At 43.0% G+C, this 72,089-nt stretch overlaps 1 protein-coding gene across 1 annotated transcript; it reads right to left on the bottom strand.

Annotated features, from left to right (window-relative positions):
* Positions 1–15,498: 15,498 nt before the first annotated feature.
* On the bottom strand, positions 15,499–67,748 carry LOC110203946 (pericentrin-like). The gene is made up of 10 exons (XM_020980330.2): positions 67,680–67,748; positions 65,396–65,640; positions 64,406–64,505; positions 55,949–56,110; positions 55,560–55,627; positions 54,454–54,598; positions 40,028–40,192; positions 19,623–19,937; positions 17,744–17,915; positions 15,499–16,502 (listed from the first exon to the last, which is right to left on the bottom strand). The coding sequence occupies exons 1-6, from the start codon at positions 67,746–67,748 to the stop codon at positions 54,505–54,507; spliced, it is 738 nt and encodes a 245-aa protein (XP_020835989.2). The 3' UTR covers positions 15,499–16,502; positions 17,744–17,915; positions 19,623–19,937; positions 40,028–40,192; positions 54,454–54,504.
* Positions 67,749–72,089: the final 4,341 nt, after the last annotated feature.

The following is a 72,089-nucleotide window of genomic DNA, read 5'->3' as shown; positions in this document are numbered from 1 at the left end:
TGTGAGTTCCTTAAGATCAGGGCCTGTCTTTTACCTTCTTTGTATCCACATTCATTAGCACACTGCCTGGCACCTAGCAAGTGCTTAATAAATGTTTACTGATTAACTCACTCCGTAAAAATAGAAGTGATAAGATTTACATCCCTGCCTGGCAGGGTCATCATAGGCAAAGTGCTATAGAAATGGGAGCTGTTATTATGATTGCTTCCCTTAACACATCTTGCCTTTATTTCAATCATTTCTGTTCAAATCCTATCTCCTCACTTATACTGAAATCTTCTTGAAGACAATGACACCTTTGAGTGGTGATACTTTACTCAGTGTTTGCTGCATAGGAGGTATGAAATGAATCAAGTGAATGAATGATATGGGTCTGGAAGAACAAAGAAGACTCGTTTTCTACCAAGTCAGCCCTCTCTCTGGCAAATGGGATAGTTTCTTCCTTAAGAGGATTCAATCCAAACTGCTCCCTCTTTACTATAGAAAAGGCCCTGCAACACACTGTGCCACCCAAGAACCAGGCACAAACCCCTCTGCCCTGGATCATTTCCCAGATTGCTCCATGCCCTTCAGCTCAATCACTCAGACAGATTTCACTTCCTATCAAAGATCAAGAGGATTCAAGCCTCTCAGACTCTAACACAAGTCATTGTCTCAACTATCACCAGAAAAGAAAAGTCATTTGGCCAGTTAAGGTCTTTTGCATTCACATTTAGTTCCAGCTCATCAGCCAATCACAAGGCTTTCCTTTACTGCTCAACAAGCAAACAATAGTCAGAGAATACCTGTTCATACTATGAAGTGAATCCTTGGTCCCTTCCATTGCACATCATTGCATAAATTCAAAAGCTGCCTCACCAAATCCCTACAGAGGTGCCCTGCAGGTGCTTCCAGGACCCAGCCTTCATCCAGTAGCTTTTTTTGACTGGAATTTACTTTTCTAACTCATCTCTTCTTGCAGTTTTGTTAGTAATACACAGGGAAGCTAATTGTTTTGTAAATTTGTTTACATATCCTACTCATTCCTTCAATTAAGAATAGTTGAATCTTAAAGGTTTTCTAAACATAACAAATCTGAAGGCTACTCACTTAACCCTGTCTTCCTCAGTTTCCTCACCTGTAAAATGAGCTGGAGAAGGAAATGGAAAACTATTCCAGTATCTTTGCCAAGAAAACCCCAAATGTGTTCACTAAGATTCAGACATGGCTGAAAAATGAATTTAAAAAAAAAACATAAAACCCAATTGAATTTGTCAATAACTCTAATATTGTTTCCTTTTTGCCTATGCATATTATCCAAATAGCTTTTTTTGCTCAGGGATGTAGCTAATATTTCTAGCTATATTAAATATCAGTGATGGTATCAGATATCCTTGACTTGTTCCTAAACTTCTTAGACAGGTCTTTGGTGTTCTTCCAGTACAGATTATGGTAGTACTTGGTTTTGTTTATTCTCATGAAGACTTTTTTATTTTCTTCAAATTTATTTATTTTTCATTTTAAACATTCACTTTTATATGATTTTGAGTTCTAAATTTCCCCCTCTTCCTCCTGTCCTCCCTCCCAAACATAGCATGCAATCTGATATAGACTATACATGTACAATCATATTAAACATATTTTCACATTAGTCATGTTTTAAGAAGAATCACAACTGAAATGAAACACTAGGAGAAAGAAAAACAAAAGAGAGAGAGAAAATTATATGCTTCGATTTGCATTCAGACTTCATGGTTCATTCTCTGGTTGTTGAGAGCATTTTCCATCATGAGTCTTCTGGAATTGTCTTAGATCATTGTATTACTAAGATGTAAGTCTATCAAAGTTGATCATCACACAATGTTGCTTTTACTATGTACAGTGTTGTTCTGGTTCTGCTCACTTCACTCAGCATCAGTTCATCTAAGTTTTTCCAGGTTTTTCTAAAGTCAGCCTGCTCATCATTTCTTATGGCACAATAGTATTCCACTACATTCATATACTACAACTTGTTCAGCCATTCCCCAATTGATGGGCATCCCCTCAATTTCCAATTCTTGGCCACCACAAAAACAGCTGATGTCAACAATTTTGTCCATGTGGATCCTTTTCCCATTTTGATGATCTCTTTGAGATACAGACCTAGAAGTGATATTGCTGGATCAAAGGGTATGCACAGTTTAATTGCCCTTTGGGCATAGTTCCAAATTCCTTTCCAGAATGGATGGGTCAGTTTGCAACTCCACCAACAATGAATTACTTTCCCAATTTTCCCACATCTTCTCCAATACTTACCAAGGTAGCCAATCTTATAGGTGTGATGTAGTACCTCAAAGTTGTTTTAATTTGCATTTCTCTGATCAGTAGTGATTTAGAGCATCTTTTCATATGACTATAGATAACTTTAATTTTTTCCATCTGAAAACTGCCTGTTCATATCCTTTCACCTTTTATTAATTGGGGAATGACTTGTATTCTTGTAAATTTGACTCAGTTTGCTACATTTGAGAAATGAAGCCTTTTTCAGAGACACTGATTGTAAAAATTGTTTCCTAGCTTTCTGCTTCCCTTCTAATCTTGGTGGCATTGGCTTTGTTTGTGAAAAAAAGATTGATTTGTTGTAATCAAAATTATTTATTTTCAATTTCATGGTGTTCTTTATCACTTATTTTGTCATAAAGTCTTCCTTTCTCCATATATCTGACAGGTAAATTATTTCTTGCTCTCCTATTTACTTATAGTATCACTCTTTGTCTAAAATGTGTACCCATTTTGACTTTATCTTGGTAGATGATGTAAGATGTTGGTCAATGCCTAGTTTGTGCCATACTATTTTCCAGTTTTCCCAGCAGCTTTTGTCAAATAGTTCTTATCTGAGAAGTTAGAGTTGTTGGGGTAATCAAAAATTAGATTACTAAAATCAGTCTACTGTGTCTTCTGTACCCATCCTATTCCTCTAATCTACCATTCTATTTCCTAGCCAGTACCAAGTAGTTTTGATGATTGTTACTTTTTAACACTTTTAGATCTAGTGTGGCTAGGCTACTTTCTCTTGCATTCCTTTTCAATAATTCCCTTGATATTCTGGACCTTTTGTATTTCTGGATGAATTTTGTCACTTTTTTTTTGTACTCAAAGAGCATGTTTATATTTCAAAATAAATTAGTTTCCCTAGAGACTTAAAAAAAAAAACCAAAACAACTAGTGTTTTCACACTTTGCTCTTGGAGAGTGCCAATGGAGCCTATGTCCTCAGCTTGCTGATTTCATGCTGGCAAGAGGAAGCATTTATACCACAGGGCCACTATGGGGGGCTCTGAAGCAAGTTGTAGGGCTGGATAGAACTGAGTCAAATAACCAAGTAATTTTATCATTAGAAGGAACCTGAGAGACCCTTTACATTAGCAAGGGTGAGGAATTCACTGCGGTCCCAAGGCCACTTGTGGCTCTCCACGTCCTGGGGTCAGGTCTTTTGGCTGAGTCCAAGTTCCACACAACACATCCTTTTTTTTAGAAATATTAATTTATTTTTAGTTTTGAACATTCACTTCCATAAGCTTTTATGTTTTAAATTTTTTCTCCTCCCTCCCCACCTTCCTCCCAAAATGGTGTACAACCTTATATAGGCTCTATATATACATTCTTATTAAACACATTTTCACATTAGGCCTGTTGTAAAGAAGAACTAGAACCAATAGGAAGAAACACAAGCTTGGCTGGGACCAAGCTTCTCTCTCACCACAGTCACAGGCTTTTCCAACTTAACTTCTAAGTTGTCTTTGGAATTTGTGGGTTGAGAAGTCAGGAAACTGCCACAGCTGCCCATACTTCAGTCCCCTGAGGGCTGCTGCCTGTTTTGCCTGGGCGCCCACACCCCACTGCGAATCTCTCCCCACCCGTTACAATATACCTTTCTGATCAACCGTCCAGGTTGTCTCGGGCTTGAAACTTATTTCGCTCTGTCTTTTTGTGGGTTCTGCTGCTTTAGAATTTGTGCAGAGCCATTTTGTTTTACAGGTATTTGGAGGGGTTTGGGGGAGAGCTCAAACAAATCACTGCTTTTAGTCTGCCATCTTGGCTCCCTCCCATTTTTCCTACCTCTATAAAATAATTTTGGTAGTTTCACTGCTATGGCACTGAATAAGAAAAATTAATTTAGGTAGAATTGACGTTAGCTTGAAAAAGCCAATGATCCCCACTGCATCTTGGGCCATCTTCAGTTGTCCTGATCTGGCCCCTGGACCAAGATGGCTGCAGAGGTGAAAGAGAGGCTTATGACTTTGCACAGCACTCCTTCGCTTAAATCTAATTCACTTGCATGTCATGGCATCACCTTCCTGGTGGTATGTCTCTTTTTTAATGAAGGACAAACAGAAACCTCTTTGAGTAGAACACTAGCTACCCACTGGAGACTAAACTGGAACTGGCTAGTTGGGCAATAGAGCTCTTTCTTTCTTTCTTTCTTTCTCTCTTTCTTTCTTTCTTTCTTTCTCTCTATCCACATAGAGTATCACACTCTTACTTGCTAGTATTATGCTCAAAGGAAATGTAAATTTTTAATCTCTGAAAATTGTTTCTCCTTTTCTATTAAAGAGCAGCCTTACCACCAAATCACACTAGCTCTCATTGATTGGACAATACTAGCTTCTAGACCAAGCCCTACTTGGGCATTGTTTGAGCCCTGATTGGTTTAGAACAAATGTAAATGGTAGTGATTTTTTTTTTCTGATTTGGACAGAAGTGCTGAGGGTCTTCCCCTCATATCTTTTTTTAAGGGCCTCAGTCACAATGAGACCTGTTAGGGACCTTAGCTTGCAAAGGCCAAGGATCCTCACTTTTTCCTTAGCCATCTCCAGTTATCTTGATCTGTATCTGATCACTGGACTCAGATGGCTCTGAAGGTGAAAGTGAGCCTGGTGACTTTGCATAACCTTCTCTCCAATTCACTTGCATGTCATTATATCACCTTTCTCATGGAACAGTCCTCTTTGAGAATGGAGGACAAATAGGAAAAGTAACGGCAGCAAAAAAGGCGTTCCAAAACAAGGTCCCACCCAGAAACCAGGTACAAACCCCTCTGCCCTATATCACAGATTACTCCATACACCTCAGGTCACAGCCCCAGCCTCCTTTCACTCCCTAAAAAGGATCAGGAGGATTAAAGCTTTCTTAGACTCTCACAGAAGTCATTCTATCAACTATCAGCAAAAAATAAAACAGCAGTTTGGCCAGTGAGTGTCTTTGGCATTCACACTTCATTCCAGCTGAGCAGCCCATCAAAAGGCTTTCCTTCATCACTGAACAAGCAAACAATAGTCATAGACTACCTGCAAATGCTATGAAATGAATACTTTGTCCCCTCCATTGCATATCATTCTGTAAATTTAAAAGCTGCCTCACAAAATCCCCATGGAGGTCCCCTCAGTCCTCATTCAGTAGCTATTTTTAATGGAATTGCTTTTTCTAACTTGTCTCTTCTTGCAGTCTTTTATTAGTAATACACAAAGTGGTTCATGCTTTTAGGAAAGGGTTTATAAATCCTACTTATTGTTTCAATAAATATTAGCTGAAACTCTAGGGTTCTTTAGATAGAACATATCTAAAGGAAAGTCACTTAACCTTGTTTGCCTCAGTTTCCTCATCTGTAAAATAAGCTGGAGAAGGAAATGGAAAATGACTCCAGTCTCTTTGCATAGAAAACCCCAAATGGGTTTAAGAAGAATCAGACATGGTTGAAAAATGATTGAAGAAAACACAAAACAAAATAGAATTTGTCAATAGTTCTAAAGTTGTTTCCTCTTTGCTTAGGCATATTATCAATCAACAATGCTTTTTTTTGTTTCTTATTGTTATACCTAATATTTCTAGCTACATTAAATAATACCTGTGGCAGCAGACACCCTTTCTTTCCCCCTAACTTCTTGGAAAGGTGTCTTGTGTTTCTTTCAGTACAGATTATGCTAACATTTGGGTTTTGATAGATAACGTTTATCATATTAAAGAACTCTCCATTCATTTCTATGCTTTATGCTATTTCTAACTTGAGTTTTGTGCTTTATCAAAAAGTTATTCTACTTCCATTGACGTAATCATCTAATTTGTATTAGTTTTGTTATTAATGTGATCTATTAAACTGATGGTTTGTAAAATAGTGAACCACCCTTGTATTCCTGATAAATATCCAATGTGTTCCTATTGGGAAATTTCTTGAATATGTTGCTGGAACGTCTTTGTAAGTATGTTATTCAATATTTTCCTTGATTACTTATTAGAGATAGTTGTTTATCGTTTTCCTTCTCTGATTAATCTCTCTCTAGTTGAGGTTGTCAGGATCACCTGTGTTCCATGAGAGAAATTTTGAAGCATGCCTTCTTTCTATATTTTGCCAACCAATTTGAATGGTATTAGAATGCGTTATTCTTTGAATGTTTTCTAGAATTCACTTGTTTTCCCTAAATGGTCAAAAACATGGGAAGACTTAGATGAACCGATGCAAAGTGAAGTCAGCACAACGAGGAGAACAATCTGTACAGTAACAACAATATTGTAAAGATAATCAGCTGTGAAAGACTGAGTAACTCTGATGAAGGCTTATGAAATAAATTGCTATCCACTTCTACATAGAAAAGTGATCACCTGAAAAGAAGACTGAAGTACAGACAGCTCTCACTTTGCATATATTCATATTACACAAATTACACTTTACATACATGAGAATTCTGAAAGACATTTACATTAAAAAAACAACACACATTAACTTCACTGTACAGTACTTTGTTTTCTCTCCCTCTCTCCCCCTCCCCCCCCCCCCCCCCCCCCCCCCCCCCTCTCTCTCTCTCTCTCTCTCTCTCTCTCTCTCTCTCTCTCTCTCTCTCTCTCTCTCTCCAAGTGCTCAATAAAACCCAGTCAAGTAAAGGCAGAAGAACAGAGGAACATAGAGACAACTGTCACTACCTCTGAAAGAGAGCCTTCACCCTGCTCTGCCTGTTTGCCCCATGTGTTCTTCCTCTTGGTTCAGGCCTCCACATGGCTGACCCCAGGCCCTCCTGTTCTTGCTTTGCTGCCCTAAACCCCCAAGTGTCCTTGAACCATGTTCCAGTCCCCTCCTTTCACAGATGGGAGGCCCCTTTCCCATTTATCTCTTTCCCTCCCCCATGTCAGTGGAGAAATTCACATTACTTAAAAATCTCTTAAAGTATACTTCTGCGGTCCATTTACTAAAGCAAGAACTATCTGTATATTTTTTCTCTTTTATTTTTCTTGTTTTTATTTTTCAAAATATAGCTGCTGTGGAAATATGTTTTGCATGACTTTGCATATATAATGAGTAGCATATGACTTGCCTAGTCAATGAGGGGTAGGCTTTAAGAAAGTAGAATGTTTGGAAATTAACTTAAAAATAAAATTTTCAAAATAATAAATAAACCCATCTGGTCCTAGAGGTTTTTTTTTCTTTATGCCCCATTCATTTTCTTGTACTGATATAATATTGTGTAATTTCTCTTCTTTTTTTCTTTTAATCCATTGTATTTTTAAAAAAAATATTCATCTATTTCATTTAAAATGTACATTCTTTATACATAATATGTATTTTTGCTTTTGCTTTATCTGAGATCAGGATTGCTGCCCTTGCTGTTTACTTCAGCTGTAGCACAATATATTCTCCTGCAGCCTTTCCTCTGACTGAATAACAATTTAGAAATTCTAAAAATTAATGTAGAGACGAATCAAATTGAGAGTAAGAAAACTATTGAAGTAATACATAAAACTAAAATCTGGTTTTATGAAAAAAACAAAAAAATAGATAAAGCTTAATCAAACTACCAGTATCAAAAATGAAGAAGGAGAATTCACCAGCAATGAAGAGGAAATTAAAGCAATTTGCCCGATTGTTTGCCAGTAAATTTGACAATCTTAATGAAATGGATGAATATTTACATACTATTTGCTATTTTTTTCTTCTGTTTTGTTTTGTTTCCTCTTTCTGCTGGTTCCTCCTATTGGTTCTAATTCTTCCTTACAACATCACTAATGTGAAAATATGTTTAATAGGAATGTGTAGCCTATATCAGATTGCATGGCATCTTGGGGAGGGAGGGGAGGAAGGAAGGGGAGAAAATTTAAAACTCAAAAGCTTATGGAAGTGATTGTTGATAAACTAAAATAAATTAATAAAAAAAGGTATTCGCAATTTTATAACCCTTTGGCATAGTTCCAAATTGCTCTCCAGATTGGTTGGACTAGTTCACAACTATACCAACAAGGCATTAGTGTTCCAATTTTCCCACATTTTCTCCAACATTTATCATTTTCCTGTTTTGTCATGTTGGCCAATCTGATAGGTGTGGAGTGGTACCTCAGAGTTGTTTTGATTTGCATTTCTCTAATCAATAGTGATTTAGAGCATTATTTCATGACTATAGATAGCTTTAATTTCTTCATCTGGAAACTGTTCATATCATGTCATTCCTCAATTGATAAATGGTCAAAGGATATGACCTCTCGTAAATTTTTTAAATAATTTTTTTCTTATAAATTTGACTCAGTTCTCTATGTGTTTTGGAAATGAGGCCTTCATCAGAGACACTGGCTGTAAAAATTGTTTCCCAGCTTTCTGCTTTCCTTCTAATCTTGGTTGCACTGGCTTTGTGCAAAAACTTTTCAATTTAATGTAATTAAAATCATTCCTTTTGCATTTCATAATGTTCTCTTATCTCTTGTTTGGTCATAAATTCTTCCCTTCTCCATAGATCTGACAGGTAAATTATTCTTTGCTCTCTTAGTTTGCTTTCTAAATCATGTACCCAGTCTGACTTAATCTTGGTATAGGGTGTAAGATGTTGGTCTACACCTAGTTTCTGGCATGCTATTTTCCAGTTTCCCCAGCAGTTTTTACTAAATAGTGAGTTCTAATCCCAGAAACTGGAGTCTTTGGATTTATCAAACAGTAGATTACTATAATCACTGACTATTGTGTCTTGCATATTTAATCTGTTCCACTGATTCACTACTCTATTTCTTAGCTAGTACCAAGTAGTTTTGATGATTGCTGCTTTATAATATAATTTAAGATCTGGTATGGCTAGGCCACCTTCCCTTGGATTTCTTTTCATTAATTCCCTTGATATTCTGGACCTTTTGTTCTTCCAGATGAATTTTGTTATTATTTTTTCCAGCTCTATGAAATAATTTTTTGGTAGTTTGATTGGTATGGAACAGAATAAGTAAGTTAATCTAGGTAGAATTGTCATTTTTATTATATTAGTTTGGCCTACCCATGAGCAACTGCTATTTTTCCAATTATTTAGATTTGACTTTATTTGTGTGTAAAGCATTTTGTAATTGTGTTCATATAGTTAATGGGTTTGTTTTGGCAGGTAGACTCCCAAATATTTTATAATGCCTACAGTAACTTTAAATGGAATTACTCTATCTCTTGCTGTTGGGCCTTGTTGTTAATATATAGAAATGCTGATATTTGTGTGGGTTTATTTTATATTCTGCAACTTTGCTAAATTTGTCTATTATTTCAAATAATTTTTTCCTTGATTCTCTAGGGTTCTTTAAGTATAACATCACATCATTTACAAAGAGTGATAGCTTTGTTTCTTCTTTGCTATTCTAATTCCTTCAATTTCTTTTTTTCCCCTCTAATTGCTAAAGCTAACATTTCTAGCACAATATTGAATAATAGTGGTGATAATGGGCAACTTTGTTTCACCCTCGATCTTACTGGAAATGCTTCCAGCTTATCCTCATTACATATAATGCTTGCTGATGGTTTTATATAGATGCTACCTATCATTTTAAGGAAGACTCCATTTATTCCTGTGCTCTCTAGTGTTTTTAATAGGAATAGATGTTGTGTTTTGTCAAAATAAAACAGATCTTTCAATATGTTTTTTGTGGCAAGTGGGAGAAGATGAGCAAAATTGGATTGATTCAGACTTTTGCCCCACAGAAGTGGCCAGGAATAAATTTGAGAACCATTCTTTATGGGAAATAAAATAAACAATACTTTCACTGCAGCACCACCTAGTGGTTAGGTATAGTGAAAACGTGCTTGTTTTTCAATCAGTTGTAGAAATAATCACACTTATTCAAGAAACCTGAAAAAATGGCATATTGTGAACAAAAATTCATTTAAATTAATCCTTACTTCTAAAGGTGAATAAATGCTAATAGCTAGCATTTATATGGCACTTTAAAGTTTTTGAGTAGGTGATCTAATTATCTCCAAATTAAAGATGAGGAAACTGAGGCTGAGAGGTTAAGGGATTTACTCAGGGTCACACAGCTAGTAAGTGTCTGAATCAGGGTCTGGACTCATCTTCCTGACTCCAAATCCAGTGCTCTATTTGATCACCCAGCTAACTCTGAGTGAGGAAGAATTTATTGGCCAGGAATGCTGCTATGTGCTGGTGATAAAATTGATATAAATAAACCCTGCTTTATTTTCTAAATAAAGGTTACATCAATTTATTTTCTAAATAAAGGTTAAAGAGCCTACACTTTGAGAATATTCTAGGCTAACATTTACATTAATAAAAACTGTAAGTAGATGCTTAGATTTTTTTTTGTTATATATCCTTTATTTACTGTTCCCTGTATGCACCAACAGTAGGTGAGTAGGGTAGGTCTCACTGTTTTTTTTAATATGCTTTGAGAAACCAAAGGACAGCCATTTCTCAAATCCCCAAACCTTCCCATCATGTGGCTTCCACACCTTGAAATTCTACAAATAGAAATTTCTTTGGTTAATAAGTGTAGCTAGTGCTAGGAGTTTCTCCTTTTTCCCTTTTCCAGAGTTATATCCCCTGAGCAAACGCATGCTAAAAGACTTGGAAACTGCAGGGGCAACTAGGTGGCACAGTGGATAGAGTACTGGCCCCTGGAGTCAGGAAGACCTGAGTTCAAATCCAGCCTCGGACACATAATATTCACTAGTTGTGTGACTGTGGGCAAGTCACTTAACCCCAACTGCTGCATCCAAAAAAAAAAATCAACAAATAAAGTTCACTAAGCACTGGCGGCCCAGTGGATAGAGCACTGGCCTTGGAATCAGAAGGACCTGAGTTCAAATTCCACCTCAGACATTTAACACTTACTAGCTGTGTGACCCTGGGCAAGTTATTTAACCCCATTGCCTAGCAAAGACAAATAAACAAACAAACAAAAAAAGACTTGGAAAATGCATAGCTTTTCTAGGTGACCTTTTCCTGGGTAAAGGGGGATTTTAATATTCCATCTAGTGCCTCAGAGAAATTTGTTGGCATTAAGGAAAATAATTAGGCAGAAATTTGAGTACTCTGTCAGTGCTTCCTCTGGAGAAGGTGGGGAAACCTTTCTCCTCAGTGTTTGAAGGAAAGACAGCAAAATGTACAATAGGTGAGCTTGGAATTTCATTGCTGCTGATTTTCTTGAAGATGCAGAATGATGGAACTCTGCTCCCTGAGCAAGTTTAGGTGAGACCCAGAGGTTGGCAGCAGTTTAAAAAAATTGAAAAGGTAATACCAAAACCCTTATGAGGAGTCCTTCCTTTTTCTCAAACTGCATCAAAAAAGTTACAACTAGGAGAATGTGTCCTTTCAGCCATGAAAAGCCCTGGAGGCTTTCTTTTTCTTTAGTAATAGAGACTGAATAAGACTGTCTGTGGCAGAGGGTCTATCCATGACTCAGGTTTTTGTTGTTTGTTTGTCCTTTGTTCTCGAAGAGGAAGGAGATGTCATGACTTGCAAGTGAATTGGATTTAAGTGAGAGAGGGCTGTGCAAAGTCACCAGCCTCACTCTCTCCTCCAGAGCCATCTGGGTCCACTGGCCACATATAGATACCAGATACCAGTTGCTTGAAGGAACAAGGATCTACAAGAGGAACTTATGAAAAGCTGCAGGACGACTTACGGTAGAAAGCAGTACCTGATGCTACCTAGAACTACCACAGGAAGTGATGGGGTTGAGATCTGGACCCCAGAAAAGAAAAACCCTAGACTTTCCCACATGGCCAAATCTCTGGATTTCGCCTGAGGCTATAATCCCATCAACTGGCCTTTCATTATCGCCTATGCCCAATCTCCCAATTCTATTACCTAGCCCTCCCTAGTTTATTACCTCCAGATGGCCCCACCACTTCCTACCATTAATTCTATCTAGCCTCCAATCTCCCTTGGCCATGTGGTCCAGGTCCCAGGCGTTCTGTTTACCCCAGTTCACTGGCCACTCCCATCCAAATCTTCCTGACCTTCCTCTTCCACTCACCCCAAACTACTTGGCCACTCCTAGATCCCTCCCACAGCCTTTTTGTATATAAGGGTCATCTTGTCTCCATTAAAGTGCTCAGATTCTTAAAATCTAGCCACTGTTCAGATTTTTACAATGTGGCCTATGGCTTAGTAATGTTCAGATTCCTTAGGAGTCTGGCCAATATGGCGGATGTTCTAATAAACTTTGTCTTTGGCTGAAAGAAGGATTGGGTTGAATTCATTTGGGCAGGACCTGCATATTGTGATATTGAAGTCCCAGGACCCTTGAACTCCTAAACTGCAACAGAAGCATGCAACAGCAATGCCTTGCTCTGCCTCCTAGTTGAGTCATACCTGATGATACTAGCTGGGAGCCTCTGGGGCAGAACTTTCTATTTGTTACTATAGGTGACTGAGACTACTCAAAAGACTTTGGGTGATGGTTTCTCACTGGAAGGTGTCTGTTATATTCCAAGAATTCTATTTCATTATCTTCCCACCTTTCTATACACTTTCTCATTTTTAATTTTATGACTTGTGTGTTTGTAAGTAGAGAGATAGTCTCAGTATCCTGAGCAAAGAAGGGGAGTGATATCACACAGAAAATACCAGGTTTTCTGAATGGCGCTAAGAGTCAAAAGAATAATCCAAGTCCCCAAAGGGTCCTCTGGCCCTCTTTGTCATAAGGCCTTTTTTAACATAAGGGTCACACATATTTCTTGTTTCAAAATACAAATACCATTAAGATGGCTAACAAATTAAAATATCCACCAGTCATCTTAATATGAAATAATTAAATCATTTCATTGAAGGAATTGGGAGTTTTGAGGGTGAGAGAAACACAAATGCATAAGATTTAGAGACAGAATCATAGTCTGAGATGGAGACAGTGCAGGACTTAGAAGTCTCTATTTATATCCAGCCTCTGAAGTCTTATTGACTGTGTGACCATATGCAAGTCATTTATCTGCTCTAAGCTTGTTTTCTTATTTATAAAATGGTTAAAATAACTGTAGTATCTATCTCACAGGATTGTTGTGTCTCAAATGAGATAATTTACTTCGTAAAGCACTTTGTAAACTTTAAAGCACTATATATGTTATTAACAACTAATCAAAACATTTACAAATGAGGAAACTGAAGCCTCGCGGTATAGTGTTTTGCCTACAATTGCCCAGATAATAAAGAACAGAGCTGATATTTGAACACATGCCTTCTAACTCCAAATGCTGTGCTCTTGCATTATATTTCAGATGGCTCAGCATCTCAAATATGCTGCTCTCTGGAAGGAAAGGCCTGAGTGAGGACTGGGTGGAGGCAAAATCCAGATAGCCAGACAGTAGAGAAGGAGATACATAATGGGTTGAGAAAAGAGTTTAGGAAAATGGGCAGGAAACTCTCTTAGGGCCCCATCTTATATTTGAATGTCTGGTTATGATCACTGTTTGTCACCCTACTGTGTTTAGTTGAGCTTCTTCTTCAACTAATCAGTGAGAAGTAGCTGTGAGGCATAATGGGTCAACTGAGCTTGGGGTTAGAAGACCCAGGTTTTACATCTTGCCTCGAATACTTATTCTGAGTGGTCACTTCTCTGAAATTCACCTATCCCCTTTTGTAAAATGCCAACAGTGACATACTACCTATCTGGGCTGCTTCGAGGAAAATGCTTTGTAAACCCTCAAGGCACTGTATAAGTAAAAGCCAACCCAGCTCTGGGAGAAGGACAAACTATCTGCTTTGGTTCCTTCAAGACTGCTCAAATCCCAGCTTCTTCTGCAAGAGGCTTTTCTTAGTTCTTCCACCCCAAGGCTAGTGTCCGCCATGCAGATTAACTCCAACTTATCTTGTATATAACTAGTACAAATATAGTTATTTACCCTTAGTCTCCTTCGTGAAAATGTGAGTTTCCTCAGGGTAAGGACTGTTTTTGTTTTTAAATTTTATTAATTTATTTTGATTTATCAATAATCACTTCCATATGTAAGGGCTGTTTTTTGCCCTTCTTTGCATCCCCAGCTATAACCACAGTGCTTACCTTATTTTTGTTGTTGCTCAGTCATTTTCAGTCATGGCTGACTCTTCACGACCCCATTTGGGGTTTTCTTGGCAGAGGCACTGGAGTGGTTTGCCATTTCCTTCTCCAGCTCATTTTACAGATAAGGAAACTAGGCATAGTTTAAGTGACCTGCCCAGGGTCACACAGCTAGTGTTTGAAGTCAAATTTGAACTCAGATCTTCCTGACTTCAGGCCTGGCACTCTATCCTCTTTGCCACTTGGCTGCCCAATATAGTAGTGCTTAATAAATGCTTATTGACTGTTTCCCAAAGCAAAATGAACTGAATTGGCATGTTCTAGTAAGGTTCCTTTTCTTTTTTCTGCTTGTTAACAACTAGCTAGTAAAAGATATATTAATGCTACTACCTTTGAAGATTCCCTTCTCATCTAGGAAGTTGAAATAATTTCTTTCTTTAGCAGATTGGTAAAAGAATGTGGGCCCATCTAAATGAAGGCCTTGAGCAGGAATTTAAATTCCTGGATCATAATTTGAACTTCTCTTTTTTTCTTCCTCAACATTTAAATTTTATAAATTAGTTAATTGGAGATTTTGTAATAATTAAGTTGGCAGCCAGTTTAAAAAAGACCAAGAGTTATTATTATTGATCAAAATCATGCACTTTTAGGAATGGAAGTAGTATTAGAGATACTTTATGGAAAATAAAACTGAACCATCGGGAGCTGAAGTAACTTACCAAAGGTCACCAAACTAGAGAAGTATTGTCTGTGAGAGCTATTGAGAACATGTGTCACCTCAGTGGATATAGGGCTGAACCTGGAATTAGGATGATCTGGGTTACTTTGTCAGAATGACTTCTCTCTGAGGAGCTAACCAGAATCCTGGGCAATCTCCACCCCCAAACTCTCTCTGCTCCAGTGATCAGAACCTTTTGTTTCTAACCTATGGCTTCTTCTGGCCTTGAGCCTCTTTTTGCCTTTGACTATGTCTGACACTAGGTACTTAGGTGGACCCTTGCCTTGCCTACCCACAACTACCCTTTATAGCCAGTCACCTGACCACCTTGATCTTGAAGACAGTTGCTCTTGGGGAACCTCTCTGCATGGTGGTTTATCTCCCTGACAGGTTGCTGACAGAACACACAACTACTTATAAATAATGCAAATTAATATACATATATATGACATCCACAAAAGGACATACAGGGTAGCCTTTGGTACAAGAACCACAGGATTTTTGAAAATGGGCACACAGTGTGAGAAGAGCTTAGAATCCAAGAAACATTTTAATTTCACTTCCTGTTTGAAGACAGGAAGAGTGTGGTACATAAATCAATATACATTTATACACATATCCAAAAGGTCAGAAAAGGCATCCTCAAGATAAGAACCACAGAATTTTAGAAAATGAGCAAACAGGGTGAGAAGAAGTTAGAATTCCTAAGAAAACATTTAATTCCTTTTTCTGTTTGAAGACAGGAAGAGTGAACTACTTGAATATCCACTCTTTATATACACATATGCATTATATATATGTTTAATATATATATGTATGTATTTAAAAAAGAGAGAGGGTAAGCCCAGGCATAAAAGCCATGGAATTTTATAAAATGGGTAAAAAAGGTGAGACACGTTAGCATTTTGGAGAAAATATTTAATTCTACTTCCTGTTTGAAGACAGGAAGAGTAAGCTTCATGAGGAAGCCCAGGATGAACTTTGTACCTCAATGCTCAGTAGTCTAATAACTGTAAACTACAAAACACATTTTTCCTTAAAAACACATACATACACTAAAAGTTTTGAAAAGTACATTTTCATTCATATCTGAACTTTGAGGTCAAATTAACAACTAACCTTTGTTATCATTCATTAAAAAAGAGTGTTCTAAAGTTTTAATGAATTTCAGTTTGAGCTGTGCTTTGAAGTTTTGATACCACGCAAGCAGTATTTTTCTTCTTTCAATCTTTTCTTGTAAGCTCATATTTTCCTCTTTTTTAAAAATAGCAGGAAGCTCTTTCCAGTCTTTAATGAAGATAAAGGGGGCCCCCATAGCCTTAAGAAGCTGCAGTGGAGTGCTAGGAGATGTGGATGCATTCCCACAATTGCCTGGTGTCATTACATCTTCTACAACAGGAATGGAGCCATAGGAACAAGCCTCATAAATTCAGTAACATTCTGTGTTTACTCCTACAGGACACAACATGAGATCACTCTGAAGTAAAGCATCTTGATACTTCTTCAAACTTTCAGTTGTTTCTTGAGGCTTCCACCTAGAAAATAAGAAAAGGAATGTGAATTCTCACTCCATACTAATTCTATTCTTCAGAAGAAAAGATTATATCTTAATATCAAGAACTACAAATGGTTAAAAAAGAATATGTTGGTAAATAAGAAAATAAAAATCTTATCTAAAAAGAAATAAAAGCACTGTGACTTGTTGATGTTTAAGTCCATAATAAAAAAGTAAAATTTTGAGACTATCACTACAGATATTATAATTACCAATCTTTTTATCCAAGAGCTTTTTAAAAACTCTTATGGCTAATATTTAAATATATTTTTCATGTTTTTCTCTCATGACTGATTCAAAGAGTACTGTACTATTCATATATAATACTAAATTTACTTTAAAAGCTGAACTGGGAATAGACTTTGATAGTCTGGAACAAAATATCTACTAAAATAATTTTAATTAAAACTTCCTGAAGGTCTGGATCAAGAGTACAATAATAAATTTTTTTCTAGCTAATTTTACTGAAGGATTTTTTTTTAAAAGAAGAGAATCAGGCAATTCAACTCCAATTTCCTACAAAAACAAATTTTAAAAAATGATTCTAAAATTTTTGAAATGAGAATCTTACATTGATATTCATGGACACTGTTCTAGGTTTTTCCTCCTTAAAATATTTATTCACATATTGCCATGCAAAAAATATGAGATGGTCCACAATTCTTGGAATCATTATAATAACATTTATTTGACACTTAGGATGTGTTAAATGAAGTAACCAGAAGTTTGGTCTATCAGTTTTTCTTTCCTCCTATGTTTGCTAATTGCTCCTATCCTTCATTTCCCAATTACAAGGTACTGGGGGCACTGAGTTCACAGAAGGTGTGAGGGAATTGATGTAATGTCAGCTACAGAATCCTGAAATAGCATGATGAATGCCAATGAGATGAACACCACATCTTCCTGGCATTCACTACATCTCAAGGATGTCAAATTAACCTAGAAAATGCCACTGAGCCAAGCTCTAGCAAATGGTTTTGCCTTTGACTGCCAGTATTATTCCAAGTCCACCCTAATGGAGCTTCTTTGCCCATCTTAAAGTCCTACCTTGTCTCTGTAAGATGCTTCTAAAAGCTTTTAATACTATTGTATTTTTCTACAGATAAACTATACTGACAGTACAGTGATTATTTCTTGTGAACCTCCATGAATGCCCAGGTTAACAAATCCTTCTGCCTGACTTTAGTAACTAAGGGAATATGCAAAGGAAACAGAACTTACTCTTCTCTGGCTGTAATCCAGCACAACTTATTGTTTTTTATCATGTTTCAAAATGTCCATTAGAGTCTCCCTTGATGAATTTTTATAAATAGTTCCTAAGAAATTACACAAGAATGATCTCTTATCATGCAACAATGACCAACTAGGTTCCACCACAGGAAAATTTCTGTATCTATAAAAATAAACATACAAATTAGTGCATAATATATCATACCATCTTGCATTTCAAAATAGGAATGAAATGTAGATTGAAAGAATAGGAATTATTTTTGTACATAATCTGAATCGTCATTTCTTACAAACCAAATGTTGACAAATCATCTTAAACAAATTACTCATGTTTTTGAATATTAATATTCATTATGTTAATTATTATATCATATGACTCTCTAATATATTCATATGATATACATACATGTTAATGACAGCTATTTCTATATTAGAAAGATTATCTACCTAAGGTGCATTTATATTTCCCTTTTATACTTCCCATTACTAATCTACATTTGTTGTGTAGGTCACATTCAAAGCTTTGCAACAATGACTTGTGCGTAATCCCAGCATGCTTCCTGGTAGGGAGGTTTAGAGGGCAACTAGGCCAAACTTTTGTATACAAGGACTCCCTTTGCAGGTTTCACAATATTCCACAGTAGTGGTACTGTGAGTATCTGTAAATTAAAAGTACATTATCGGGGTAGCTAGGTGGTGCAGTGGATAGAGCACTGGCCCTGAAGTCAGGAGGACCTGAGTTCAAATCCGGCCTCACACCAAACCCTTGACACTTACTAGGTGTGTGACCCTGGGCAAGTCACTTAACCCCAACTGCCTAAAAGCAAAAATTAAAAAAAAGTACATTATCATAAAAAGTTGGTATGAATTCGTGAACACTTTTAAATTAACTTGTAGTTTGTTAATCACAATGGCATTTGAAAAATAGTAATATCTATACACTTGACATTATTCAGTCAACAGAAGGCATTTTGCTTCTTACACTATGTCAAACTGAGTATTTTTTTGGAGCTAAATAAAGAAAAGCAATGATAGTGCATGGGTGCACAGAGATTTGTAATAATGATAGTGGATGCCTGTGGATTGGGGTCCACCAGTTGGGAATCACTGGTCCAGACCAACTCTTTCAATTTACAGATGAGGAAACTGAGTATTAGAGAGGTTAAGTGACCTGCCTACGGTCAAAGAACTAGAAACAGAGTAGAAAGAAGAAACAGATTTCCAGACCAGTGTTATTTCTACCACATTGCCTCTCCAAATGATAAAAAACAATTCTTTCTGCTAGTTAATCTAGTTTTCAAAAATTGCTATTAACAACAACAACAACAAAAACTATATAAGATGGCTTTCAGATTGACTCCTTACCCTTCCAGAAAATATAATAGAAACCTGTTGCATATTGCTAATGTGGATTAGGACAAACCAGAGATAAATCATATTTTTTAAAACCTAAAAAGTCTGGTGTAATATGATTAATCTATAAGGAGAATGCCAGCACTATCTTACATGACTGGTTACCAGGAGGCCCCATGTTATAATATACTAATACCTACCATACTAATATATTCTCTTACTATTGTGTTTTATTAATTATATTGTATTAGATTTAAAATTTTTTAAAATATTTTACTTAAAGTTTTGAGTTCCAATTTCTATTCATCCTTCCCTTCCCTGAGATGGTAAGCAATCAGATATACATTATACATGTGCTTCTGTAAATTTTACCTGTCCCTAATGATCACAGATGGATAACTAATTTTCCTGTTCTGAAAAATCTTTAAACAAAGTTGACTGCATAATCTTCGTTTTAATGGCATAAAGATTAAAGTATTCAATTCTGAAAGACAATGTGATTACATTTTAGACTTACGTGGCTACCCCTAAGGGCCACTGGAAAATATCTTCTCCATTAATCCAGGGGCTATCATAGATTACAAAAAGTATTTCCACAAAGCCTCCATTTTTTTTAAGATATGGACTAATCCATTTGTTGTTGCAATGTTCATTTCCAAGTAAGACAACAGCAACGTGCTGGAGTTTCCGAGTGTCTATTAAAGTTTTTGTATAGAGTAACCACTGTGTGGCGAAAGAGATCTTTGTGTCTTCTCTTCCATTTAAAACAAGCACGACATAATCCACCTCAACTGAAAAGTATCCTGGAATTAGGGCTGGACCAGTGATGAAGCTGTAACATTAGAACAAAGGAACTTGACATCTGGATATGTTAAGACATTTAATCTTCATGGAAAATCTTGTCAAAATTCTGCCCAATTCTTCATGGAAATCTTTCCTATAATTGTACAATTCATGTTCTTTTGAAGCCAAGCTTTAAATGACGGGGTCTGGCTGCAGACTGCTGCCAAATAATCACAGACTAAGCAAAAGCAGCACCCAGAATATTAAGTATTAAGGTCAAAAGCAGAGATACATATCTGTCTTCATAAGCAGTTACTGAGTACCTTCTATGTGTCAGGCAGTGGGATAACAAGGAGCTAATATACTACTGGAGAGACATTTATACATATATATGTATGCAAGCAAAATAAGTATAAAGTCATTTGGGGGGGGATGGAAGAAGGGGAGGAGAGACACTAGAAGCTGGGAAAACCAGGAAGGGCCTCATGTAGGAGGTGGCATTTGAGGTGAGCTACAAAGGAAATGAGGGATTCTAACAACCTCTAAAAAGATGGAATGCATTCCAGGAATGGGAGACAGCCTGAGGAATTAGACAGAGATGAGAGATAGAATGTGATGTGTGAGTAGCAGTAAGAAGACCATTGTGGTTGGACTGATGTGCCAATGAAGGACTCTTCGGTAGTGTCTTAGGGATCTGTGCTTTGGTGTCTGCAGCTTGACATATTATCAATGATTTGGATAAAGTATAAATGGAATAGTCATCAAATTTGTAAAAGACAGAAAGGAGGGGAGGGACAGCTAAAACACTGTAAGACAGTCAGGATTCAAAAAGATCTTGACAGGCTAGACAGAGTTAAATTTAATAAGACAATTTAATAGGGACAATTATAAAATTGTGCACATCAGTTAAAAAAATCAACTTCAGAAGTATATTAAATCCAAGCTATCAATAACTATATGAAAAACTATGAAAAAAACTGTATGAAAAATGCTTCAAATTACTATTAATTAGGGAAATGTAAATTGAAACAACTTTGAGTTTCTGTTTCACACACATCTGATGACAAATACAGGGAAGTGATAATTGTTTAAGAGGCTACAGGAAAACAGACATACACGTGCCCTGTTAGCAGAGCTGTGAATTGGTCCAGACATTCTGGTAGCAATCTGGAACTATGCTCTCAAAGTGACTGAACTGTGCGTGCCCTTTGACTCTGCCACCACTAGCTGGCTTATACCCCAAAGAGATCAAAGAAAAAGAAAAAGGACTTACATGTACAAAAATACTTATAGTAGCTCTTTTCATAGTAAACAAAAATTGGAAACTAAGAAAACTAATCCTTCTACTGGGAAATGGCCAAATTATGGTATATGAAATAAGGAATATTGTTGTACCATAAGAAATGATGAAAAAGTCAGTTTTGGAGGAAACTAGTTGGAACTCCACAAAACATTACAGAGTGAAATAAGCAGAACTAGGAAAACCTTTTATACAATGACACCATTATAGAAAAAACAACTTTGAAAGACTTTAGAACTCGGATTAATGCAATCCATGGGTCCAGAAGACTGAAGACAAAACATATTGGTGATGATCTTTTTTTTTTTTTGGCTGAGGCGATCAGGGTTAAGTGACTTGTCCGAGGTCACACAGCTACCAAGTGTGTTAAGTGTGTGACGCTGGATTTGAACTCAGGTCCTCCTGACTCCAAGACCAGAGCTCTATCCACTGCACTACCTAGCTGCCCCTGAGAGGTGATGAACTTAAAATGTAGAGAAAGACATATTTCCATTCATGGCCAATATGAGAGTTTGTTTTGTAGGACTATTCCTTTTTATGATGACAGTTTTATTTTTCATATATTTTTGTTGTTCTTGTTCAAGGGGAGGAGAGGAGACAATGTCAAGGACAGATAATAAATGCATGCAAAAATAAAAACATTTTTAAAAGTATATGAACCATGTACTGTAAGAGGGTCTTTAAAATGAGGCTGTGAGGATAGTAACAACAACCATAATAATAATTAACATTTATAGAGCACTTATTTTGTGCCAGGCATTGTGGTAAGTGATTTACAATTACTATCGCATTTGATATTCACAATAACTCTGGGAGGTAAGTGCTATTATTTATCTACATTTTACAGTTGAGAAAACTGAGCGCACAGAAGTTAAGTGACTTGCCCAAGGTCACACAGCTAGTAAGTGTCTGAGGATGGATTTAAACTCAGGTCTTCCTGACTCCAGGTCCAGTGCTCTACTCACTGTACCACCTGTGAGAGCAAGGTCATGGAGCAGCTTACTGGCTCTTTGGGATGATCGTGGACTGTGAGCAGGCTCTGTGTATCCAAGTGAGAGAGTCACTTAAAGCTCTGAGACTCAGGGATCTTAAAAGTCATTCTCCCTACCTCTTTACAAGCCACTTTCCTCACAGCATGCTTGAAATCCTTGCAAACTGTATTAGCGTGTATGTGTTTGTGTGGGCATGTGCATGCATGCACAGGTGTGTGTTGGCACCTACTAGCCCTCAACTGAATAGCTGATTATGACTGACCTGATAAGGATAACTGCTTTACAGGACAGCCTTTTTAGACTTACATACACATAACAATTGTGATGTTACTCACAAATCAATTTTACTTAATTTAGTTTGGGGGAAAAAGTTGAATTTAGGCCAAGAAAATGCTGGAGTTTTTGCTCATCTATGTAATGTAAATAACCTGTATGATTTCATTTTTTAGTTCTCGAGCATTTTTACTGGAACATAGAAAATCACAGATAATGACTGCTCTTTAAAGGTATCTCTTTAAATGTAATTAATGATCTGATTAGCATTTATTAAATGTCTACTACGTGCAGAAGACTATTCTAGGTACTTATAGAGCTATCAAGATAAAGAGCAAAATGTACACCATTTTCACATTTGAAGGTGCCTTACCAATGACTTTCAACTAGAGTTTAGCTGAACTTACTACTTTTCTTTAAGTTGAAAAGATTTGAGATTTTTCCATAGTGGTGTTCCCTCTGATGCAATAGACTGTAGCCCTTCCATTTCTTAGATGACAGTAACAAAGATTGATCATCAGAAAGAAAACCTCCTAGCAATGAATTAAGGCATTACATATACTTTTAAATGCCACTTCAATCCGTCTTAAAATAAGTTGTTATATATTTCCTGAGATCACATATTCTAAAATCCTGAATGTCAAAAAAAAAAAAGAGGGAACTGTGATATAGACAAAGTTCACTGACCTACTAACATTTCTGACTACTTATTAATATGAAAAATATGAGAAAATCAAGAACATTTTACAAGAGACAATTCTTGACATATCCACAACACAGTAGAGAACCTTTGAACCCCAGTCTGACAGAAATGGACAAGGAAAAAGGCAGGTCACTCCTCGTGGCCCGAAGAATGAAAGAAAGGTAACAACTAAGGAGTTTAATTAGCCCAGGTCGGTATCCCTGGGAATTTCCACTGGCCAGAAGTTGGCTCTCTCCTCTTCTATACTTTGGTTACCTTACAGCCCTTATCCTGCTCCTTACACAAGGGTTTCTGTACTCTCCCCTCTCCTCCCTACCCTGCTCCAGACCCCAGAGCTATTGGTTTGGAGCTTGGTGAGCTCTCACTAGGACTGCTTGGCAGGTAGAAGAAGAGGTCTATTCCAAGAAAAGTCCATTTTGGGGGACAGCTAGGTGGTGCAGTGGATAGAGCAATGGCCCTGAAGTCAGGAGGACCTGAGTTCAAATCTGGCCTCAGACCAAACACCTGACACTTATTAGCTGTGTGACCCTGGGCAAGTCACTTACCCCCAGTTGCCTTAAAAAAAAAAAGTCCATTTTGTCAGAGAAGACAATGGTTTGGTTTTACAGTATTACAGTTCAGCTACATGATGGATTATATAAGTTTTTGTGGGTTGGCATTGGGACCCTAGTCACAAAAATTTATAATTCTAACAGTAAATGCATTCTAAATACTTATACAAAAACTTTTAAAAACATAACCAATTCCCAAGTTGGGGACTATCTACTACAGTCTCCTTAACTTAGGGACTTTGAGGTGGGGGGTGGGGAATTCCCTCCAGTGATGAGAATCGGCAATTCCTATGTAACTGATAGCCTCCAAACCACCTCAGGTGCAGAGAGACTGTCAACTGCCTTTGAGCACAAAGTTATACGTATTTGAGGCAGGACATCTCAATCTATCTGACTTCAGGGCCAGCCATTGAATCACTGTTTCATTCTGCCTTTCAGTTGGGCACTTGCTTATAGAAACAGCTATCACATACTATTTTTTTAAAAATCTAGCACAAATAAACAATGAATGTATGTTCCTGTGGAATCTGTGCACACATATCCTAATGTGACTATGCATTAGGCATTCTATACCTATATGGTACATAAGGTCTATAAGTATATAGAGGGTCAGAACCATGTTGTGGATTGGTTTTATATATAGTATCTAACATAATTCAGAAAGGGAAAACAGGAATAACTCAATAATTCTGTATGTGCAGAATTTTTAGCTAATATGACATACCTTTCTGTAAGACTAAAGATAGCTGGAAAAACATTAAAAATATTTACTGTTACTGATCTGATTAATATCTTAACCCTAGTCTTAACCACCAAGTTATTTTGTAGAATACACTTTTATTTCATTTCTTCTTAAAGAATAATTGTTTGTAAAGATATTTACCTACTAACATTTAACTTTTAACTAAATAAGATAAAGATAAGCTACATTAGGTCTTAGAATGAAGTAAGGAAGGAAAGAAAGAAGAATGGATTTGTAGAAAGTAAAATCAAAACAATTTGGTTTTTAAGTTACATGAAAGACATGACTGTTTTATCTGTCCATATCATGGAGGATGTTTTCGCATGCATATAATAAAAAAAATGATTTATTCATTTCTTATTGGTATTAATTGCTCATGAATGCATTAGCAATTTTCCTTTTTTCCTCCCAAATGACCATAGAAAACTGCCAGAACAATGAATTTCACTTACAACAAGTTTCCAGTAAAACTGTAGGGGGAAAGTAAATTCACCTTACATCTAGAGTGAAAGGATGGGTATACACAGATAATGAGGATTTGGAAATCAATGCAGCTAGGCACAGGAAAGAATGGAAAGAACTGTGACCCTCTGTTAATAACTAGCTAGGTTATCACTATACCAATCAACAAGTGTTTCCTGAGCCCCCGACTATGCTCTTGATATTGTGGAGGATAAGGAAGGAGAAGTGACAAGAGAGACAGCTTCAGCAAAATCTCAAGACTTGTATGAACTGACACAGAGCGAAGTGAGTAGAAACAGGAGGACAATTTACACAGTAATACTACAAAGAAAAAATGTAAGAATTCTGATGTATGCAATCATGTATATCAATCATGCTGATGAATGATCATGGAGCACATTCCCTTCTTCTTGACAGAGGGGTGACAGACTCAAAATAGAGAATGAAGTATAAATTCTTAGACACGGCAAGCATAGATTTGTTTTGCTTATTTGTCACAAGAATTGCTTTTCTTTTTCTAAATGTGGGTGGGGAGGAGAGGGCTAGTAACAGTGTTTTCTCCCCAAAAGAAGAAATAAATAAAAAGAGAGTCATAGAAACATTTTAAAAGTGCACAGAAGAGAAGGAAGTTCAAAGGGAAATTTAGGTAAGTAGGACAACTCTGAAAGTAACAAGCTGAATTTATAATTTATTTTTAAAGCAAACTGCAGTGATTTGTGGTTTTACATAAAATCTTCTCTGCCTGTTCTACTTTTTTTTTGTATTCATGAAAATTCAGATTTATTTAAAAAACAAAAGACATGGTCCTTGAATTCAAAGAGAGCACAATCTAGTAGAAAGACAAAAATCAAACATATGAAGCAAGAATATATAATTAAATGATAAGTGAGGGCTTGCATTATAAGTGTTGTAATTCTAGTAAGTGGGAAATCAATGAGAACTGGCCAGGACATGGGGCATTGGAGAGGACATTTTAGGAAAAGAAAAGTGAACAATGAGAATGTGAATTAGTAATAAGACCAGTCTAATTAGAAAGGAGGGTACAGAAGAAGCAGAAAATGAGTTGGGTAGGGAGAAGATGGACTAAGATTATGAAAAGTCTTTAAAACTAGGCAGAGATTTTATCTAGCTTCAATATGGAAAAGAGAAGAGTCAAAGATGGCTCTATTTTTTCAGTCCTACCTAGATGACTGAAAGAATGTTGGTACAATTTACAGATACATAGAGGCTGAGAGGCACATGATGAAATGTTAAGTTTGGGATATGTCAAGTTTGACCTTAAGTCATTTATTCATAAATTCAGGAAATTTCAAACTTCTTTTTTTTCTTGTTCCTAGTACAATATTGATGTTTAGAGAATAGGAAAAGGGAGATGTAGGTATTCAAAAAGTCCTTAGGTAATCTGTCAGTCTGTCTCTCCTTGTATGTATGTGTGTGGGAGCGCGTTTGCCTGCACCTGTTTGTGTTTGGGGGGAGGGAGGGATGACCACAGTCCCGTGCACTGGCTTGACCCTCCCAGTCCCCTGGCCCCACATGCCCCTTTTGGCTGGCTTGAATGGGGCTCAGGACGCACTTGAAGCCACGTTTTGGCCGCTCTCATCCTCCCAATGCTACAGCCCAGCTGCCCTGTAGGAAACCCTCTCAACTGGGGCAGCCCCAGGCCAAGGATGATCCTGCCAGGATGAAAACCTGTCTGTGCCTAGCCCGACCTCGCGCCCTCTTTGTCCCCGCATTCCCTCTAGCTCGCGCCCAGCGTTCTTCAGGCGTTACACCGGTAGACGCCAAGGGACGCGGACGCCGATGCGGACTTGGACTTGGACGGTGCGGTCGGAGAGCACACCTAGCGGGATCAGCAGGTAGCCCATAGAGACGCGCCCGGGCACATTGTGGCCGGGAGACAAGGTGGTAGAGAGGGGGATGGTCTGGAGCTCCATGCCCTCCTCTGTGCTGGGGAACAGTGTCTGCACCTCCTCTTGCCTGCTCACCCTCATTCACAGGGCTCATCTACACGCTAAAGTCTTGCTCCTGGACGCAGTTGCCTCTGTTCTTTCACTTAACATCTGCCCCCAAATCCCCGGGAACAGCGATGTCCATGACTGAGCGGAGTCCCTCAACCACAGGCTCTTTGGCCCCTGCTTCATCTCCCTCTCCTACAAACAACACCAAAATCGAACAGTCCTGGCCGAGGCGCATTTCCGAATGCCAAGACATGGCATGACTTTCCACCGCCCTCTCGGACAAAGCCCTTTTGTTTTCCCTAGTGGTGTAAGCGCGCGTGTGTGTGTGTGTGTGTGTGTACGTAACGATTTGCGTTTGGGGGGAGGGAAGGCAGGCCACAGTCCAGGGCACAGCGCTGACCCTCCCAATCCCCTGGCCCCATATGCCCCTCTTGTCGGGACAGAATGGGGCTCATTAGCATGTTATACCCAGTCTCAACCTCCCAATGCCAGTGCCCAGCTGGTCTCTAGCAAAGCTTCTAAACTGGGGAAGCCCCAGGCCAAGGATGATCCTGCCGGGATCCAAATCTGGCTGCCGCTAGCAAGAGCTCGCGCCTTCTTTGTTCTCACAGTTCGTCTGGCACGCGCCAGCGTTGCCCCGATCTCACTCTGGTAGCCATCAAAGGACCCGGACGCTGATGCAGATGGGGCGCTCGGGGAATGGACATAGCCGTCTCAGCAGGTACCCCGTCGGGCCACACTCTGGCATGGCGTGGCCGGGAGAAAAGGTGTTAGAGAGGTGGAGTTTCTGAAGCTCCGTGCCCCCCTCTATGCGAGGGCCCCTCTGGCCCCTCCCCCAGAGTAAGTTAGCCGCTTTGCACCTCTGCCTCCGTTCCATCCCCTATGCCTCCGCTCCATCCCCTAAGCTCTCCCCACAAAATCCCCAGTAACAGCGTCGTCCATGACTGAGTGGAGTCGCTCAGTGCCAGGCCTGTTTGATCAATTGCTTCATGTCCCTCTCACACAAACAACCAAACCGAAAATCGAGTTGACCAGGACAGGGCTCAAGTCCCAACGCCAAGGAATGGCATGCATTTCACCTCCCTCTACGACAAAGTCTGGTTGATTTGCCTAGTGCTGTGAGTGCCTGCGTACACGTGTGAGAGACGGTGGCCTCTGTGTGCGTGCGTTTGTTTCTGTGTACCGGCGTACGTGAGTGTGCTTGGGAAGAGGGAGGACTGGCAACAGTCCTGTGCCCAAGGTTGACTCACCTAGTGTCCTCGTGGCAGATGCCCCTCTTGTCTGCCCAGAATGGGGTTACCATTACCCACCTATGCCCGGGCTTGGCTGTGCTCATCCTGCAAACACCAGAGTCCAGCTGCCTTCTAAGCAACCGTGTAATGGGGGGCAGCCTCAGGCCAAGGATGATCCTCCCAGGATGAAGGCCCGGCTGGCCCTAGCCCCCAGTGCACTCCCGCTCTCTCCTCGGGGCCCTTTGACGCGTGCCCCCATTTTCCCACAAGCTCCCTTATGTGTTATCCTGGTCTCTGCTAAAGGACTGGGAGGGACACCTTTACATGGAAGTGGCCGCCAGGGCAGGGAGCAAGCAGTGTCTACAGGCACGGGGGTGGGTCTCCCCCTGTCAGGACAGGGACAGCAGAGGAGGTATGGGGAGTTGGAATGTCTGGAGCCCTAGGGGAGGACACGGTTCCGTCCTGTGTGCCAGGACACAGTGGCTGCCCCTTCTTTTCTCTGCACAGCCTCTGCACAAAGGCACATCTGCCCCTCTTCCATCCTTTAACTTCCCCTACATAAACCCCCAAGTACAGGGCTGTCCATGACTGAATTGAATCCCCCTCCATCCTGGCAGGCTCCTGTCACGGCAAACCTGTGACCTCAGGCAGAAGGACAGGCAGTGGGGCAAGGCTCACTCCACAGTCCTTCCTTCAGGAGGGTCTGCCTCAAGTCAGCAGCAACTTTGTGGGCACACTTGTTCTACTCCTCTGCAACATGGCTCAGGATAATTTGCTCCAGGTCTCAAAGCTGAGCCTGCACCTCCCCTAGCTGCATAAGTCTGGCCTCAGTGCCCTTGTCTCCAACAAAGTATTCCTGGATCAAAGCTGGGACCTGAGACTCCATCTAGAAGCCACCAGAGGAAAGAGCTCAACAGACACCCGAGAAACTGCAGGAGTGAGGAAGGAAGAGGGCCTGGACAGCAGGTCTGGCATATCTAGAGACACTCTGAGAGCTCGGGGCCAGCACATGCCTGCTTGGTGCCAGAGGAGGGATGGTTGTAAAACAAATGGCTGGCATTTCTCCCCTTGAGTTTGTAAAAAGGATCTCATTGGACCTTGTGGGACCTGATATTTTCCCACTTGACAGATGAGGAAAGTCCCATCCATGTCACCAAATCCACCCAACAGGCCCAATCTTTGGGAAGTGCCTTATCGGCACCTTAGTTGGTTGCACCTCCCTGGGCATATGTGCAGGCAGCAGCAGCCCAGCTGAGATCAAGGGACATGTGCGGCTTACCCAGGGAACTGCAGGATTCACATCACTGCACAAGGCCACCATCTCTTCTCGCCACAGGTGTATTCCTTGGACACTGCCGCCCGGCTCTGGCTGAAGGCTGCCAGCTCCTGCCTCAGGCCAGTCAGCTGGGCCTCCAGGAAACCCATCTCCTTTGGCCTTTTCTCCTAGAATTCTTCTTGGGACAAACTAGCCAGTCACCAAAGGAAAAATCAAGATCAACCTTGGCATAGGCACTGGGAGATGGACCCAAACTGAACTAGTGTCACCTGAAAAATAGCACCACCCAATGGAAAGGACAGAGCCAGAGAACTGGCTGCAAGTCTTCACTGACATTTGCTTCCTGCAGCACCTTGGGTACGTCATTTCCCTCCAGGGCCTCAGTAACCACTTCTGCTCTCTGAGGTCCCCAGTAGCTCAGATCAATACTATGCTCATTCTAACTCTAGTATTCTGTCTCCACTGAGCTGCCCCTACTGGGAAGCTCAGTTGTGGTTTCTCTGTTCTAGTTTTCTAGCCCTCCTTTCCTCCTCTTTTTTTGCAAGTCAGTTTGGGGCCTTTCCCATGCCACTCAGACATGTGCTGAAGCACCCCGCATTCCAGCCTTCTAAAGAAATAAGAAGACACAATGAGACTGATGAAAACATCAACGTCTGCACTCTGGGGATTCTGGCCTCTTGTTTGGGTCTTCTGCCAGCTGAGGAGCATTTGAGTCTCCGCAAAAAAATGCTGGGCTCCAGAAATCTTGACCTTAAGTCCCACAGAACTTTCAGAGACTGGGCTTCTATTCTACTATCCCACCAAGAGGAGGCATCTGAGAAAGACCAAGGTCAGCTGGAATTGGGCAAGAACCACTCTCCCCATGGTGCTGAGGTCACTTTTTAGTCCCCTGAAGAAACTTTCAAACTTGACTCTTAAATCACATGGACAGTCTTATTCCTCCCTAGGCTTTTCATATATCACTAACAAAGTTCAACAGTAAGAGACAGAAAGAGAAATTCCATTGAAAATTACTGTAGGCACCATGAAATAGTTCAGAGTCTGCCTGCCAAAACAAAATCAGGAAGTATCTGAACCTAATTACAAAACACTTTTCACACAAATCAAATCCCATCTAAACAACTGGAAAAATAGGAGTTGTTCCTGGCTAAGGCGAGCTAAGTTAGTAAAAAAGACAACTCTGCCTAAATTGATCCCCTTCTGCAGGGGTGATACCAAACAAACTACCAACAATCATTTTTATAGAGCTAGAGAAAACAATAAGAAAAGTAATCTGAGAGAAGAAAAGGTGCAAAATATCAAGGGAACTAAAGAAAAGAAATGAAAGGGAAGGTGGCCTAGCTCTACCAGATCTTCAATTGTATCATAAAGCAGCAAGCATGAAAACTATTTGGTACTGGCTAAGAAACAGAGTGGAGGAATCAGTGGAATAGTTTAGGTAGGTAAGACACAACAGTCACTGATTATGCTAATCAAGTATTTGAGAAATCCAAAGACTCCAGCATTTGGGATAAGCAATCCCTATTGAACAAAAGTTGCTGCGAAAACTAGAATAGAATGTGGAAGAAACTGGGCAGAGACCACCATCTTACATCCTGTACCAAGATAAAGTCAAAATGGCTACAGGATTTAGATATAAATAATGAGACCAACCAAATAAGGAAAGCAAGGAATAGTTTACTTTTTCAGATCTATGGAGAAGGGAATAATTTATGACCAAAGAAGACATAGAGAACATTATGCAATGCAAAGTGGATCATTTTGTGTACATTTAGTTGAAAAGTTTTTTTGTATAAACAAAGCCAATGCATCAAAGATGAGGAGGGAAGCAGAAAACAAGGAAAGAATTTTGACAATAAGGGTCTCTGATAAAGGCCTCATTTCTAAAATATAGAGAGAATGGGGTCAAAATGATAAGAAGACAAGTCATTCCCCAACTGAGGAATGGTCAAAGGATATGAACAGGCAATTCTCAGAGGAAGAAATTAGATCCATCCGAAGCAATATGAAAACAATGTTCTAAATCACTATTGACTAGAAAAATGCAAGTCAACAGGGTTTTTAGGTTCCACATCACAGTTATCAGATGGGGTAACGTGACAAAACACCAAGATAGTCAATGTTGGAGAAGACGTGGGAAAATTGGAACACCAATGCGTTATTGGTGGAGCTCTGAACTGATCCAACCATTCTGGAGAGCAATTTGGAACTATGCCCAAAAGGCTACAAAATCGTGCATACCCTTTCATCCAGAAATACACTTCTAGGTCTGTAGACCAAAGAGATCATAAAAATGGGAAAAGGACCCACATGTACAAAACTATTTATGGCAGCTCTTACTGTGGGGGCAAAGAATTGGAAATTGAGGGGATGTCCATCAATTGGGGAATGGCTGAACAACTTGTGGAATGTGAACGTGATGGAATACTATTGTGCTATAAGAAATGACGAGCAGGTGCTCACTTCAGAAAAACCTGGAAAGACTCACATGAACTGATGCTGAGGGAAATGAGTGGAACCAGGAAAACATTGTACACAGTAACCGCCACACTGGGTAATGACTGATTTTGATAGACTTGGCTCTTCACAGCAATGCAAGGATCTAAGACAACTCCAAAAGGCTCACAGTGGAAAATTCTATCCACATCCAGAGAAAGAACAAGGATGTTTCAATGTAGATGGAAGCATACTATTTGATCTCCTTTTGCTTTGTTCTTTTCTTTTATTGCTTCATTCTCATGTTGCCTCCCTTCAATTCTAATTGTACTTGATATTATCACTAATGGGAATATATGCTTACTAGGAATGTATAAGTAGAGCCTAGATCAGATTGCAACCCATCTTGGGAGGAGGGGAGAGGAAGGGGGGCAATTTAAAACTTAAAATTTGATGGAGGTGAATCTTGAAAACTATCAATTAATTATTTACAGAAGAAGAAGGAGAAGGAGAAGGAGAGGAGGAAGGAGAAGGAGAAGGAGAAGGAGAAGAAGAAGAAAAAGAAGAAGAAATAATGATTGGAAATGTGACGAAAAGCAAATTCTGTGGGGCTTATGTAAGTAAAAAAAACCTTAAAAATAAAGAGTATTTTAAATAAAAATGGTGGAACACAAAGCCAAGAGACTTACAAATAGAGATGACACCAATCCTACTGGGAAGTAACAAAAATGACCTCCTGATTCCCCCCCCCATCAGATATCTGTGGTGTTTTCTCCAGCAGAGAAACATTCAAAGGCTATGAACAGGAATTTTTCGAAAGAAGAAATACAAGGGATCAATAACCAAATGAAAAAAAAAGGCTTCAGAATCACAAATAACAGAGAAGGCAGCTCTAAGATTTTACCACCTACCTGTCAGGTTGGCAAAGAGGATAATCAGCAAAACAACCTCTATTGGGGTTTCCAGGAGGGAAGATGGCAGACTAAAAAGGTAGTTGCTCTCACCCTTCCCTATCAACCTCTGAAAACCCAGGAAATATGACCCCAGAAAAAACCCTGGAACAGCTGAACCAGAAGAAAGATGGGAAGTAGCAGTGCAGTAGCCAAGGTAGCTTGAGGGATTAATGGGAAAGGCCACTCTTGCCCTGAGGGAAGGGGAGCAGTACAAAACGGGAGGTGCCACAGCCAGCCAAAAGAAAGCCCCACTTTAGCAGAGGAGGAAGAGATCCTGGGGCTTTGGCATTCTTCAGCAAACAGATCTCCCAGTGCTTCAGCAAACGGATCTTCCAGTGCCTCAACAAAAATAAGGGAAGCAGCACTACAAAGGGCCCCAGAGGAGAAGCACACTGCAGCATTCATCTCAAAGGAGCTGAAGAAAGCAACCTAGAGTTGCCCTAAAGTTCCAGCCTTGCTGAATCGAGCCCAACACCAGGTAAGGTGCCAGAACCCTACAGCCTACAATTACCACCATAAGAAGACCTAGCACACAAAGTCACTGACCAAGACCTAGGCTCCCAACACAAAAAGCTTGGGTCAGTGCCCTCTGCTCCCAAGCAGGAGATCTTCATCTCTTTCAAGGCCATGGAATAAAGATACACCATGAGTAAAAAGAAACGTACCATAGATTCGTATTATGACACCAGTGAAGATCAAGACAGAAATTCTGAAGAGGACAACATTGTCAACAAATCCACATCTGCAACATGAAAAGGAAATAGCAACTGCTCTGAAGCCCAAAAAGCCTTCTTAGAAGACGTCAAGAAGGATTTTAAAAGTCAAATGAGAGAGGTAGAAGTGTCCTTAGAAAATACAATTGACCAATTGGAAAAAAAAAAAGTACACTGAAGAAAACAAGTCCCTACAAAACACAATTGGCCAACTGTAAAAAAATTACACTGAAGAAAACAGATCCCTTAAAAACACAATTGGCCAATTGGAGAAGGAAGTGCAAGAACTAACAGAAGTAAACAATCTGTTAAAAATGAGAATTGAACAAATGAAAACTAATGACTCTATGAAAGAGCAAGAATCAGTCAAAAAGAAACCAAATAATGAAAAAAGAGATGAAAATGGAAAATGCTTAAACAATTGACCTGGAAAATCGATCCAGGACAGACACTTTAAAAATGATTGGACTATCTGAAAATCATGACAAAAAAAGGGCCTGGACAGTATCTTTCAGGAAATTATAAAGAAAACTGCCCTGAAGTCATAGAACCAGGAGGCAAAATAACTATAGAAAGAATCCCTGGCTCACTGCCTGAAAGAGCTCTCAAAATGAAAATGCCAAGGAATATAATAGCCAAATTTCAAAATTACCAGATGAACGAGAAAATACTGCATGCAGCCAGAAAAAAATGATTTCAATATGATGGAACCACACTCAGGATTACACAGGACCTCGCAGCTTCTACATTAAAAGACCATATATCATGGAATATTATATTGTGTAAGGAAAAGGAGCTTGGATTGCAGCCAAGGATCAATCACCCTGCAAAAATGAGCATGATCTTTCAAGGGAGAAGATGGAAAAGACCAGAGCTCAACAAAAAATGTGATCTTAAATGCCAAGATTCAAGAGAGAAAAAAAGGTAAATGGAACAGCAACATACAATATGTTGTTAATAAGGCAAACTTTTTATATCCATACACGTGAAGATGACACTTGCAACTCTTGAAAACTGTACTGTCATTACACCTTGTTGAAGGAGTAAACCTAAAGGGGGTGGATATAAGTTGATGTTGATGGAATGATAAAAAAAGAAAAATGTAAGCAAATGGGTTAAATGGAACCAAGTAAGCAGATTAGTCTGATCTTAGAAAAAGTACGGTGAAAGGAGGAGGCAGACAAGGGTAAATTACATCGCAGGAAAAGCCACAAAAACCTATTACATGAGAGGGAAAGAAGGCAGGGGGATGAGCATTGTTTGAAACTTACTTTCATCAGATTTACCTCAATAACGGAATAACATAATCAGATAGCTATAAAAATATAGCTTGCCCTATAGGCAGTAGGAAGGAAAAAATAAAAGAAAAGGGAGGGGGGATGGAAGAGAGGGAAGAAGCAGTAAGGGTAAAGGGGAAGAAAAGGGAAAGGTCTAATAGAAGGGAGGAGGGTCTGAAGGAGGTGGTGGTCAAAAACAAAACATTAGTGAGGGGGGAAAGGAAAAAGGAGAAAGAAAAGCATAAACAGGGGTAAAAAAGGATAGACAAAAAGACACAGATAGTAATTCTAACTGTTAATGTGAAAGGGATGAACTCTCACATAAAACGGAAGATAGCAGAACGGAATAAAAACCATATTCCTACAGTATGATGTTTACAGGAAACCCAGTTGAAAAAGAGTGACACATACAGGGTAAAGGTAAAAGGCTGCAGCAAAATATATTATGCTTCAGCTGAAGTAAAAAAAAAAAAAAGAAAAGCAGGTGCACAAGTCCTGATCTCAGACAAAGCAAAAGCAAAAAGAGATCTCAAAACAACAGGCACATTGCTGTTGGACTAGGGCAGCTAGGGGGCGATAGAGTGCATAGAGGTCTAGGCCTGCTCTCAGTTATTTACTGTGTGATCCTGGGTAAGACAGGGCACCCTGTTTGGCTCCATTTCCTCCTCTTTAAAAACGATGTGGAGAAGGAAATGGCAAAGCACTCCAGGAGCTCTGCCAAGAAAATTCCCCAATGGGATGACAGAAGGGGATCCTTCTCTATTAAGCCTGTCTCCGCACACTGACTTAGAGTTACTCTATCTGGTCCCAGCACCATTTGAAGTGAATTGGGCAGTGCCTGAGGGATGGGGTCTAGGGAGGAGGAAGTGATGCCTACCTTCACATTCATCCTCAGAGATATATCCTGAGGAGGATCCAGGGGTGTTGCAGGTGATTTTGGCCGGGAGAGGGAATGGTGAGAATCCTTTGACCCTACTGAAAAAGGAAAAAGGTGAAAAAGAAAGGGAAGGGGAAAGGCCAAGAGGGGAATGAGACTTGGCTGGAGACTTCCAGGTTGAAAAGAAATGATACCCAAAGCCCTCTGGTCCTGTTCTTATTCCTTAAACAGATGTATACATTTTCCCATGAGAGGCAGAATCGGACCAAGCCATAGCTCCCATGGGCCAAGGACGGCCTCTTTCCAAATTAAACCACCATGACGAGGTATGAGAAAAGTTAAGTGCTACCTGAACCTATCTCTTCACCCATAGGTCCTTCTCCCACCTGGCTTCCTGTGCTGTTGCTGGGCCCTGCAGCTCACCCTAAGAACCATGTGCACTGGGGCTAGGGAAAAGGGGTCCATTGCTGAGAAGGGTTGTTCCCTGCCCAGCTTCAGGCCTCAGGGTTCTTGGCCTTCTCCATGCTCAAAGTTGCCCCTCCCTAGTTCCTGTTCTCAGAGAGTAAAGGCAGCAGGATCACAGGCTCACTTAGAAGGAGAGAGATGGTGCTGGGCACAGGAAATTCTCATCTTTGTGAGGAAAGAAAGAAATACATTGATGTCTCTACTAAAAATCAGGGCTGGAAAGAAATGTGCACATGGGAGCAGCCGAGGCCCTTGGCTGCCATGGGCTGTTGTGATGGCGAACATGACCTAGCCTAGCTCTGGCTCCTCTCACCTGAGGGAACTCCCTTTGAATTTAGTGTGCTGGCCAACCACAGAGGAACTCCAGCCATTGCTGCTGTGGCTGCTGCTGCCGCCTCCATCAACATCTAGGTGGTAACTGAGGAGCAGGTTCTCACTGTGCCTAGACATCTTCAAAGGCTTTGCCTTTTCAGGAATTCTAGAAATTCTCCTAAGTAGGAAAAAGGAATGAGAAGTACCTTGTTCCCGACCTGCCCCCTGTCACCCAGAGGCTCACTAGATTCAAATTCTTCAAATTCTTCAGCAGATGGTGGTCCTTGTTCCCTTTCTGAGATTTCTGCTTTCAAGTATTTGTCTTGCTTTGGGTCCATTCCTTAAAAGTGAAAGGAAACTCCCAAACCATTCCTTGGACCACTGGCAAGTGGCTGGCAGGCGCCTGTCCTAAGACTGGCTGAGAGGCCCTTCTCAGAGAAGGAAGGAAATCCCGGAGAGCCCCCAACTGTGTGAGACAGAGACCACTTACTCAAAAATAAAAACAAAGACTTAGATGCCTTGAAAGTAGAAAAGAGTTTATTGCTTTCTCAGGAGAAAGGGTACCCCCTTAGTCACCATTGTGACTAGGGCCAGGACAGTACTAGTTTGTCCTCCCTAACCCTCTTCCCCTTATCCCATTGGCTGGGCTTTCGGGGGGCACAATCTTTTCATGGAAATCTAGAGCAAAGGTAGTTACACAAGTTGGCCCAGAGAGAAGAAACTGAGGGAAGTTTTTGTAAGAGGTTGGGGACAGGGCTTATTCTTTCTGCTAAGCATGTAAAAAAAAAACACGGTCTGAGTGGGGGAGGCTTTTAAAAGCATCAAGAAATGTTAACAAGAACCATTGATTCCCTGAAGAGGCTTCATGTCTGAGAGATCATCTCTCACACAGGCAAGCACTGTCCTGGTCCAAGCTAAACAGCTGATACTAACCCTGATCTTCGGTAATGGGCTTCATGGGTAACAATGCTGGAAGGACAGGGTTTTTGTCTTTTGTTTTTTCTTCATTTGATCATCACAACTCTTAAGAATTATACAAGTCATATTACAGATGAGTAAATAGACAAGTGATAAGCTCCCCTGGGATTCCCACACTGCCAAGAAGTACCTCCAAGGCATGCCTGAGCCTTCCCATCTACCAGGTCACTGAGCTCCAACCTCAATGCGCCCTCAGGGATTTCTAATTTGTCAAGGCCTATGAAACTCGATATTGGAGTTATTTTTGTGGGAGAGGAAGATGAAGTAGGGGGGAAACCAGGCTTGGCATTGGAGGACTCAATTTTATCATGGAAACCTGTGTACCTGAGGATTTGCTGGAGGAGAAGTTCAGGATGGAGCAGAGGTAGATGTGCCTTGGCAAAGAGGGTTTGCAGACGAGAGGGGTCAGCCACTGTGCCCTCACACAGAGGAGAAAACCATGCCCTCACAGGGCTCAAGACACTCCACCTCCACACACCTACTCTGCCACCCGAATACTGGTATGATAGGCTAGCCCCAGGAAGTGGGCAGGCACCCTGTACCCTGCCCCTACTGTGCCTTTCTCGTTAGCCTCCACCTCTGAGTCCTGAGGACTCAGATGCAGAGAGCGGGAAAGTGGGGGGAACATGGCACTCATGCCTAAGGGGCCACAAAGAGAAAGGGGGCATTAGGTGGGGCTAGGGTGAGCCTGGGCCTTCACCTTCAGAGGATCATCCTTGGACTAGGGTGCCCCACTTTAGAGAGTTTGCTGGAGAGCATCTGGCCTCTACCACTGTCATGATGAGCCTAGCCAAGCCTGAGTATGGGGGGCAGGGTAAAACCCCCATTCTGGCCTTCCAAGAGGAGCACCTGGGGCCAGGGTAAACAGTCCTGGCACTGAGGGACTCCACTCACTCATGGACACCACTGTTCCTGGGGATTTGGGGGGAAGAGTTTAGGGGATGGACCAGAGGCGGCAGTGCTGAGGGGCATAATCTTGGTAGTGCAGATGTGCATTCACTCAGAGGGTGGGCAGAAAAGACCAGGTGCAGACACTGGACCCTGGCACAGGGAAGGGCACTGAGATCCAGACCTTCTACCTTTCTAACATCTTTTCTGATGGCCACTACATGCCACAGCGTGGTCCTACAGGGTACCTGCTGATACTGCTAAGTAGGTCAGCTGACTGCCCCTTCTGGGTTCGCCTCCATAAATGCATCCTGTGGTGTAGCGGATTAATGCATGGGGAACCCTGGGCCCTCACTAGAGGGACTGTGAGGACATAGAGAACCCGAGCTTAGACTACGGGCAGCCACGCTTTCATCCTGTGAGGATAGTCCTTGGCCTGGCGCTGTCCCAGTTTAGAGTGTTTCCCAGAGGGCAGCTGGGCTGTGGTTTTGGGAGGATGAGACTGGCCAGGTAGGGTCACAGTATGGATAAAGAGCCCCATTCTGGCCTGACTAGAGGGGTATCTAGGGCCAGGGATCAGGGATGGTCAGCCCTGGCACTGGCGTGCTGTCAGACCGACCTGTTTCCTAAACACACGCAGGGACACAAAGACATATATTTTTTTTCTCTCTCTCCCTTTCTCTTTCTCTTTCTTACACACACACACACACACACACACACACACACACAGACACCATTAGAACAATCAAGCACACTTTGTCCCAGAGCGAGATGGAAAGGCATTCTTTTTCTTCAGAGTGTGGCAGCAAGAATGAGATCTGTGCTGAGGAAAGCCTTTCCAGGTAGCCACCAGGGTAGGGTTTTCTGGGCATTCATTTTGGCTGTTTCTAATGCAGTTAAGAATGGAAGGGACATTTTCATCTCCTTCACTCCTTCCTCTCTTTCTAGCCACCCCCTTCCCCTGAAAAAGGAAGGCCTTCACTTTTAACCAGTAGATTAGAGGGCTTCAGACTGGCCTTATGATCAGCCATCAGACAATCTCCTTTCTTCTTTCCTCCTCATCCCAGCTCTGCAGCATCAGAGGGAGTCCTCCCTCTCATCTTTGGGGATGCATACCTCATCTCTTGGATTTGGCTTTGAACATTCTAGAGAATGCCCTGCTTCCCCCTTTCACTCTGGCCTAGAGGTGGGACCTTCTGCTTGCTCAGGATTACGTTGATGAAGTCCCCTGTTGGCTAGGGGTATCCCTCCCTAGGTGGGTGGAGCAGCTGCTGCCTCTGCCCTCTAGACCAAGTAGCCCTTCCATCCTGCCCACCTTGCCACCATTGTGGCTGCTACTGGAGCTGATTTGGAGCTTTTTCCAAGGGTAAGGATGTCCCCAGCACCTTGAACTTCTGGCTGCTGATGGAGGGAGTGGGAAAGTTTCTCCATCATTCAGGAGGGCCTTCTGTGCCTCAGAGATGTCCAGAGGGTCAAGGGCAACAAATAGTTCCTATTATTATTATCATTTCAAGTTTTTCAAATTTGGTTTTTAAAACTGAGTTCCAAAGTCCCTTCAATTGCAACGAGAGCAAGGTTCACTCCTGCCTTCTCACCTCCCCTCTCTTCCCCTCCACTGTAAAAGCACTTTCTTGTCCTTTTATGGGAGATAATTTATCCCATTCAATGTCTCTCTTTCTCTTTCCACAAGTGCATTCCTCTCTCACCCCCTCATTTGATATTTGAATGTCATCCTTTCATACTGAACTTACCCTATGATCTCTCATGAGAAAGGTCTCGTGGATTACAAATATCATCTTTCCATCTTTCCATTTCAGGAAATGGATGAATTGCTTACAGGTTTTTGGCTCTTCTGGCTTCCCACCTCCGTATGCTTTTCCTTTTTGTTTAATTGAATTTTATTGTAGAATGAAACACTACGACACAAATACAGAATAGAGAAAAGAAGAAAACATATCATAAACTTAAATGTTGCATCTTAATTACCAAGTACGAAAAGAAAAAAAAAGTGTCTTGTGCATAGCAGAACATAGGAAAGGATTCAAAATATGTAACAATACATTTTCATTTCAAGAAAGCCTGTATGATAAATAGTACATGTTGTGTCAAGAGTTGCCCGACTTCACTTCCTTGTAAGTTTTCTTTTTTTTTTCTGTGCTCTGTACCCTTTAAAATTTGTTCTTTTTGTTTTCCCCTTCTCATCCCACCCCCAGAAGGCTACTATTCAGTGCAGATATATTTCTCTACACTTATACATATACATATAAATATATATGTATACATATATATATGTATACATATATATACGTATACATATACACACGCACACACAGATATATATATATATATATATATATATATATATACACATATAGTTACATATATAGACATATCCTTTCCCAAATTCTGCTCCTGATCTTTGTGTTTATGTTTCTGCATATCTATTATTTCCTATCCCTCCTGATTTCTGTACTTCACTTCTACCCACTACCTTCCCTGTCTATTACTTAACCTAGGATTCCTCCCCTATCCTCCCATTCCCATAAATCTAAACACCCATCTACAGCCCCCTATAATCTATCCTCTCACCCTGCCCTGTACAGACCCGTCCATTTTCCTCCCCACCATCCCATTGCTCCTAAATTTAGAAGACTTTTAACTCCTTCCAAAGGTGTAGGTAGTGTTCCCTCTTAAACTCATTCCCAATGAAAGTAGGTTCGCAGAATTGCAAACCCTCCTCCCTCATCTCTTTCTCCTGTACTGGTACTTCCACTCACACCTCATTTGTACATAATAATTACTCTTTTTCACTGTTCCTAAATAGCTTTCCTTTTTAAAGTCATATCCTATTCTGGTCTACCCTAATGGTTCTGGTGAGCTACCACATTATTAATTATAATCTTACACATATATTTTGCTTCTTATATATAATAATAGGAAATGGTCTGTCCTTATTGAATTCTCCATAGCAAGTTTTTGGTATGTACTTTATGTTTCTCTTGGATCTTATATGTGAAATCTTCTATTAAGTTTAGGTCGCTTTTTGCATTTCTTTCTTTTTTCTTTTTTTAACAAAATATTGAATGCTTGACAATTCATCAACTCTCTGTTGTTTTCATGCAGGAATATGCTTAACTTTACTGCATATGACATTTTTGGATGAGCCCTAGTGCTTTTGCTCTTAGATATATCGTATTGTAAGACTTGCAGTCCTTTTGAATCTCCATTGCTAGTTCCCATGTAATGGTGCAACTGTCTTATTCAAATTGTTTTGTCTTGTTGCTTTTGATATTTTCTTTTTCAGCTGGGCGTTTTGAAATTTGTCTATAATATTCCTATGAGTTTTCCTCAAAGTATTTCTTTTAAGGAGAGATTAATGGATTTTTTTTTTAAATATTTCCATTCTACCCCTCCCCCTTTGTTCTCATGCTTCAGGACAATTTTATGTAATTATTTCTTGTATTATTGTAGTAAGACTTTTTTTTCACTCATAGCTATCAGATAATCTGATTATTTTTATGTTTTCTCTTCTTGATCTGTTCTCTAGATCTGTTGTTTTTCTGATAAGATATTTCATTTTCTCTTCTATTTTATTTCTTTATCCATATTTGGTTTAATTATTTCTTGATCTCTTATAATCTTGGTGGCTTCTCCTTGCCCAATTCTAATTTTCAAGTTGTCATTTTCTTCCTTGAGATTTTGGATCTCCTTTTCTAATTGGATGACTTTCCTTTCACAAGCTTCTTCTTCTTGTTGGATTCTTCTTCTTCTTTTTTTATTTTGTTTAGTTTTTCCCCATATCTTTCATTTCATTTTTAAAGTCCACTCAATGGGAAAAGAAGAAAGAGTGAGAATAATAGACCTCTGCCTCCTAGCTTCTAAATAGAGGGGGATAAAAAGGCAATTGAAAAAGGAAAGCAAGCTAACTTGGTTCCTACAGTTATCTCAGGACAATCCACCAGATCTAATAGCCCTGTAGTTGGCACTCCTGGGTCTTCAATACAGGGATCCTACAGAGCCCTGGGGACTGGGTGGTTGTGTTGGGGAAACACTGGGTTGGCAATTGTGACACAGATGAAGCTTGAGCCAAGGAGACTGACAAGGAACAGTCAAATATGTAGGAAGAGAATCAGGTGACAGTGGAGCTTCTCAGATTTTACTGAGTCAAACGGACTTACAGCCTCCCACACTGATCTGAGGCTTCCATTTCCTGTTATTCATTTTGGTGTCTCATTCTTCCTTATTGAAAAGATCATTCCATTTCAAAGAGAAAAGAGAAGCAAAGGAAAACATGAGTAGTGCAGTTATAATTTTATCGTCCCATTTTTGTCGAGGAGCAGTCCAATTCCTTCTTTGTACCCTTTTTTTTTTTGCCTCCAACATACCTGAAAGACACATGTGCGCGCACACACACACACACACACACACACACACACACACATGCACATACTCACATGCACATGAACACACAGGTACACACAAATTTGCATTTGATACTGAACTATTTAGGAGAATTAGACCTAATTGTCGGAAATGAAATGATTATAATAACCATTCTGAAGTTATTTCAATTTTTTTGTTTTGGTTTTGCAGTTAGGGTATAGGAAAGTAGTGTAGTAGTCACCCAAATGAATGATGTTGAAAAACATAACAGTTATTAAGGCACCTGTCATGTTCCCTCATGTGGAATTCCCAGACGTGGTTTACACACCACAATGCAATGCAGTGAGATGTTCTTTCTTAGCTGGGCCATGAGCCTGTGTCGATGGGGGAAAGGGTTGGTGGAGCCTCATTTCATCTCATTTGTGTTAATAATTGAGGCTGGGTTGGAACCTCAGGCCCTCTTGCTCTTTTAAAGCCTCTTCACAGTAGAGTGTTCTGTGACTACAAGGTGAAGATGGTAGCTCCCCAAAATATGTAGAACCTTGGCATTAAAACTTGGCATTAAAAGACCTGGGTTCACAGCTCAGTTCTACTACTTGCTATGTGATCTTACTAAGCCACAGCCTTTATCAAGTCCCAGTTTGCTTTTCGGTAAAACTCAAGCATTGGGTAAGTCATGCTTAAGCTCTACAATGGTGTCGTGGAGAGGATGGGATTGAGTGGACCACATAATAATGATGGAAGGACTGCGGCCCTGTTCTTCATTCAGAGTTATCAGGCCATGTCCCTGGAAGGCAACCCTCACTAATGGTTGCTGACATCAGAGCTGGGTGGATTGGAATGTCAACTTCCTTGTTGTCAGCCTCAATTCTCTGTGCTGTATCATGAGGGGGTCAGATTTGGAAGATCTGAAGGACTCTTCCACTTCTAGAGGCTGAAGGCCCCGTGCTTTGGTTCAAGCCAGATGGGTAGAGAATATGGGGAGTTTATATGGGGAAGCCTGTGGCCATAACTTCAGGCCTCAGCAGTTCTCCATCCATACAGGTAGACCTCCCGTATCTCCCTCACGGGACCTCCCTGCTGCCATAAAATCCCTGGGCCCATAGGCCACACTCCACCATCACCACCAATGAAATACAGAGAGCAATAGGAAATGTGAAAAAAACAAAATTTGAAGCAAGTTTCTCTGAGAAAGACCTCAGTTCTCTAACATATAGAGAAGTGACAAATTTATGAAAATAAGAGCCCTTCCACACTTGATGAATGATGAAAACATATAGTCAGTTTGCAGATTAAAGCTATCTATAATCATATTATAACCATTACTAAATCATAAGTAAACCTATCTTTAACCATATTAAAAGTATTCCAACTCACTATTGGAGAAAGGCAAGTTAAAACAATTCTGAGGTACTACATCAAAACTATTAGGCCATATAGTAGCACAGAAAAGGTAAATGACAAATATTGGAGCAGATGTTGAAAAACTGAGACATTAGTGTAGTATTGTCAGAGCTGTGTATCAATTAAATCACTCTATAGAGCAATTTGGAACTATTCCCAAAGGGCTATAAAACCATGCATACTCAATGCCATATTTCACATAGAAATACCCCTGCTAGGTCTCTAACCAAAAAATGATATAAGATAAAAAGGGAAAAGACCTTTAGGTACAAAAATATTTAGAGCAGATCCTTTCTGGGGGTAAAGAATTAGAAATTTAGGGGATACACATCAATTGGGAAATATCAGATTGTGCGCCGTCTTGGGAGGGGTGGGGGGGAGGAAAAGGGAGAAAAATTCTCAACTCAAAAGCATATGGCAAAAATGAAAAATAAAACAACTTTCTTGAGGGGACTAAGAAGTGACCTCACCCCTCTGGGGAGAGTGGTTCATGCTTAATCCCAGCTGACCTTGGGTCTTTCTCAGATGCCTCTTCTTGGTGCTATGGTGGAAGAGGACACCTGTCTCTAAAAGGTCTAGCCAGGATTTAAGGTCCAGATATCTGGAGCCCACCAGTTTACAGACTCAGGTTCTCCTCAGCACACAGAGGGCCCAGCCATTACAGACCACGAATCCCCAGCAGCGTTGTGTTTTCATCAGTCTCATTGTGTCCTCTTTTTCCTTCCAGGAGCTGGAAAACAGGGTGCTCCAGCACATGTCTAAGCAGCATGGGTAAGGCCCTAAACTGAGTGGCAAAATGAAGAGGATGGAAGGAGGGCTAGAAAGCTAGACCAGAAAAATCTCAACAAACAGGGGTTAATGGATCTGCAACACTTAGGTTAGCATGTCCATAGGATTGATCTGAGCTGGTGGAGAGCTCAAAAGCAGATGAGGTTACTGAGGACCCGAAGGGAAATGACCTACTCAGGGTCTCACAGGGAGCAAATGTCAGTGAAGACTTGCAGCCAGTTCTCTGGCTCTGTCCTTTCCATTGGGTGGTGCTTTTCATCAGGTGACACTTGTTCTGTTTGCGTCCATCTTCCAGTGCCTACAGCAAAGTGCACCTTTTGTCACTGGCTAGTTTGTCCCAAGAAGAAGTCCATGACAAAAGGACAATGGAGATGGGTGCCCTGGAGGCCCAGCTGGCTGGCCTGAGGCAGGAGGTGGTGGCCTTGAGTCAGAGCCAAGCTGCAGTGGCCCAAGGAATACACCTTTGGTGAGAAAACATGGTGGCCATGTGCAGTGACATGAGTCCTCCAGTCCCCTGGTTAAGCCATGCATACCCCTCCATCTCAGCTGGGCTGATGCTTCCTGGACGTCTGCAACCACCTAATGTTTCCACTGGGTGCTTCCCAAAGATTGAGCCTATTGGGTGGACTTTGGGACGTGGACGGGACCTTCCTCGACTGTCAAGTGGAATAAGAAGAGTCCCCAGACGGCCCAATGGAATCCTGTTTGCAGACCTCAAAAGCAGTGAAGAAATGCCAGTCACTTGATTCACAATCATCTCTCTCTGGCCCCAGGCAAGCATGTGCTGGCCCTCAGCTCTCAGAGGGTCTCTAGACACCCCAGCTCTCCTGTCCAGGCCCTATTCCTTCCTCATCCCTACTGTTTCTGCAGTGTTTGCTGACTTCTTTCCTCTGCTGGCTTCTAGATGACGTCTCAGGTCCCAGCCTTGATCCAGCAATACCTTCTTGGAGACCAGGGCACTCAGGATGGGCTTGTACAGCTACAAAAGGTGCAGGCCCAGCTTTGGGACCTGGAGAAAAGAATCCTGAGTCATATGGCAGAGGAGCAAGGAGAAGTCTGCCAGCACAGTGGCTACAAGGTGGGGGGATCAAGGAAAACAAACTCATGGTGGCTTTTGTTTGGTCCCCTTTCCCCTCCTCAAAGTATCCTGCAGCTTCTGCCTCCTCCACCCCCTACTCCACTTCCCCCTGATGCCTGTCCCTCCTTTGCTTCCATGGATTGATTTGGATTCATGTCCTAACAGCATGACGTTTCCTGCACCCCTCTCTCATCCAGCCATCTGTCCCTTTGCTTTTCCTTCTGTGCAGGGACTCAATGAAGACTCCCAGGTGGAAGGGTTGGCCCTCAGGCAGTTCACCTAGGATAATGCTGGGGAGGCCATTTAGACCTTATACTTTCAGGTATGGAAGGCTGGTCGCATATCAGTCACCCAGTGACTCAGGCATGCTGGTGGTCTCAAGGGCTGGATCAACAGATATGGGGAGGCTGTGGCTTGGCAGGTGGCTACACTGGAATCCAGGTCCCACTAGGTCTGACAGTAAGCTGAGGGATCAACTTGGGGCTTAATTTAGCCACTTCTTTTTGAAGGAAGCCTGGGGCAGAAGGGCTGTGGGGTCCTGGCAGACACCAAGGGATGTCAGGCCTTCCTGACCCAACTCTCCCCTTCCCACAGGGCAGCTGCAAAGCCCCATAACACCTGGTACAGCTTCGAGCCTTGAGCAACTCGAGTCACCCTGAGGATACCTGCCTTTACTGCTTTTACGGGTGGGTGAGCAAGCCTGCCAATTAGCACCTCCCTGCCCTGTCCCTTCACCCCTTCCTCCGTCAGCCACCAGCAAGCAGCTCCCCCACCTCCTCCTCCCTCCCCTAGGCTCAATCCCTTTTGGGCACTATGACTTCTGGGAGACAGAAAGAAGGTGGGAGTCCACCTCTGCAGAGCCATCTTGCCCACCAAGCCCTCTCTGATATGGAGAAGACCACCAGCTGAGCAATTTCTGCTTCAGTACCCATCATCAGCATTATTTACTATATGTTGGGGATGCAATAGGGACTAATGAAGGCCCTGCTATGCTCAGTAGCAGTCCCACAGAAACACAGCTTATGCCACCTTGAGTCTAGGGCCAGGAATTTGGTGTAGTAAGGGCATGACAAATTGGGCACTGGCAAAGGGCACACCGGTAGCCAGTCTGACGTAGGTATGCTCCTGCAGGTGGCTAATGCCTCTCTCCATGGGACCTTCCATGGTTCTCTTCACCACTAGCCATGATGGAGTAGTCTTTGAAATCGGAAGTACCTGGCAATGACAACAAATGTCTGGAATTGAGATCCTGACAACACCAACAGCCTGGATTTGAGGGAAATTCTGCCCCCAGGATCACCTGGAATGGCATTTACAAACTGTATGGCAGCTGCAGCAGGTGTAGCCATGGCTTGGTGGTCCCTTCTACCCACTGGGACTTCATGTACACAGGACTGGAAGGTTTCAGGTGTGTGGGAAAGGCAGTATTATTAGAGAATTACAACTAGATTAGATAATGCTGAAAGAGAGGTGGGCTCACAGTGCAGCCAAGAGCCATGGGGAGAAGGCCTTCCCATATGCTGCTGGTACCAGGTTTCTCTTACCTGCCACTCAAGAGTCCAGAGACCCTACTTCTCCATTCTAGCCATGGCTTCATTCACCTCCTCACCTAGAGCTCACTCACTGTACTCTCTCCTTTGGGACCATCCACTCATGTGGTTGTGGCTATGGTGGGCAAGAGACTGGCCTGGATCCTATTAAGATTGGCTCTTCCCTATTTCTGTCTAGGACTGGTGCTGAGCTGATGCTGCCCTCTATCCCTGGGGCAGACGTGACATGCCCCAGGTACCTCTGCAGGGAAACAGGGCATTGGAGGCTCATTAAACTCTTACTCTGAGCTCTGATTCTAGTTCTTTGGGGGCCAGGTTAACACATGATCAGGTGTGAAGTTTATTGGGATAGGGTGAGGGGGCAGCTTTTTGGTATTAAGGCTGGGATGGGAGAAGGAGGGAAAATTTTGGGGCCTCCTGGCCAATTCTATGATATATATAAACTTGTTTGTACATATGCATAGAACTATTTCATCGTTCTTTTTCATCAGATTAAAAAAGCTATTCATTCCTGGGTGCCTCCCAAGGTTGCAAGTGGGATAGTCACTGCAGCCCAAGTTAGGGGTGGGGGGCTGGCCTTGAAATGCTGATGGCCACAATGGTATCACTGTCCTTTCTGACTCTCAACCTCAGGAAGGAAGGCAGCGAGTGACACCACAGGGCTGACCACTGGTTCCAGAAGCCAGCGGGGGGGGGCGATCTTCTGCACGTTTCAGGGGCCAGCAGCAGTATGTTCAGGCCTGACCTCAGCTGCCCCTCAGGCCCAGTCTGCTCCCTCTGCATTTGTCAACTCCCCAAAAAGCTGGGATCTAAGCAGCCCCACAAAGGATCCTAAAGATGGCTTAGCTCTTATTACAAAGATTATTACTGTTTAATTCTCTTGTTTTCTTTCTTGATTGACATACTCTAAGTTACGTCTATGCAAAAAGAAGTCTTCTCTTGCAAAACGTCCTTTGGCAGCCTAGAACCAGTGTTGTTGGGGGAAACAGGCCAAACTTCAAACACCAATCCAAAATCCCAGTAAATATCACTTTTTATTGGGAACCCCCCCAAAATAATCCCCAATTTTGAACACAGTCAGCTTGAGAAAGAGACAAATGAAGTTAGGGTGCACTTGTTTACAGGTAAATTACTCCTCTGCTGGCTTGACATGCATTGCATGGAAGTTGAGTCCAAACCTGGCACCCTTGAGGGACAGCAATTTAAAACTGGCTCAAATTTGATTTTGGGGGTACAGCCTTATATGCCCTTCGAAGCATAGGTGTTCCCAAAGGATGTCAATCAACTCTGGGAAGTGGACCACATTAAAATGAGGGTCTTCAGGCAGTGACCCCTGTTACAGGATCCTGATAAAAGGGACATCAATTTCTCTATCACCTCTCTTGATAATAGAGAGGAATCAACCTTCTCCCAGACCTGTGCAGGCAATTTCATGAGCAGGAACAGACCCACTACATTACATCTTCATTTCCTTACGAAGAAGGAATGAATTTAGAAAGAAAGTGGGATAGGGAAGCTCTGAGTTTTCAAGATAATGATTGCTAAGAAAAATCATTTTTCACATCAGTAAGCCTGTGGCTCCCTACTGCCTCCAGGATCAAATACAGAATCTTCTGCTTGTCCTTCAAAGCCTTTCTTAACTTAGCCCTCTTCTTCCTTGCCAGTCTCCTCACACTTCTCTCCCCACCTCATCTTCTTCTGTCCAGTCACCTCCTGGCTGTTCTTTGCAAATGACCCTCTGTCTTCCAACTCAGGGCCTTTTCTCTGGCTTTCCACCATGCTTGGAATGTTCTTACTCATCTCTGCCACCCTGGCACTCAGTTTGGGACTGAACTTTCATGCAATGCATGCCAAACCAGCTTGAGAGAAATTAAACTGTTTATCTCCTTCCTAGAGCTAAATCTGTTCAAAATTTGGGTTTGTGTTGGGGGTGTTCACAATAAATGGTGACGTTTACTCACATTTGGAATTGGGATTTCAAGGAGTTACTTCATAAATGCCTGATGATTGAGCAAGCATATGACAACATGTTATATTACTGAAATGCCTCATGTGCCACATAAGGTCCCCACAAAGAGTCACAGCTAGTCCATGCACATAAACCAACATTCATGGACTGTTAATTATTATATTATTTCTATTTAAGAGAATAAAAGGACTCTCAAGTATACAGTAGTCTTGAAATGTAGTCTTTGGAAGAGCTTTTTGGAACTAAAGCTAGTATCTTGGGTTCAATGATGCCTGCTAGTACTTTCTGAACACTCTCATTCTGTTTGTTGCTTTCAAAGAAAAGTAAAGGCTGAGCTTCTTAAAATCTAGCCACTGCTGAGGATCTCATAATCTAACCACTGCTTACTCATGTGCAGACTCCTTAAGAGTCTGCCAATATGACAATATTCTAATCAACCTTGTCTTTGGCTACAAGAGGGCTTCGATTGAATTCTTTTTGGAAGGACCCACATGTTGTGATTTTGGATTCCCAGGACCCTGAACCTCTAAACGCACATTTTGTGGCCCATATGGGGAAACACCTAACCCCAAGTTCTCCAGCCAAGACTGGAAGTCGTGTAAACCTCCCCCCTCCCCTCCTTTCTTGCTCTTCAGTTAGGGTTGCTCTCCAAACACCAATGCTTGGAGGTACTTTTGGCAGACAGTTATGAGGCTGTCTCACACTCAGCCTGCTGCTCTCTGGCTCACGGTCTGCGGGGTCGGTTCAAGGCCTGAACCTGGGTACACCATCTGCAGCACAGAGGACAAGGAAGGACAGACTATCTGGAAGTGTATGCTCAATTGTATTAATTCCCTGGGCACTAGGGAATTGGGGAAGACTGCAGTTGCTTTTTGGTTCCCTGAGGCTTCCTTCCTCCTTTCCCTCTCCACCTCTGAATTCTCTTTCATGGAGTTTACAGAGAAAGTTACAGTAGTAAAAATATCTTGGCAGATGCTGGAGGTTTTGTGATTGAGGAGTTCAGAACTCCTCCTTACAACCCTGGTCACTCTTATTCCCACTCCCTTCACTGGAGTCAAGAGGGTATCTGGAACCCCTCTCATAGGACAAGAGAGTTTCATCCTTTCCCTCTCACCTTTGATTTCGCCCTACCCTACATGGGAAAGGAAGGAGGGGGAAGGGGCAGCAGCTACAGCATGGGCCCCACTGGCAATGGCCTTGGGCTCGGGGGCAACCTGTGCCTGGAAGCATCACCCAGGTTCAGCACATCCTGCTCAAGCTAAAGAAGCTGGCCTCTGAACTTGGCTAAGCATGCTCTTTGAAATTGGCAGTTTTCACTGTTAAAGATGAGATGTTGATTCTCTGTGGAAAGTAATTTGGAAATGCATTGAACAAAACTGAAGTCACCTGAGTAGTAATGGCTTTGTTTCAAGTTTCAAATTGGTGAGATTTCTGTTATCAGGCATGTCAAGCAACTTTTCATAATTTGGTTACCACTAAACTGATTTAGCCATTGTGGTTACCGTTTCAATGTGTAAACTAGTCAAAAAGCTTGTTTGGGTTATGTGTGGCTTGCTGAGAATTTGCAAGTGTATAGAAATCTCTAATGATTGGCTCTTTACACTTGGATATATTGAAGTTTGAGGTGTAACTCCTGGAAAAGATTTTCCTAAGCTGTAATTAGTAAAATGTGCTGTTTGAGGTAAAAGCTTATAGGATTTGATTTTGAGTTGGGTGATGGGTCATAATCAATTGAATCAATAATCCACCACCTGAGAGAAATGCCACCAGCTACTTAGAGAAGGTGACACTGGTGGGAAGTCAGCATCAGGAAAAGCTGAGAGGATAATTTTAGCCTCAGTCTAAGATGTGATCCTCTTGGCTGAATTTCCCCATTATGTTCCTTTGACAGGAATGTTACCCGCCTGGCTATTCCTGAGTCCAGCTATGAGGTGGATTTCATACAGGGTGTTTGGAAAACTGAATTATCTGAAACCAAACAGAGCTAAGCATGTTTTCTCCTCTCATATTTGGGCCCTAAATCTCTAGTCCCTGTTTCATATGTGGGCCCTGCATTTTTTTTTTCTCTCAGAGTTCTGTCTTCCACACTCCAGGCCATTCACCTACAGTTGGTAGCAAAACAGCAAGTAGCAGCCAGTGTCCCCATGATGGGGTGTGGGCCCAAGCCAAGATCTTCGAGGAGAAAAAACACAGGCAGAGGGCTAGAGACAACAAACATGCTTGATTCCTGGCTGCTACCATGGTCAGGAAAAGACCCAAGGGTGTTCCCGGCAACTTGGGCAGTGGGAAAACCTGCTTCTGATGCCAGCAGGAGGGTAACTGTTCCAAGGAGTGCCCTCCAGCGCATGCCCTAGGAGGAAGCCCAGCAACTCAGGCAGGGGAGGCCACAGGGAGCCCCCGAGATGGACACCTCCAGGACCTTGCCCAAGATGTGACCAGGAGGGGCATTGGAAGAAAGATTGTCTCCAAGGTAGAAGTGGTAGAGCAGCTACTAGTACCCTGTCCTCCAGTCTTCTCAAGACTGGGGAGGACAAGGGAGCCTGGATCCAGGCAACACTCCCACTTTCTCCACCTCTCTCACCAACCCCAGGGCAGAAATCGAGGCTGAATGTAAGGTTACCCACTTTACCATGGCTGTGCTCTTTGCTTTAACCAATCACTGTGTCCCTAATGGCCCCATGACCCAATGGGCATTGAAGGGGTAACTTAGAGATGTCTCCAGACAGACCCGTTGAGAATCTGTTGTTTAAACACTCCTCCTTCATGTTCTCCTCTTGCCCTGCCCCCTCCTTAGGAAGGGACCTGATGGTGAAGTTGGGGAGGCAATTTTCTCTACTTCAGCCTCCCATATCCCTTTTCCCTCTGTGTACCACACCTCCCCATGTTCCCCTGGAAGTGTGGGAGACAATTTTGGATCAGGGAATTCCTGGGCAAACTACTCTTGCCACCCCGGCTGTTCTTCACCTCCAAGACCCTAAAGTATTTTCCCATAGCTTTAGTTGTAGACCCAGCCAGAGAGCTTCTTTGGCCTCTGCCTCAGGAGTGCTTAATTTCTTGGGAACTTAAGCCTATAGGGTCCCTTTGAGCAAAGTACACATAGCATGCCAGTCTGTAAAGTTTCGGGCCACCCTCTTCTGGTCCCAGCCACTAAGAAACAATTTTAAACTTTTCTAGGCTTGGCAAGATTTTCTAGACTCTGGATACCTAATAATAGTTTTATTGTTATGCCCTTTTATGATGTGCCTCTGGGTCCTGACTCATTCCGTGAAGAGTGGGGACTGGACCAGGCTAAAGCTTTTGTGATTTTAAAATCTAAATTGACTGCCATGCCCCTAACTAAGTTCTTAGGACCTGATCTTAGCCAGGTTGCTCATTTTTCAAAACCCTTAGACTTTGTTGCTGCTAGATGTCCTGCAAGCCTCCAGGCAGTGGCTGCTACACTCATTCTGTTTGAGGAAGCCTCTCAATTTACATTTGGCCTCCAAAAGTGGGAAGATAACTCCCTGGTCAAACTGGGAAACCAGGTAGACCACTTACACTCTCATCTCCACAAAGCCCCCCTCCACAATACGACTTTTTCACAAGTTTATGCCACCTCATTTATTCTTCCACTTCTCTATGGGCTACTCTTTCTATATGTACAACTTGCTTCTCTGCAGGGCAATATTCCCATACTTAGGAGACAAGCTCCAAGGCCACTAGACAAGTTAACATCACTGTGGAGACAGGTCTTATAAGAGTTCCTGCTAATCTTCTGACCTGCATTACAGTCTGTGAAGATGCCACTAGTGGCAAGAATTTGGAGGAAAAGGTGAAACGAAGTGCCAACACATGCAAGACCCCAGAACTACTGTCCTGGCTACCCAATGTTTGACAGCCTACAAAGACTTTGGGGTGTGCACCTTCAGAATTTTAGTACCCCTCTTTTCCATTTTCAATGACATGGCCCACAGTCTCTACCTTAAGGGCAAAACATGGATTTTGGGGACATGTCCTCTGGCAAATGTGATACCTTGTGGTCTCTGGGAAATCCAGCAATCTTTGCATTCCTTAGTAAAAGCAGTTGAAGATAATAGAATAGCCTGAAACTGCTTACTTGACTCCAGTGGGGTGTATATGCTTTAGCTAATGCATCTTGTGGCATGTACATCAACAACTCTGGGCAGGTAGAACTCTGCTCTGAACATATTTTGGAAAAGGCCAATTGGATGCAAGAAATTCACAATCACCTCAGTGCTACAAACCATCTTTTTCATGTGAGTCCTGGCTTCTTTCTGTGCTGGCCCCTATTATTTCCCTACTGATCATATTTCTCTTGTGTTTCTTTGGTCCATGTTTACTGCCTATTCTTGCCAGATTCCTTTCTTCTGGGGTCAGAGCCATTAACTTCCAGATGACTGCTCAGGCTGTAAATCCCAACATTCACAGACAGAGTCTGAAGTGTCTAGCCCACTGAAGCTGGCATCTGCCACGTTCTGAATTCTGACCCCTAGAACTGCACCCAGAGAGGCAGGGACAGCTCTATGCCCTTTGCCAGCAGGAAGCAGTTTCAGAAGCCTAGACCTTCACCCCTTACAGCAAAAGAATTTGGGTCCCATTTGTTTGAGCGGGGAATGATGGGATATGGGTACAAGCAGAGATCTTCACCCCTTGACCAAAGGAAATCTGACTCCCATTTGTCTACAGGCCCCAGCCATTCATCTCCCTTTGAAAGCCTTAGCTCTACCTTTTGATCTTATTCTGATGAGCCTTTGCCCCTTGCCCTCAAAAGAATCTGGCTCCCATTTTCCCAGAGGTCCCAGAAAACCTTTACATTTTTAGGTTCTCTATTGACTCCCCTTATCTCCCTTTGAAAGTCCTAGCCCCACTTTTTGATCTTATGCAGATGCCTTCCAGTTCCCTTCATTATCTATTCCCATTGTCTATTGAACCTCTCAGACCATCCAATCCGAATTCTTATGTAGACCCTTTTCCCAGCCCCCTGCTCTAGCCCTCCAAAGTTACCTTAGTGTATATGAAATCCACGTTGGCCCCCATTCAGATGCTGAGAATCTCTCATGCTTCAAAAGCTGAGCTTTTCTTCTGCTTGCTCCTCCTTAGGGGTGTCATCTGGCCTATAGGATTTATGACTAATAAACTTTTTCTCTGGCTGGAAGAAGATTTGAGTTGAATTCATTCAGGCGGGGTCTGGTGTCACGATCTTGGGGTTCAAGCAGAGCACCCCAAACATCTAACCTCTTCACCCACATTTTTTCTGTGGATGCAGCCTGCACTTGGTTCCAGACACCCTCTTGTTTGGGAGGCCCTCGAGGCACAGACAGCTCTATGCCCCTTGCCAGTGGGTAGCAGTTTCAGAAGCCAAAACCTTTGCCCCTTCTTCCAAAAGAATTTGGTTGCCATTTGTTTGAGGGGAGAATGATGGGGTTGGGATCTGAGCCCCAAAAAGGAAAGACCCTGGACTCTCCCAAATGGCTAAATCTGTGGATTTTGCCTTTCAACTGGTCTTTCCTGGCGGCTACACCCAAACTGCCCTCCATTGTCTTAATTCCTTATGGCCCCAGGCCACTTCCCACCCTCAAGGACTACTTGGCCACTCCTAGATCCCTCCCACAGTCATTCTGTTTATAAGGTCTATTTTGCCTCCATCTCAGTCCTGAGATTCTTATAGTGTAACCACTGCTTATTCATGTTTGGGCTCCTTAAGACTTTGCCTGACATGACAATATTCTAATAAACCTTGTCTTTGGCTGAAAAAACAAAAAGAAGAAAAGTAAAGACAAAATTGTTGGATCAGTATTGCAATTATGTAGTGTAATTTCTGAAAACAAAACAAATCTGAATAGCAAAATTGATATATTTAAAGCCTAAGAGCATTGCAAGAAGACAAACTTTTTGAAAAACTGAACTATCGAGAAAGAAACAAATAAATAAATAAAATAAAACATAATATGGAAATGACAACCCCTACTTCCATCCCAAACTGGTGAAAGGGGCAAGAAGTAAGAGCCCACTTGTGTGTCTTATTGGAGGGGTACACTCCCAAATGTGCAACCATGGAGAGGGTTTCTTGCTCAAAATCCTGAAATCCCTGAATCAGCAGCTGGAGATACCTGTTTTGATAAATCAGGGCCTTCAGGGAGCTCTCTGCTGGTAGGAAATGCAGATACGACTTTTCCATCTTCAAAGGAAAAGAAGAGGATAATGAGATGAAGTGGCTGGCACTCTGTTCATGCCGACGATGTTGTGGCCCACCATTCTGCTGCCATGCAGGTTGTCAGCTAGTATTCTTCCACACCGCCCCCCTGCCCTGGCTCCTCTAGGTAACCAGCAGCCCACTGGCATCCTTGTGATTGCCTCATGAGTGGTGTCTACAGAAGCCACAGGAATGAATGCCCAGGTCATCTTTCCATACCCCAAGCCCTTGGGCAGGAGACAGCCTTGCAGGCCCCCACAATGCCTGAGGTCTTCCTCCCTCATATCTTGCTCTATCTTGCCTTACCCTGTAGAGAGATGTGCTCCCTCCTTGGCTGCTTTCACTTTTGAAGGCAGCTTTCACCATCCCTGACTTGCTGTGCCTCATGCCTTGTGAAGCCATTTTCTCTTGTCTCCAGACAGCTTTCTCAGCTTCTGGCAACGGGCCAATGTGGTCCATAGATTTGTACTTCAAACAGAAATGACAAAAGTAAAGGAAGCTTATCAGCCTCTGAGGATACAAGCATCAAGTTGGAGGGAGGGCTTCCCTAGATGGCATGTGCCAGGGCTGTACACACACCCAGAGGAACTTCCTCCTCCTTGCATGGTCAGATGCAGGTATGTGTCCCACTGAGTCTTTTACAAAGAAGCTCAAATTGTGACTCCTTCTACTACTCCCAGGGGAGATGAGGTGAATCGTATTTCCCAGGAAGGCAATATTGTCACCAATTAGGCCCCAGGGCATCAGTGGGTCAAGAACAAACACCCAACATCTGTAAAACAAGACCTGATGGAAAGGCAGCTGGGGCCTCCCCTCAACCAGGCTGCTAGTTTCTCTCTGGAGCTCCTTTTCGAGTAGGCACCTACTAAATTAAATGGCAGGCCAAAGCAGAGTGACTCAGACCCAGAAAACTAGGAGTGAGCTAGGTAGGACCAGTCCCCCACAGTGTAGAGTAGCAGCCTTGGCTGCTGGGACAGAGAGCAGGCCTGCCAGGTCCCTGAGGCCTGAGGATGTCAGAGCTAAGTCTGATTGGACATTCCTGGGCAAATGAAGCTAGTAAAGAGAGAGGCACAGGGTTCCTGGCCTACCATGGACAGACCGTCTTCTCTCCCAGGAAGGGATTGTAAGATCCTCCCCTTTTTCTGCAACCACCCTGAGCCTTACTCTGCTTTTTCACATGTGCCAAAGCAGGTGTCTTGCTGAGTAGTGCAGACAGTATAAAGAGCTTTGGCCCTACCTAGGTTCTCTTCCTGCTTCCTCACTTTATACACGACCCAGCAGTGATTTTTCCTGAGCTCTTGTAGCCAACGGCAGAGGCTCTCCACCAATGAAAACCACCTGCCAGACCTGTTCATGACCACCCCATGACCCTGCCCCTCTAGCCACTCTGGGCCCACTACTGGGAATTGTAGCCAGGGCACCTCCAGCTGCACCCCCAACCCCTCCCAGAGGAACACGAGTAAAGCAGGAGCCGAGGTGGAGGATGGGCCCACAGCCATTCTCCAGATGGGGTTTGCATGTCTTCTCCAGGCGGGACACAGTTCTGCAAATCTCCACCTTTTTCTGGGTCATGGTGCTCAGGGCATTCCTGAGAGAGCCATTGTCCTTCAGAAACACGTGGATGACACTGATTTATGCCCGGGCATTGTTTTTCAGGAGAAGACCAGGGGTGACTATTCATGGCTGGGAACCATTTAGCAAAGCCAAGGCCTCCTTCCCAAGGGATCTCCTAGGGCAGTCATAGCCTAATGATGAGAGGGATGCGAAGAAAGGAGATACAGCCAGGTGAGGACTGGGGCACAGCAGTGACACCAGAAGAACCTGGGACCCTGGTCACAGTTCCAGGGTGCAAAAGGGTACTTCTGATTGCTCACAGACCAGAGGTTAGGAGGCATGGGTTAGAACAGCAGTGACCACATCTCTCCTAAATCATTCCATCTGGGAAGAACTGAAAACTTGCAGGCCCCTGTCACTAGCTCTGAAAACACCTTTTAGACCAAGTAATCAAAGGTATATATAATCATATAGAAAAATGCTCTAAATCACAACTGACTGGAGACATGCAAATGTCAACACCTTTCAGTTACCAGCCCCCACCTATCAGACTGGCTCTTATGAAAGGAAAGGAAAATGGGAAATGTTGGAAGAGATGTGGGAAAATTGAGATACGAATGTACTCTTGCTGGAGTGGTGAACTGATTTCATCACTATGGAGAACAACTTGGTACTAAACCCAAAGAGCCATAAAACCATGGATACCCTCTGATCCAGCCATACCACTACTAGGTCTGTATCCCAAAGGGATAAAAAAAAAAAGGAAAAAGAAGTATATGTACAAAAATATTGATGGCAGCTCTTTTTGTGGCAGCAAAGTAGTGGATATTGAGTGGATGTCCATCAATCGGTAAATGCTGAATATTGTGGTATATGATTGTGACAGAATACTACTTTGCTATCAGAAATGACAAGCAAGATGCCTTCAGGAAAACCTTGCAAGACCAGTATGAACTGAGGCCACATGAAATGAGCAAACCCAGAAGAACCTTGTACACAGTAACAGAAATATAGTGTGATGATCAGCTGTGAAAGACTTCATTATTCTCAGCAGTGCAATGAACTGATGGTGTCTGAATGTAGATCAAAGCCTCCTTTTTTAGACTTTATTGTTCTTTTCTTTTGGGGGGAGGAGGGATTGCTGTGTTTCCTTTCACAGCAGGCTAATGTGGTTTGTACACATATATCCTATGTCAAACTGCTTGCCTTCTCAATGAGGGGGTGGGGGAAGGAGGGAAGAAGAGAATTTGGTACTTAGAGTATTAGAAAGTGAATGTGAACAATTGTTTTTACATGTAATCAAGAAAAAATGAAATATGAAGGTTTTTTCGATGTCTTGTCCTTCTTTACAATGATGACAATTTCATTCTTTACAAGGTTCAAGGAGCAACAGGGGAATGTCTATCTGGACTTCACTCTTCCGAACAGGAAGGAACTAGTTGTTGGAATAGAAAGGATGGGAAACTTTATGGGGACGGACCCCAAACACCAAGAGTTTGCATTAAGGGAAAGGATGACCACGCAATGTGTGATATGAACCCCACCTTCAAGGAGAGCAGATTTCTAAAGATTCAAAGGGAAGTGAGATAGAATATCCCAGGGTCTACAATTCTTTAGGGGACATCTCAGCAGAAGGGATGGAGAATTCTTAAGAATGAAATTCTGATACCATCTTCTGCAACAGTTATAAAGAGGTAGAGCTAAATGAAGCTGAGATTCCTCAACCAATATAGTTTTTTAAAAGATAGAGAGGATTCTGGGAAGATAGAGTAGTAGGTGAGAAAATTCCAACCTTTTAAGATTTTCCCCCACAAAAAAAGATGACATAATGAATCATGGTGACTATTCAGCATTGAAAACAAAGAAAAGTATGCTTAGAACAGGGGGTCTCATGGCACAATTGGAGAATCAGTCCTAAGAGACCGAGAAATAATGAAACAAAACAATAGAAGAGAATGTGAACAGATGAAGAAGAGAAAACATAAAAGTAAATGGTCGACCTAAAAGCTATGATAAACAAAAACTCTTCATACAATAATTCCAGAAATAATGAAAGAAAACTGTCCTGAAACATTAGGACAATAGGGGAAAGTAGAAATAAAAAAAATCTACCAATTGGCACCTAGAAGAGATCCTATGACAAAAACCCACAGGAATATTATAGTCAAATTCTGAAACCCCCAACTGCTGAAAAATATTATGAGCAACAAGAAAAAAAAAATTAACATATCAGGGCCACAATTACAATCACATAAGACCTAGTAGCAGGTCTTAGAACATTATATATCAAAGAGCAAAAGAACTTGGGTTCCAGTTGAAAATATCTCATCCAGCAAAGCTAAGCATAATCCCAAATGAAAAGGAAATGTACATTTAATAAGTTGTCAGGTTTTCAGCAGTGTGTTAAAAAAAAAAAGAAAATATGGACAGCTCTGAACACAATGCACAATAGTTATGATACAGGCTTTCTTGAAATGGAAATTTATTGTTATATATTCTGAATCCCCACTTCAGTTCTACTGTACATGTGACATGTTTGTTGTTCTTTTCTTATGCATTTAAGTTTTAGCACTTCAGTCAAAAAAAAGAAAAGAAAAGAAAAGAAAGATAGCCAGCTGTAAGACAGGGGAGGTAAAAAGTATGCATGGCAAAGGATGGCAGAATCCTGTGGGAAGACAGGGAGAGGTATTGAAGTCCAATATGTGCTAAGGCTGAAGAGGAAAGAGGAGGCTATCCACAGAAATACTGGGAGAGAACAAGAGCAATTATACTGGACAAAAGAACAAAAAAGCAGAAGATTTGGCTTTGGAAGCAAAGGGACCTTTGGACTAGAAAGAACAGAATAAAATGGCCAAGATCAGCAGGAGGATAAGAAGAACACAGCTTACTTATCCATGAGGAGACCAAGTTACCAGGCCTGAGTGAACCATATGCTGGAACACTAAAATGCTAGCAGAGGTCACTGGAGAGCCTCTAGCAGACAGCTCTGAGAAGTCCACATCATGTACCTTTTTCAAAGTGAGACAGTGAAGAGTTTCAACTCTAGATCAATGAGTTTGTCTTCAATTCCTGGAAAACTCCTAGAACATACTATTAAAGGGATGGCTAATGAACATCTAGAATAGGCAAAGCCATCAAAGCAAGCTAACATGCCTGCTTCCATCCAGGATGGATGAACCCAATATCCACTGCTCCTTTTCTGAAGGGGTGACAAGGCTGTTGAGTCAGGCATAACACACACACACACACACACACACACACACACACACACACACACACACACACAGCACACTACCCACATGCGCTAAGACACACACTCACTTCAAATACAGAGTTGTCCCAAAACCATTTTCATGGAGTTTTAAGTTATCAAAGCTTCAATCTGCAAGGAGCCTTTTGGGACAATCAGCACGTCTCTGGAGAATTACTACATGACAGACTGGGGAGGAGGCAGTGACTTCATGTAAAAGGTGGTGGGTGACGTGGGTCTGCCAGTGTGCAGTCACAGGACAGGGGCACATTTCCAGCATGGCAGATATCCATTGCCAGCAAGGTCACAGAGAGTGGAGTTGCAGTGAAGCATGTGGCTGTAAAAAGCTTAAAAGCTACACAGACACATTGACATCTTCTCCTGCAGGCAATAGGGAGCCCTGGGAGCTGATAGGGCAGGGCAGTGTAAAGCAACTAAAGGAAAAGCCCCTTGGCAATGCTGTGTAGGACAGAAGGAGGTGCAGAGAGATTTGAGGCAAAGTGCCTAGCCAGAAGGCCAAGGAAAAAACTGGGGGAGAGCTGATAAGGCACGCAGGAAGGGCATGGCCATGTAAGCAGAGACCATGGCCAGTGGAGGTAGCCCAAACAAGTCTGTTAACTTCCCTGTGGCCAGGGAAACATCAGACTCAAGGAGAATCTGGGAGTTTGGGCAGAGGGGCGATTTGGAGTGGTAGAGGAGGTGTTTAGGCCTGCTGTGATAGAGACATCTCAGGGGGTCTCCGGCAGGCCATTGGTGAAGCTTGGAGCTCAAGGCTCCAGGGCACAGTTGGGCAGGAGACACAGATGGAGGCCGCATCATCGCAGATGACAGGGTCACTTCGACAGCACAGAACAAAGAGGGTCAAGGACAGACCCTGGAAGAAGCCCCTGAAACATAGATCCTGATCCCAACAAGTAGGCAAAGGATGAGGAGTCAACAAGGTAGGAAGAGCAGGAGGGGGTGAGTCAAGGGCACCTTGTAGGTCGAGCACAATGAGAACTGACAAAAGACCATCAGGTCTGTTCAGTAAGAGGTCACTGGAGCATTTGGAGAGAGCAATTTCAAGTGTAGGATGAGGACGGTCATAGGAGAGCCCCACTAGCTAAGCTGGTGGGTCTCCTAAGAGCCTCAGGTCTGGAAGGATGTCAGGGGCCAGCCAGTCCACATCCTCTTCCCCCTGGTCCTGGTAAGGAAAGGTCAAAGGGGTCAAGTGATTTGCCAAGGTCACACAGCTATTGAGGAGCAGAGCCAAGACCTAGTACTTGATACCATCTGCTTTGTGTCTTCACAAGTTAGACCACTGGACCAAGTCTGTGAAGAAGAAATGCAATAGGAATAAATGTGAGGATTCTCCTTGGCTCCACAAGTACAAGATGGAGGAGCAGGAGTCCCCGGGGTATATGTAGTCCTCAGTGTGTGATAGCAGCCCAGAAGGTCTCCATCCACAAGAGAGGCCAGGATCCAAGAGCTGAGAGAAGCACTCACTGTAGCCTGCCCTGCTCATACCACCTCAGGAGGGGCCACAGTCCTGGCAGATAAACTGTAGGTGTGACTTTATGCAGGAGCCTCTCCAGCATGGCAGAGGACGATACACCTCAGGCCACCAGACATAGGCAGGTGGTTAGGAGACAGAAGGTGTGAAGGGGCTAGGGGCAGGACAGCTACCTTCACATAGCCACAGGCTCTGATTCAGAAGAATCAGGAGGCCAGGAGGGTGCTGCCAGATGGACATTCTGAGACAGGCAGAAGCGAGCTCAGAAAAAGCATCTTGTCACCTTTGACAGACTTGGCTCTTCCCAGCAATGACAGGATCGAAGACAATTCCAAAAGACTCATGATGGAAAATGCTATCCACATCCAGAGAAAGAACTATGGAGTCTGAAAGCAGAGCAAAGCAAAGTATTTTCCCTTTTTGTGTTGATTTTGCTTTCTCATGGTTGTTCCTTTTTGTTCTGATCCTTCTTTCACAACATAACTAAGGTGAGAATGTGTCTAATATGACAGTATATGTATGGCCTATATCAAATTGCTTGGCATCTGGGAGAGGGGGGGAAATTTGGAACTCAAAATCTCAGAAAAGTGAATGTTACAAGTAAAAATTTTAAAAAGTTTTTAAAGGGTTCCATGAAAATTAAAAACAAACAAACAAACCAACAAACCAAAAGAATAATTGTGTTGGCAGAGTTGGTCTTCAAAGGGCCATCCAGTGTGACCCTACGCAAGTCCTGTTCTGAAGCACTGGGCTCCTCCAAGTGTGTTTTCAGTATCAAACCACCTCTTTTACCTGTAAGAGCTATCTGCGGACTCTGATTTCATTCGTTTGCACCATGACTAAAGTTTTCCTTTTCTGAACCTTTGCATTGGTATGCAGTTGTGACTTTGCATTTCCCTGCTGCTACCACTTAATTGACTTCACAGTACAGTGAGAATGACCTAAAATTTTCTTCTAGAAATGGCTATTAAAATCATCACTAAATTCTTTAATTTTTAAAGAAAGAAAATGGTTTATGTTGCCGAATCCAAAAATGTCTTTTGTACACACAAATGTAATGAAGCTAAGATTCAAAGGGAAACAGTGACCTGAACGGGGAACAATAAAAACTTTGCAGCAACTTTTTCTAAAGATTTCATTTTCAAGATATATAAGGAAATGATTCAAACTTGTAAAGAAAAGAGCCATTCACCATCCACAAATGGTCTGGAGAGAAGAATGGATAGTTCTCAAAGGAAGAAACTCAAGCTCTCTCTAGCCATGTGAAAAAATGACCACTAATCAAATAACAAATTGAAGAAATTCTGAGATTCTACTTCATCGCCCTCTGACTAACAAAGAAAATGAAAAAATAAATAAAAATCATCAGTGTTGGCGGGACTGGGGGACACGCTGCTGATGGATCCGTGAACGGCTTGACCATGTCAGAAAGTAATTTGGAATCGTACGCAAAAAGTTATTCAACAGTGAGGCCACTTGGACCCAGCTATGTGACTTCTAGGGCTACATCTCAAAGAGATCAAAGAAAGCAGAAAATATCCTTCTCATAAAAAAAAAAAAACAAAATGAAGCAACTTACAGAGGATCTCTTCATGGTGTCAAAAACTAGAAAGTAAGGGGATGTCCATCAGCTGAGGAATGGATAAATGAATCAAGCAGACCAATGTGAAGGAGAATGAGTGTGCTGAAAGAGCTGAGGGACCATGTGACTCCAAAGAGGTGTGGGCATGGAAAGACCTGCTCACCAGATGCAGAGGAAAGTGAGCGGAGCTGGGAAGAGCAGTACTGGAGAGCACGGGCTAGACAAGAAAGAACATTTGGGGGGTGTTCTCTCTGCTCTGCAAAAAGACCATCTGTGAGGTGGGAGGTCAGCCATCCGCTATGGGCACTTGTTTGGTTCAACTATGCATATAATTACAAGAAATTTGGTTCTTCTTTTCCCTAACTGGATCGGAAGGAGAAAAAAGAGACTTCTGTGAATTTTTTGAAGAGGAAAGGTGGGGGGATATTACATATGTGACATGATGAACATGCTTTCTTAAGAAGTTAATACATCATTCTTAGTCTTACTAAAATATGGCAGTCTGTCACAAGAAGTGAGCATAATCTGTAAAGGTTTGAGAGAGACCACAGTCCAGCACCTGATCACAGAGATGGGACAATTCTGTTACACAAGTGCATCCTAAGTAAACTAAGGCAGCAAGAAACCACAAATCAGAAGTCATCCATAAAAATGAAAGGGGACTGAAAACCACCATTTTCCTGAGCTGGCCTTTTCAAACATTTTTTTCCAAAGGCAGACACCAAGGCGTCAGAGCAAGGCGAACAAGGGCTTCAGAGGAAGGAGCGGGAGACCCCACATCTGACACATCTGCCACCCAGTCACAGCATGGTGGGCAAGGATATCTCTCCCTCTTCCCTTGGGGGGCCTCACTCATTTCCAATGAGGACTGGGGCTCCAACTTACTTGAGTGAGGCCTGACATCAATTCTGATTTCAATTCCTCCAGAGTAAACAGCAAGGACATTGCAGCCTTTTGATCTGATGATGTCCAGTCATTGATTGTTCTGTTAAGAAGAAAAGAAGGTGTTAAAAAATGTAGATTTGCAATAGCCTACCTCCCTAGCAAGGGCCTTGCAACATTCTGTCTGCCAGAGGGAAAGAACTTCAACAAGTAAGTGGGAAAACATTCTGATTCAGCCAGCTTTGTGAGTGATTTGGCTGGAGAATTTTTGTTATGGAAGAGTCTGTTTCCGTGAGATGATGCAATTTAGATGGAAAAACAAAAGGCTGCAATAAACCTACTTGTAACCAAAAAAGACAAATCATAAAACAGAGATGCTGGATTACAAAGGGTGACCGGGTACCCCGTGGGCTATCAAAGTGACCAGTTGTTGCCTGGTTGTATGACACGTGAACCTGAGGAAGGTTCAAACCGTTTGGCTTCTGCCTTGCCTTCATATTCCTCTTAACACTGATAATGGCAAGGACAGCAACTTGATAAATTCCAATGCCTTCTATTGGAAGAAATGGAATTTCTCCTGTTGGAGAAATGCCCAAAGCCAGGGCATCCAGCAATTGGTTTCAGAGCCAATAACCAAGAGGCATCGGGGTTCCACTGCCTCCAGCTCACTGAGGACATAGATTACAATCATGTCAACAACCTTAGCATCCATCCCAAGCACAGCCCATAGGCTGCCTGGCTACACCAGCTCAGGGACAAGAGGAGCTGCCCTTCAGAGCAAGGTAGACAACAGAACCCAGACCCATCCCAAGGGAGGATGGACCTGGGGAAACCTGTGAGTCTGGGCACCTGGCCCGTTCCACTGGCTTTGAGGGAATGATCCCAAGGTCAGAGGGAGGAGAGAGGGCCACATTTTCTACTCCCGGCAACTTTGAGTTTCCCATTTCATCTGACTTCTAAGGGATGTCAGCCCCTCAGTCACAAACGGCCCACCTGTTCAGGGTTTGGTTCATGAAGCTGCTCAGAAGCCCAGACACATGCAGCAGCTGCTGCCTCAAGTTCTCCAGCTGACTGTGATGCCCCTGAAGCTTCTCCAGGGCAGGGGGAAGGGCCTCCCCAGCACCATGCTTCTGCCAGGCTCTGGGCTCAAAGCCCTTGTCCTTCTCCAGCTGATCCATCATGTGCTGCAGCTGCTGGATTTTCTGCTCACCTCTCTTCTGCTGCAGCTCGAACTCCTGCTGCCAGCCCCGCAAGCACAAGATGAGAAGAAAGCACAATGTTACACACTGCTGTAGCACAAGCTTGAGAAGTTACAGGCCAAGGAAGAGGATGCACTGGAATGCAGGAGTTGGGAGGACCCGCCGCTGGGGAGGGCCAGGGACCCAGCTCTTGCAGACACAGGGCCTGCTGTTCTCCAAAGCCCCACAGGGCTGTCACTGGCTCCATCAGGGAAAAGGCTCAAGCTGGGACAAATGTAGCCTCCTAGAAAAGGTCACAGGGTGTGTGGGCTAATGCTTGACTCTGGGCCAGGTTTACAGAGGCACACTGGTGGCTGGCTGGGGAGCACAGAATCACAAGTGGAAGAGACTCTTGCAAGCAAGCTGGCCCTACTCTCCTGTTTGAGAGATGAGCAGACTGAGGTCCAGAGAGAGAGGTGCTTTGTGCAAGGTCACACAGCTAATCCCATAAGAGACACAGAGGCACGATCCAAATCCAAGCCCTTGGACTACTGCTCTTCTTCCTTCTTCCCTGTCTGGTAGTCAGGGCCCTGAAACACACTGCCTTGAGAAATATTGCCACCCCACAAAGTTCTCAAGGCTGGCCATGAGTCTAAGTCGAAGAGGACTGTTGCTAACCACTGCCACTGCTCAGGAAGCCCTTGTTCCCACCGCCCACCTCGCCTCTTCTCAAACTGTATTCTGGTCCATGTCATCTGGTCTTGACTCAGCCCCCACTGACTGCAACAAGACAGTCCTTTTGCTCCCAACCTCTCAATCTCCCAGCCCCAGCACTGGGCTCTCTCATGTCCCCTCCCCTTCATCTTTTATCCCTTGGTCCCCTCCCCCACAATCTCCCCTCCTTTCCTCCCCTTCTCACCTTGGCCACCTCCCTTCTCTGTCCCCAGCAGATTGTATCCTCAAGCCAAGACCTCAGCCCATAATTCCTGGGCTTATTTCATGATAATTTCACTCCTCTAAAAGGTCCATAGGGAAGCAACCAAGGGGAATTGTATCCTTCTCTACAACCAGTTGCCCACACACATATCAATGGCTTGCCACCATTCTCATCAAAATCCCAACTGGAGCGGCCCACCCCCGGCTCACCATTCTCCTGCTCTCCTCCCAGTTCCCATGGGACCAAGCTGTCAGCTGCATGCAGATGACTCCTTCCTGCAGATATTGGGCCCTGTCTCTTCTGGACATTCTCAAACCTAATGTGTCAGAACTCGTTGCTTTCTCCCCCAAACCCACCCCTTTCTCTGGATTTTCCTCTATCTGTGGAGGATACCCCAATCCTCCCAGTTCCCCTCAATTGCTGCAGAATCCATCACTTCATCATTTCGACAACCATGTCATCTCTTCTCTCCAGAGACATTGTCCAAGTTCCTTGCCTCTCACCTGGCAGTCCCTCATTGGTCCCCATCCCCCATTCATGGTTCATGCTGCTGCCAAAAAGATTTCTCTCAGGTGTCACCTCTTCTACCTTCTCAAGAAATCCAGGGGCTCCTGCCTACCTACAGGCTCCAGCAGAAAGGTCTCTGCCATTTCAGTCTCCTCTGGCTGTGTCTCCTTCTTGCAATCTTCTTGCTCCTTCTCCCTGGCTTACTGATGCACTGCAGCCTCCCACCTAACCGTATTCTGCACAGAGACTGGAGCAACCTTGCATCTGTAGGAGGGTTGCCCCCCTGAGAGAACATAGGCTTGATATTCCCTGTCCCACAGAGCCCACCCCCAGGCAGGAAGGGGGGTCACAGAGGGCACCCTGGCGCCAGAAGACAGATGCCAAGCACCCTGGGGTTCTGAGGGCAGGCGACCCTCACTAGCCTCTCCTGGTCTTTCTTGCCCTTCTTGCCCTTGTCTTCCTCTGCCTTAGGCTCACGCCATTTCTGCTTCTCCCTCCTGGCCTCCTTGCCAGCCTCTTCCTTCGGCCTGGTCTCTAAGTGCTCCAGCTCTGTGTGTAGCCTACCCTGCTTGGCCCTGTCGCCTTCCAGATAAAATAGCAGCTCCTGCTCCTGCCTCTAGAGGGCATGTCCTGAGGCCTGTAGCAGTGCTCTCACCTCTTTCTCTTTCCTGAGCTCTTCAAGGGTCATTTGGACCTCCAGCTCCAGCTGCTTCCAGCTGGCCATGCCCTGCTGGCGGGCATCCTCCAGAAGGGTCTGGAGCTGGGCTGCCGGCGACTTCTCCTCATTCAGCTTGCCCTCAAAGGCAAACTACATCAGGGCCTCCTTCTGCCCGCACACCTCCTGGGTGAGCTTGCTCAGCTGCTCCATGAGCAGGCGCTCCTGCTTCATGGAGGCCCTGAGCTCAGCTGAGTGGGCACGCTCCACCTCCAGGGCCCTCTGCAACTCCAGGGCCTGGTTGCGCTCCTGGCACAGGACTGCCCTGCAGCGCCACTGCTCAGCCTCAAGCTTCTCTTGGAGCTCCTTCTTCTCCTTCTGCTCTAGCTGCAAGCTGATCAGCAGCTGCCACATCTGGCTGCACTCCTCCCAAGACACCTACAGTTCCTGGGTGGGGAAAAGAAGGGCCAAAGCTGCGGCCTGGCCTGGCCTGGGCCTCCTCCCTCAATCAGTCACAGCTACTGACTGCTATACAAACTGGGAAATGCCACAGTTGCTCCGAGTCTACACTCGCCAACTGCCCCAAGCCTTTCTCCTGCCCTGTCCACCCCTGCATGTCCAGGGGCTGCCACTAGCAATGGGCACCACAGCTTCCCTCCAGGCTTCATGCATCTGCCCCAAGGGTCCTGGACCTCAGCTGGTCCTTCTCCAGACTCTGCCTCTGCTCCTCTTCCATGAGGGCCTGCAGCTCCTTAACTTGCTGCTTCTCACCCTGCAGCATGTCCAGGGCTGGCTTCAGAAAGGGGCCTAGTAGGTGGACCACCTCCCCACCCCATGCCAGAGGCACACCAGAGGGACTTGCCCCTGCCAAAGAGCCCGGGATCATGGGCACAGCTCTACCCTAAGGACCTCAGACAGGGCATGGCATGTGCCCCATTAGAAAAGGGCCCCTTGAGAGCAGGGATGGTCTCCTCTACACACACATATGCACACACATGCACATAGAGCACCAAATTGACTAGTCTGCTTCGAAACCCCAAGAGAACAAAGCAGGCAGGTACCTTAAGGTAGTCTAGAAAAGCAGCTTTTCAAACAACTTGGACACTGGCCTCACCTGTTCCTGCTCTCTTCTCTTCTTACAAAATCTATGTTCATAAGAAATGAACTCCCACCATCTTTAGGGGAAGACCCTGTGGTCACGCCTAAGGGCAACAGGGTGGTCATAGTGTACATGGCCCATACAGGCTCTGATGCTGGGCAAAGGCAGACAGATACCATCCACCACACCTCCTGGCCCACCTGCTGGGCCTCCCCTGCCCATCAGGGGGTTGTTTCCACAGCCACAGGTGTTTTAAAGACTCCTGGTGACTAGTAGGGCCCACATTCCCAAGCCCTGCAGGAGGATTACCTTCATATCTTTTGAAAACGTGCTGGATTTCTCAAGGTGGGTGTGCACATTTCTTACCTGCTCTGTAGCTTGCTTTCCTGCCCTTGCTACAGGGGAAATGGCACTACCTAAAAGAGAACAACAAGAAAAAAAAGGTCAGAGTGATCCCAAGTGACCTCTACATGCCAGCCTGTGCAGGCCTATTCTGAAGAATCAGATGAAAAAGAGGGCCCCCTTTGGGCTGTGCCTCCGCAGACAACAGGAAGAGCAGCACTTTGCGGTCAAGGGGGAGGCTCCCAAGGAGCTCTGGCACAAAAGATGCAAAGACATCAAAGCACCAAATCACACACTCTAGTCCAAAGAGGGGGAGAGTGAAGGAGACATTTCTTGCTTCAACAGAGCCATTCACAGATCAAACAGATGCCAAAGAAGATCTAGGACACCTATGAGTGCTTCTTGGCCACATGGACAGTCCTGCTTTGTGGCTGTGCTGCCCGACCTCCACCCCAGTCACCCCTGATGGCAATCTGGGCCCCTCACGACTTTTGGCAGCACCCCATCTCAGAGCCCTGCTCAGGGGACAGGCCAACAGGAGAGGGCCTCAGGGCCAGCACCAACTCACTGATGCCGTCCATCACTGTCCACGCCTAAGCCAGTTACACTGGAGTGAAGGTCTTCTTGCGCATCCATTGGTGTTATGATGAAATCATGGCCACAAACAGAAAGAGACACAGAGAGACAGGACAGAGACATTGAGAGAAAAAGCCAGGGACAAATGAGAGAGAGTGAGAGAGAGAGAGAGAGAGAGAGAGAGAGAGAGAGAGAGAGAGAGGTGGGAGGGGAAGGAAGAGACACAGGGAAGGAAAAGAGAGACAGAGACAATGTCCAGGATTACGAGGGTAGCATTACACAGTGCCACTCTCCTGGCCAGACCACATCTGGCATGGAGAGCTCTGGGGGCCAACTTTGTGGATGGATACTGTACCCAGAGGGAGCTCATGGTAACAGGAGGGCCACCTCCAAATGCCAGAGGACTGCCACGTGGAGGAGAGGGGCCAAGCTATTCTGGGCAATAGAAAGAGGGTACAGACCTGCAGACTCGGCCTGGCTGAGGGAGGTATGGGGCTGGAGGTGTAGGCTTGTCCCTAGGGCTTCTGAGAGGCCTTCCAGCCCCCAGAGTCTGTGAAATATAGTGGGTGAGGATAAGCTGCCTCTGTCCCTGTGGGGAAGCCTTCAGGAGATAATCAAAAGAAACCAAACCAGCACCAACAAACCAGAATCCTAAAATGGACACAGACGTCACTCCAGGGCCTCCCCAGCCTCTCACCCATCTGTCACATGCCTAAAAAGGAGGCCCTTTGCTTCACATTGAACAAGACAAAACCACCTCCCAAGCCCCCATTTTGAGCCCAGACAACTACCCCAGCAAGGCGAACTGCCACTTTCTGCTGTTTGGCCCAAGCGTTTGGGATCTCAGAGAGGGCAGAGACTGCACGCCTGTTATTGTACTGTGGCTTGCCAGAGTGGAAGCCAGAATGCAGATGTTCACTGGCCTGCAAGGACAACAGATTTCTGGGCGTGGATCATATACAGCCACCAAGTAGCTTACCTGAATAAACGAACAAGAAGAAAAAAATTGCCATCGGCATTTTTTTCATTTGGTAGCCAGTACCATGGCATCTGGCCTTCTGTTACTGGAACCCTGAAGGTTGTTAGGTACCATCCACTGGAATATTCTGAGGGCACAAAGTTCTACCAAGCCAGGCAACTAAGCCAGAATGCTAGAGGATGATGGCACCTGGGGTAAATGCAGAGTTGCCTCATTCATTCCTGAGCTTTATTGATGCAAAAGCAGCAGGCTAGCTCTGGAAAGAGGACTAGCAACTTACCAAGGGATAAGGGTCTGTTTGATCTAAGAAAATAAGGGGAGGGGAGGGCATGACACAGGATGAGGACGATGGATGGCAGGATAGGGGACCTAGGAGAAGGAAGATGGGAAATTTTATGGTTCAGCATGAGGGAGACAAGGAATTTTGACAGTCCAGCATAGGCAGGAGGTTTTGTGGTAACTCAGGATAAGGGAAAGAGACTCTAGGATGCCCTCAAATTCAGGAAGGGCCTCACAAGGGGCTGCAAAAAGAACCCTTCATTAAAATGGGTTTCTTTAAAAAGCTTTTAGCTTTTAAGGCAATGTTTCCTTTGAAATCACCAGTCTGATGGGCTTAGTCCTCATCATCACTTATACTGTCAGCCCCCTTTGCACCTTCCTCCTGGGTCTTCTGTCCTCATTTTTCTCTTTGTTGTCGAGCTACTTAGCAGCCCCTTTTCCTGGCTAGTCACACACCTTGGAGTACCCAAATTTCTGCCCTCTGCCCTTCTCTCTCTCTGTCTCTCTGTCTCCATGTCTGTCTGTCTCTCTGTGTCTCTCTGTCCCTGTCTCTCTCTCCTCAGCCACTATTGTGCTGAGAGAGAGAGACAGTCTATTGTGAAGAGGCTTTAGAAGAGCAGAAGGGCTTGGCGTTCTAACACAGCCTTAATTATTAACACAGACAGGATGAGATGAGGCTCCACCAACCCTTTTCCCCATTGACACAGGCTCATGGCCCAGCTAAGAAGGAACATGTAATTGCATTGGTAGTGTGGTGTGTAAAGCTCATGGGTGTTAATTCCACATGTGTGAACGTCTCAGATACCATAATATGTGTTATATTTTTCAACATCGTTCATTTCTTTGACTATTAAACTACTTTCCTACTCACAATCTGCAAGTCTTAAAAAAACCAAAAATTGAAATAACTTGAGAATGGTTATTATAATCCTCTTTGGGTAGCTGTGTATTCATGTGCATGCCAGTATGTGTGCATATATGTGCATATGAGTATGTGCCCATGCATATGTGTGTGTGCATATGTGTTTAAGCCTTGCTGAAGGGAAAAAAAAAAGGTAAAAAGAAGGAATTGGACTGCTCCTCAACAACAAAAGGGCTAATAAAATGATAACTGGGCTATTCATGTTTTTCTTTG

Source organism: Phascolarctos cinereus, unplaced genomic scaffold, assembly GCF_003287225.1.
Source record: "Phascolarctos cinereus isolate Bilbo 61053 unplaced genomic scaffold, phaCin_HiC Scaffold_1;HRSCAF=81, whole genome shotgun sequence".
Classification (NCBI taxonomy): Eukaryota; Metazoa; Chordata; class Mammalia; order Diprotodontia; family Phascolarctidae; genus Phascolarctos; species Phascolarctos cinereus.
Note: the sequence above shows the minus strand (reverse complement) of the source record. Positions and strands in the feature narration are given on the sequence as shown.

What these genes read in the sequence shown, in the direction of transcription:
- LOC110203946 (XM_020980330.2), bottom strand. Translation starts at nt 67,748, where the DNA reads ATGGCCAGCTGGAAGCAGCTGGAGCTGGAGGTCCAAATGACCCTTGAA. An exon ending in TGATGTCAGGCCTCACTCAA is followed by an intron (nt 56,111 to 64,405) that starts GTAAGTTGGAGC and finishes TTCTGTTTGAAG; the next exon opens with TACAAATCTATGGACCACAT. An exon ending in GGAGCACATCTCTCTACAGG is followed by an intron (nt 55,628 to 55,948) that starts GTAAGGCAAGAT and finishes TTTCCTTTGAAG; the next exon opens with ATGGAAAAGTCGTATCTGCA.